This window comes from Arachis stenosperma, chromosome 6, assembly GCF_014773155.1.
Source record: "Arachis stenosperma cultivar V10309 chromosome 6, arast.V10309.gnm1.PFL2, whole genome shotgun sequence".
NCBI classification, from domain to species: Eukaryota; Viridiplantae; Streptophyta; class Magnoliopsida; order Fabales; family Fabaceae; genus Arachis; species Arachis stenosperma.
In genome coordinates, this window is record NC_080382.1 from 69,349,011 (window position 1) to 69,421,099 (window position 72,089).

The 72,089-nt window shown below is 40.5% G+C and overlaps 2 non-coding genes across 2 annotated transcripts; one reads left to right on the forward strand and one right to left on the reverse strand.

Annotated features, from left to right (window-relative positions):
- Positions 1-512: 512 nt before the first annotated feature.
- Positions 513-616, reverse strand: LOC130937083 (small nucleolar RNA R71). The gene has a single exon (XR_009068317.1). It is a non-coding gene; the product is annotated as a small nucleolar RNA R71 (small nucleolar RNA).
- A 25,420-nt stretch (positions 617-26,036) lies between these two features.
- LOC130938485 (small nucleolar RNA R71) lies at positions 26,037-26,144 on the forward strand. The gene has a single exon (XR_009069647.1). It is a non-coding gene; the product is annotated as a small nucleolar RNA R71 (small nucleolar RNA).
- Positions 26,145-72,089: the final 45,945 nt, after the last annotated feature.

The window sequence follows — 72,089 nt, forward strand, 5'->3', positions numbered from 1 at the left end:
GGGAAGCAAGAGGGAAGAGAGTACTGGGAGAAGAAGAATCTGAAGGAGAATCTGAGGACAATTTTGAGGAAGCTCTAGATCTCAACATGGATAGAGAAGTTCACAACCATGAGAGAGCTGATGGAAACAATGCCATTCCCGAGAGGAGGGTTCTTGGTTCATACATAAACCCAACCTCTGGGAATTGTGGTAGCAGCATTCAGAAACCACCCATTCAGGCCAACAATTTTTAACTCAAACCACAGCTAATATCACTGGTGGAGAATCATTGTTCATTTGGTGGGAGTGCTAATGAAGATCCAAACCAACATCTCACAAAATTCCTGAGAATTTGCGACATTGTGAATTCCAATGGAGTCCAGGAAGATGCCTATAAACTGCTCTTGTTCCCATTTTCACTTAGGGACAAGGCAACTAAGTGGCTGGAATCATTCCCAAGGGGGAGCCTAACAACCTGGGATGAGGTGGAAAGCAAGTTTCTGGCATGTTTCTACCCCCCACAAAAGGTCAATAGGCTTCCATCTGAGGTTCAGACTTTTAGACAACAAGATGGTGAAACTCTCTACGAGGCATGGGAGAGGTTCAAGGATTTGACAAGGAAATGCCCACCAGACATGTTCCATGACTGGGTGCAATTGCATATTTTCTATGATGGACTTTCTTATGAATCAAGGAAGGCTGTAGACCATTCATCAGGAGGTTCATTGAACAGGAAAAAGACTGTGGAAGAAGCCATTGAAGTGATTGAGACAGTGGCTGAGAATGAGTACTACTATGCTTCAGAGAGACACAACACTAAAGGAGTCATGGAGCTGAACCATGTTGATACAATTCTAACCCAAAACAAGGTGTTTTCCAAGCAACTAGCAGAGCTCACCAGGAAATTAGAAACAAATCAAGTGGCTGCAATACACACACAAGATCAAGAGGAAGTAAGCACTGAAGGAGGTGATTGGGAAGAGGCCAACTATGTGGGAAATCAACAAAGGCAACCATATGATCCACATTCCAACACTTACAACCCAGGCTGGGAAAACCACCCAAACTTTGGGTGGGGAAACCAGCAAACCCAATCACAAAACCACAAACCTTACAACCCCAACCAACATAACAATTCCACATACCAAAACTCCAACCAAAGATCATACCAAGCCACACAAAACACTTACTCCCAACCACCATATCATGGCCAAAATAATCAACCTGCCCAACCTAATCCGAACCAACAATTTCAAGATCAATTAAACAGGATAGAAGGAATGCTTGCAAACATGGGTCAGGACATAAGTGAGTTGAAAAGCTTTAGGGATGATGTGAGATCTACCTTAAGGAACCATGGTGAAAAACTCAAGAGGATGGAGTCTCGAGTAGGAGAGCTATCTCAACAGGCCCCCAAGTCAACTGCAGTGTTCCCTAGTGACACAGAAAAGAATCCTAAAGGGGAACAAAAGGGAGTGAGATGGGAAGAATGCAAGGCCATCACCATATTGAAGGAAGTCTCAGAAGAAAAAGGAATCAGACCCTCAGAACAGGAGCCAGAAATCTTGAAGGAAGGTGTGGAAGAAGCTAAGCAGGAAAGTGAAACTGAGCAAGCCAAGGAACTGCAAAATAAAGGCATGCTGGAAACATACCAACCAAAAGCACCATTTCCTCAGAGGTTAGGAGGAGGTGAAAAAGGGAAAACATATTCAAGGTTTTTAGAGACATTTAAGTCTCTCCATATCAATATTCCCTTTCTTGAGATTCTCCAGCAGATGCCTACACATATCAAGTATTTGAAGGAATTGCTGAGCAAGAAAAGAGTTTTGAAGGGAGGACAAACTGTAATAATGAACAAAGAATGCAGTGCCCTCATCAAGAAGGACATAGTCTCTAAGAAAATAGACCCAGGAAGTTTTCATATCCCCTGCATCATAGGGGAAACAAAAATTGACAGAGGATTCTGTGATCTAGGAGCTAGCATAAATGTGATGCCTCTGACTCTTATGAAGAGGCTACAACTGAATGAGATGAGATCCACTGATGTAATCATACAACTGGCTGACAAAACTCAGAAGCAAGCTGAAGGGGTAGTTGAGAATGTGCTGGTGAAAGTGGGAAATTATTTCTTCCCCACAGACTTTGTCATTTTAGACATGGAGGAAAGCTACCTACACCCTATCATTCTGGGAAGGCCATTTCTAGCCACTGCTAGAGCGCTCATAGATGTAGAACAAGGAGAGCTAATTTTGAGAATACATGATGAACAGCTCATTTTCCATGTTTTCAAACCTGCATCTGAGCCTGAACCAGAACCTGAAAAGCCTAAGGATGATAGTAGCCATCTGTGTTTGGAGGAAAGCAATCCAACAGCTGAAACTCTGAAACAGTCCTTGGAAGGCAAACAAGAATTGCAAGAGTTAAAGCCACAAGAATCAATAGAAACAGCTCAGAAGGATCCTCCTGGCATAAGGGTCAATGAAGAAATCCTCAAGAGAGAGGGAAGAATTGTAAAGAAATTGCCAAGAGGGTGGAGAAACAAGAAAATTCCCACTGAAGGTTTCTCTCCGGGAGATAAAGTGATATCAAGTCATTATCTGCCAATCCCACCTGGCCTCAAAACCATTCCTTCCCAGCTCCCTCAAGTGTTCACAATCAAGAAAGTTCTTTCTATGTAACATTTGGAAATCATGAAGGAATCAAATGGGGACGTTTTCATAGTGAGAGGAGAGGACATCAAGCACTACAATCCACCCTAACAAGGGACAACCGTCAAGCTAGTGACGTTAAAGAAGCGCTTCATGGGAGGCAACCCATGTTTTAGTATCCTTACTCTTTATTGTTTTGCTTTGCATCTAATAAAGCATGGTTTCTTATGCATGAACTTGAATCCTCAGGACAACTGTTGATAAGGTGCACTAAACATTGCATGTAAAATACAATTGGTCTCTAAGTTTGGTGTGCCTGAAGACACCCCAAATCTTATTCAAATTGTATTCAATCTTTCATTCAAGGTGCACAACCAAACATTAAGTTTGGTGTTCCTCTTTGAACATAGTTAATGAAAAGCAAGAAGTTCCTCTGGATTTAGAAATTCATGACAAGTATACCATTTGCATGTTTTAATACTTTGATTTCAATTACTTTAGGTAGTAAAATTGTTTAGGATTCAAAGAGCAGAGGAGTAAGTAGGAGACTAAGTTTGGTATTCACACACCAACTTAAGACTCAGACACTTGCCCATACATAGTTGAGCTAACCACTCAAGTGCTTGAGAAGCAAGCAACTTCATCACTCTTTGCAGGAAAGGAAACAAGGATCTTAGAAAGAACATGAAGCAACAACTAGGAGAAGAAGGAGAAATCAAATTGTTTCCTGGCAACAAAGAGAAAACAAGAAATTTCACAAGGTGGTGTTGTTCCTTGACCATTCTTTAAAAGGCAAACAAAAGCATGCTTGTTCTGGTTTAAACTGTAATTGTTGAATCTTTCTGGAATGTGAAGTTTTTAGTATGAGTGTTGGTTTACTGCTTTGAATAAAGTGAATGCCTAGATGTTTGGATATAACTTCACCTTCTTAAACAAATACTTGCCATGCTTGTTCTGTTTCCAAAAATAAAAGAAAAGTTTGAACAAAAGTAACTTGGCTCAATTAGTGACAAATCAAGTAGAATTAAGTGGTGGTATGCATGCTTGATTGTTTAGTCAGATCACTGGAAATTGAGTGTAGAATTATCATTTTTGTGTAGAAGTTTGAATACTGTCTATGGATCTTGATGAATAAATGTCTTTGGCCATGAAAAAGAAAGAAAAAGAAGAAGAAAAAGCCACTGAAAAAGGGCAACCAAAAAGCAAAAAAAAATTGAGAAAATAAGCTAGGCACGAATGGTTTGAACTTCTGAGACAAATGCCTGTGGTGTTTATGTATTAAGGATATGCTTGGATGAATAGGTTCTGAGGAGTGTTTCAACACTTGGTAACTTGGGTTAACTAACCCGGGATTATCAACCAAAAGTCCATTATCAAGAGCAACCTAAATACAAAACATTTAGTCACACAAAGAGGTGCTGGGCACCAATGTCTCAAGAAGAAATGTGAACTAAAATGCCTGTAGTGGATATGTGTAGTGCACTGATAAGAAAAAGAAAATGCCAAAGGCTTGTGCAACACATGACACTGAGCAAACAAGGAGCAAAGGAGCTCTAAGAAAAAGAAAAACAAAGAAGGGAAAAGTGCCAAGGACATAAGAATAACAAGAGGCTATAGCAGTGTTTGATGGATGCAATGAAAAAGTGATAATCTTACCTGATAAGAATGAAAAAGTGATGCTGCAACTTTCTGCATAAAAACCTTCTGATGAACTTCAAACGCTTGCTAATATAGTCAATGTAATTACTTTCTGTTTCATACTTTCTTCTCAAATAACTCAGGACTTGCTTAGGGACAAGCAAGTATTAAGTTTGGTGTTGTGATGCCAAGGCATCTTAGGCTAGTTTCACTAGCATTTTTCTGTTAGTTTTAGTTGTTTTATGCATTTTCTTGAGCTTAAAGTAACCAAGAATGGTTAAATGAATAACAAAGCAATGAACCATCCAAACAGTATGATTTTGATGCAAATTCCATGAGTTTTTAGTTATATTACTTGAATGCTATGAATGGAAGATTTCTCATGAAATTTTGCAAGACTTTGATGCAGTTGTTTGGATGATTTCAGGGAAGAAGAGGCTAGGCAAGGAAGCAACAAAATCAATAAAGGAAGCTTGAATATCACATGTGGAGTTTAAGTTCCAGTTTAAGCTTAAACTGGAACTTAAACTGCCAAGCCATATAATGCTGGGAACTATCAGTGGCGTTTAAGCTCCAGTTTAAGCTTAAACTGGAGCTTAAACGCCAAAATCATGAAAGCTGAGGAAAAGCTGAAAGTGGCGTTTAACCTCCAGTTTAACCTTAAACTGGAAGTTAAACGCCAGAAATGAGAAATGCACCAGGGAGCCATTTCCACGTTTAAGCTCCAGTTTAACCTTAAACTGGAGCTTAAACGTGTTCGACCAAAATTCTCCTCCAGGGTTGCTTTCTTCATTTCCACATTTAAGCTTCAGTTTAACCTTAAACTGAAGCTTAAACGTGTTCGACCATTCCACACTCCAGGGTTGCTTTCTTCCATTTCCACGTTTAAGCTTCAGTTTAACCTTAAACTAAAGCTTAAACGTGTTTGACTACTTTACCCTCCAGGGTTGCTTTCTTCCATTTCCACGTTTAAGCTTCAGTTTAACCTTAAACTGAAGCTTAAACGTGCTTGAGTTATACCACCTCCAGGAGTGTCCAACGTTTAAGTTCCAGTTTAAGCTTAAACTGGAACTTAAACGTGCTTCCACAAAAGGCATCACTGGAAGTGTCTGGCGTTTAAGTTGCAGTTTAAGCTTAAACTGCAACTTAAACGCCACTATTTGAAAAGGTTTCTGGGCCAAAGATATTGCAGTTTTAAGTTAGCATTTGAGCACAAACATTAACTTAAACGTACTCTGGTATGAAACCCAATTGAATATCATGGTTTATGGGATTGGGCCTGAAGAATTGATGAGTCTAGAATTTCAATTTGTTGAGTCATGTGTCATTACTTGATTATCACTAAGTTGGCTCAATGAATGTTACAGAATTGGATCAGCAGCCTTATCAGGATTATGGATCATAAACCCAAAGCAAAAGGAAATCAGGGAAAGGCCTCAAAGCCCAAGAAACACAACAGAAGCTCAATTTAGAAAGTGTATAAATAGGATAGAATTTAAGTTAGTCGAAGGACTTTTGGATCATTTTTGGAGTTTTCATACTTTTTGTAATTGAATTCAGAGCTATGACTCACTAAACCTCCTTTCATTGGGTTAGGGAGCTCTATTGTAATTCAATGAATCAATAATAGTTTTTATCTTCTTCTTCAATCTTTTCTCTTGAATTTTTGTTAGAAAGCTTCTCGATCTAATTCCATTGGTTAGTTGTCTTGGGAAAGAAACTATCCATAATTGGAATCCTTCGGAACCTTGGGAAAGGAATGGAGGATTCATGCTAGAGAAGCTTTCTCACAGTGAATTGGATTGGGGTTTGGATGGATATTGTGACATGTAATCCTACCAAATTGTGGTTCATGAAACTGTGTGGTATAATCAGTGATCGAGCGTCATCTCTTCTTATGAACATTTAAACCAAGGGATTGGGAATTTGTTTGTTTTTAGAGAGAATTGGTGAGCCAAGGGATTGGGATCCAATCATATAAGATTGCCAAGCAAAATTCAATGAACGCATTGGTTGAGGAAGGGATAAAAATGTTTTGATTCGGAGATCTCAATATCTCCTGAAACCCAATGAATTCCCCATTTCTGATCTACCACTTTCTCTTTACATTCTGCAATTAAATTCATGCAATCACCCAGATCCCTTTTTAATTTCAGCAATTTAGCTTCTCGCTCTTTAATTCATGCAATTTAAGATTCCGCAATTTCAATTTCTTGCCATTTACGTTTCCCGCCAATTTTACATTCCGCAATTCTCATCTAAATCTTGATTCCGCTCAACTAGAACACACTTCTAATCCGAATTGCTCACTCAACCAATCCTTGTGGGATTCGACCTCACTCTATTGTGAGTTTTTTGCCGATTGTGCAATTTCCTAAAATCGTAGCATCAGCAAACACCCCATTCCCATTTACAATTCCGCAATTTACTTTCAGTCATTTACTTTCAGCCCTTTAATTCTAGCATTTACTTTTTCTGTCATTTACCTTCCCGCCATTTTATTTTCTGCAAATCTCAACCCAAATTCTGAATTCGCTCAACTAGAACATTCTTCTAATTAACGATGCTTGATCAATCAATCCCTGTGGGATTCGACCTCACTCTATTGTGAGTTTTTACTTGACGACAAATTCGGTACACTTGCCGAAGGAAATTTGTTGAGAGACAATTTCCACCTGCATCAAAAGCTTTCTAGTAAAATCAAGAGAAAAGAAAGAAGAAGAAGAATGAAAACTAGTATGGATCCATTGAATATACACAGAGCTCCCTAACCCAATGAAAGGGGTTTTAGTGTTCATAGCTCTCAAAATGAAAAATGGAATTGAAAGATACATTGCAAAAGAAAATTGAACAGAAAGTAAAATGTGCAGTACAATAAAAATCCGAAAAAAAGGTCCTTCTAACTTAAATTCTAAGCTATTTATACACTTTCTTCCATTGATCTTCAATCTCTGAATTGGGCTTTTGGCCTTGATGGAATTGGGTTGAAAATGGCTCCAATTGGTTTCCCTTGCTATTGAGAAGAGATCTGTTTGAATTACAAGTTCTGATGCTTCAAGTTGGAGACAACGTTTGATGGCCAACGTTGACTCAAACGCCTTTCAGAAAAACCAGATAACTTTGCTGTCATTGGCGTTTGACTCAATGTTGGAGGGCCAACGTTCCGCTACCCACGCGTACACATACTTTGCGCCTTTGTGCCCATGGGATAAAAATGCTCATCCACGCGTGCGCGTGCTGCACGTATGCGTGTGGATGCAAAAGTATCATTTTCCAGTTTTAAACCATGTAGCAGAGCGTTGTCCTCAACGTTGGACTGGCAACGTTGCCTCCAACGTAGCCCTATCCACACGTGCGCGTGCATCATGCGTACACGTGAAAGCTTGTGATTTTGCTTATTCACGCGTGCATGTACTCCACGCTTACGCATGAATTGCCATTTTCCCCATCCACGCGTAGGCGTCACTGACGCGTACGCATCGATTCAAGTTTTTTAAATCCAAATTATGGGTTCCTCATCGCGGACGTTGGAGGCTAGCGTTTGAGGTAACGTTGGACTCCAATGTTCGTTTAGTGACGCGTACGTGTGACCCACGCATACGCGTGGATGGTCAATTTTTCCATTCCACGCGTGCGCGTGACTCACGCTTGCGCGTGGATATAGAAATTTTGCTCTTTCACATGTACGCGTCATAGATGCGTACGCGTCGCTTAAAAATCATTCAGCTCTAGAATTGAACATTTTATCACAATGTTGGGGGTAACGTTGGATGTCCAACGCTCCCTCCAATGTGAGCATCAGCGAATTATGCAGATAATTGCTCTGCCCCCTTCAACGTTTGAGGCAACGTTGCTGGTCCAACTTGGCCATCAACGTTGCTTCTTCTTCATCTTTTCCAGGCTCCTTCTTCAACCTTCCTCCATCTTTCTTTTACCTATTATTAACTAATACATGCATCAAAGCCTTGCTAAAGTCATGAGAATTCTTATCATTCTTAGCACACAAGTAATTATAGCATAATTCTCATGAAATTGCATCAAATTAATCATGGTTGAATGAATCTAGGCATTCATGAGTTTCTAACCCAATTGCTTAGTTATAGCTCAAGAAAGTGCATAAAACCTATTAAAAACAAAGAAAAAAGATAGTGAAACTAGCCTTAGATGCCCTGGCATCATGAATGAGTGAGGTTCGTTTCGTGGCTTTGGCAGTTGTAGCGCCACCCTCACACTTTCAGGACTAAAACCCAAAATGCGCCCTCTGACCATGGTGTGCCAATTCTTTGGCTCCGGGTTCACACTTGTATCATGCTTGCTTGTGACCCAGGCCTCCACCATCAATGTTCCCACCTCAGTTATGGGATTGGCCAGAATTTCCCAATCCTTTCTTAAAACTTGGTACAGAATCTACGAGTATTAACCATCCTTCAGCTTGAAGGGAACTGATAGTGTATCTATTAGCTATAGTAGTGTACTAGATATGATAAGTGTATTGCTGTAATGGTGCATTAGTTAGTTAGTAGGTGTGTGGTTCTTAGTGTGCCACCTGACAGGGAGTTCAACTATTGTTGCAATTATATATTGCAGATACTTATTCATTGTAACCAATTATTCATTCTATCCAAGAACACACAACTGAAAACTCATCTTCTCTGTTTTTTCTCTGCTCTCTCTTTCTTCCCTCATTCATCTTCTTTCGTCTATGTCTGGTACCTTCATGGTATCAGAGCTCTTATAATTGCTCTTCTTAAAGGAAGATTGAAGGCTCTTGAAGCCGTTATGGCGCTGTTTTTACTTTGCATCATTTTCACAAACACCTGGGTGGCGTTTCAAGTTGTGACAAATTGTTTGCTTTCATGCTGCAGAACCTAACTGATGACAAGTCATCTTAGCCTAGTTTCACTAGTCTTTTTCTTTTGTTTTCACTTGAATTATGCACTTTCTTGAGGTCTAAGCAAGCCAATTTGGGCAGATTTTCATGCTTCCTTTGATTGAATCAACCATAGATGAATTAATGCAATTTCATGAGGTTTTATGCTATATTTGTTACATATTGTGAAAGAATGAATATCTCATGATTTTGAGCATAGCTTTGATGTGTTTGGTTGATTAATGATAGGTGAAGAAGGCTTGGAGAAAGGTTGAAGCAAGAAGGAATGGCTAGGAAGAAGAGACGACAAAAAGTTTGAGCAAAAGTTTGCCTCAAACTTTAGCTCAAACTTTTGGAATAAGTGAAAATGAACCAGGAAGCAAAAAGCTGGACCAAAAGTTAGCCTCAAACTTTTGCACAAACTTTTGGGTGAAAAGTTTGCCCCAACGTTAGCCCCTAACTTTTGGGCTAACGTTGGCACATGCAAAACTCTCCCTGGGCACCAAAAGTTTGCGCCAACGTTAGCCCCTAACTTTTTGGCTAACGTTGGCGCATGAAAATCACTCCCTGGCCACCAAAAGTTTGCGCCAACGTTAGCCTCTAACTTTTGGGCTAACATTGGCGCCATAAGTGCACTAAGGAAGGCCAACGTTGGAGCAAAAGTTAGACCCCTAACTTTTGCACCAACGTTGGTATCAGCAAAAACATGGAGGCTGATATGAAAAGTTGGAGTAAAAGTTTGCCTCAAACTTTTACTCAAACTTTTACTCAAACTTTTGCAACATTCAAACCCGGTTCACTTGGTTCACTTCGGTTCCTCTCCAAACTCCAAAAGCAATCAACCAAGGCCTCTCTCAACCCAGTTCCACCAAGAGCAAAGGCCCAACTCAAGGCTTGAAGATCATTTGAAGAAAGTGTATAAATAGGATAGAATTCAAGTTATTCGGCAGTTTTTCTTTTTAGTTCTCATAGGGAGCTTTCCCTTTTAGTTTTTAGAATAGTTTTCGGAGAGCCTTTGGTATTGAGTGATCTTTAATTTCTTAGTCTCAGGGAAGGAGAATCCATTTCTCTTCCTCTTAGTTTTATTGCTTTCAATTTCAATTACAATTGTCTTGGATCTTGGGTTGGAGAATTGAAGAAATTCTGTTTCAATCTCATCCTTGGATCTCTCTGTTTATTTACTGCTTAATTGAATTTCAGTTTCGGTTAATTGCTCTTCATCTACTTTCTTTGCAATTTACATTTCCCTTGCAATTGTTCTTGTTGGATCTAGGAAGGCATTGAGATCTAGACTTGGTTTTCTAGTCTCTGGGTCCTGAGATCTGATTCCAAAGTTTACATTCTGTTTTTGCTTTTCATGTTCATTTACTTGTTTTGCTTCAGATCCGATTCAACCCAAACCCTCTTTTACTCTTCTGTTTGATGCAATTTAATTTTCCTTGTTTAAATTCTGCAAATCCAATCCCCAATCCCCTTTACAATTCCAGTTGTTTACATTCCTTGCACTTTAAGGTTCCGCAATCTACATTTCTTGCATTCTAAGTTTTAGCCATTTAATTTCTTGTTCTTTAAGATTCAGCACTTTAATTTCTTGCCCTCTTTAATTTCATGCAATTTACACATTCCCTTTACTTTCAATGCAATTTAATTTCTGCAAATCACAAATCACTCAACCAAATCTTGATTCGCTTGACTAAATCAACCACTAAACCGAAATTGCTCAATCCTTCAATCCCTGTGGGATCGACCTCACTCCCGTGAGTTTTTATTACTTGATGCGACCCGGTGCACTTGCCGGTGAGTTTTGTGTCGGATCGTTTTTTGCACATCAAGTTTTTGGCACCGTTGCCGGGGATTGATTAGATTGACAATGATTAAGTGAAGTGGTGATCTAGATCAACCACGTTTACTTTTTTGTCTTTTAATTTTCAATTAACCCACTAACTGTTTGAAGATTTGCCTCTATTAACACGCTAACTGTTTGAGGTTTTGTCTCAACTAACTATACTCAATTTTCAAGAGAATCACTGTGTGTTCCGTTGTTGATTTATATGTCACAGGAAAGAAGAGCAGCCAGAGGGAAGGATATCATTGAAGAAGGAGTTTCTGAGAAAGAGGAACACCACAACATGAAGCCGCAACTCATTACACTAATAAAGAAGAATTGTTCCTATGGAGGAAATCCATTGGAGGATCCTAAACAGCACCTATCCATTTTTCTGAGGACCTGTGGTGTTGTCAACTTCGATGGTATAAATCATGATGCCAATAAGCTTTTGCTATTTCCTTTTTCACTGAAGGATGAAGTGGCACAATGGCTTGAAACTTTTCCCCAAGGAAGTATCACTAGTTGGGATGATTTGGTTGCCAAATTTTTAGCCAAATTCTCCTCATCCCAACAAAACATCAAGATGAAAGAGGGAATACATCCATTCATACAAGGAGAGGAAGAACCATTGTTCAAAACATGGGAAAGATACAAGAAGGCAAATGACAAAGTGGCTTTCCAAGCATTCTATGAAGGATTAACCCCAGAAACAAGAAGAGTGGTGGATTACTTCTCAGATGACCTACTCAAAGCAACAGCAGCTGGCCAAGGAACTGTAGAGTTCAATGACAAGAGAGCCAATAACCAACACTTGTTTGAGACCCCACAGAATGCAACTTCAGAAAAGGAGATAATGAATCTTGAAGGAATGAAGGCAGTCATGAATCAAAGCAAAAAGCTACATCAGCAAACTCAGCAACAATTGGAGTCAATAGCTAGACAAATTGATTTTCTCCATTCTACTACAGTGAGTGCACAATTTCCACCATGGAAGCCACATTCTTATCTAAGAATGAGGGGATCTCAACATCAGGAACAAGGAGACTTCAATTACAACAACCCCAAGTTCCCAAACCTGCAAAAAACCCACCATACCAACAACAATCACTGCATACCACCACACTACCCACCCTTCCAACCCCCAACACCCAACAATCAACCAATCTCACAAGACTCTCAGAGGATCACTAATCTGGAAATCTTAGTAGAGAGAATGATGAAACATCAAGAGATGATAAGCAAGAACCATGAGGCCTCACTCGGGAGAATTGAGAGGCAAATGGAACAATTAGCTAAGAACCTCACAGAAGTGAGTGAGAAGAAGGCTAAAGGAAAAGAATCACTCATCCAGGATGAACATCATAAGGTAAAGTCTCACTTAGGAGGACAAGGGGACAAGGAGAAGGAAGCACAGAATCTGTGCTGAGCAAGCACAGAGGATGTCAAGCTAGTGACAATAAAAGAGCGCTTGTTGGGAGGCAACCCAACCAGAGGTAACCATCTTTTCATATCTAATTCAATAAAACGGTTAATTAGTTTTATCTAGATTGCAAGAAGCTAAGTTTGGTGTTGCACACCAAAACAATCTAAGGGAGAATGAAGAATTCTAAGTTTGGTGTTCCACCAAAATCCCATTATAACAAACATTCTCACCTTATGCATAATATGGGCTTCAAGCATACTAGATGAATGAGTTAACTATTTTGCTGTTTTCTAGTTTTCAGCCTTATTACTTTTGAGAAAGAAAAAAAGAATTTCACACATGGTTAATGAAAACCTTTGGCAAGGTACTAAGTTTGGTGTTCCCACACCAAAGTAAGTTCAAAAAGCCCACAAATAAATTATGCAGACTAACCACTGTTTCTAAGTGCTTGGGGAACAAGCAACTTCCAATATCACTGCAGAATATCATACAAACTTTTGGAGATTTTTAGCATCATCAACCAAAGAGGTGAAAGATGAACATGAAAGTCAGCATTGAGGATGATGAGAATAAGGAAAGCAAGTGAACTCCAACAGGTTGTATTGTTAAGTGATTGTTTTACATCAAATATTACTGTAATTGAAAGTTGGATTGTATCCTTATTTGCCCTGCCTCTCTGCATAATATAGTTTTCTTTATATACCCCTGCCTGCCTGCATAGCATAGTCTTTCTTTATAATTCAATAAGCAAGATGCTTGATTATTCACAACATTCTTATCTTCAAAACTTGTTTGCACTCAATTTTCAAGAATGCATCACATGAAAGTTCTTTGAAACGAAGGATTGAGGAATTAAACAATTTTGAGGTAAGCAAAAGATTAGGAGAAGTGGTGGTTCTAGTTGTATGATTATGTATTGAGGTTGCATGCTTGTGAAAACTTGCATGGGAGCTCATAGGCAGGATATGAAGTTCAAAGAAGTATTATGGAGATTCTCAAAAATCAATCGATCCGAGAAGCAGCAAACAAAACAAAAAGAAAAGTAAAGAAAATACAAAAACAAAAAGAACATGGCCCAAGGCTCTGAGCATCAATTACTAGGCAGAAAAAGAAAGAAAGAAACAAAAACTCAAAGAGTTGTTATCCTAGTAAATGCTTGTGGTTGAAGTGTGTCAAGGAAAGAGGCTTGAGCAAGTAAATCCTTAGGGGTGTTTTAACACCTAATACCTTAAACCCAACTGGTTTAGGAGTATTGATTGAAAACTTATTTAAAGAGCCGCTTTGAGACATGACACTTAGGGTCGAGGCCAAAGCACAGAAACTATAAGCTGCTTCAAGGTGATTACATATAAAGAGAACTCTATGATACCATTCGGATGAAAATCCTAAGACCTACGACTCCCAATATGTAAGGACTAGTGAGCACTGAAGCCCTTGCATGAGCATATAATTTAGAGTTCACCCCACTGTTACTTAATCACTTCACTCACTATACTTTACAAGTGTTCTTCAATCCATCTTAATTGAAAGAACCTCTGAGCATAATTCATTTCTTGCTTGGGGACAAGCAAGCTTTAAGTTTGGTGTTGTGATGACAAGTCATCTTAGCCTAATTTCACTAGTCTTTTTCTTTTGTTTTCACTTGAATTATGCACTTTCTTGAGGTCTAAGCAAGCCAATTTGGGCAGATTTTCATGCTTCCTTTGATTGAATCAACCATAGATGAATTAATGCAATTTCATGAGGTTTTATGCTATATTTGTTACATATTGTGAAAGAATGAATATCTCATGATTTTGAGCATAGCTTTGATGTGTTTGGTTGATTAATGATAGGTGAAGAAGGCTTGGAGAAAGGTTGAAGCAAGAAGGAATGGCTAGGAGGAGGAGAGGACAAAAAGTTTGAGCAAAAGTTTGCCTCAAACTTTAGCTCAAACTTTTGGAATAAGTGAAAATGAACCAGGAAGCAAAAAGCTGGACCAAAAGTTAGCCTCAAACTTTTGCACAAACTTTTGGGTGAAAAGTTTGCCCCAACGTTAGCCCCTAACTTTTGGGCTAACGTTGGCACATGCAAAACTCTCCCTGGGCACCAAAAGTTTGCGCCAACGTTAGCCCCTAACTTTTTGGCTAACGTTGGCGCATGAAAATCACTCCCTTGCCACCAAAAGTTTGCGCTAACGTTAGCCTCTAACTTTTGGGCTAACGTTGGCGCCATAAGTGCACTAAGCAAGGCCAACGTTGGAGCAAAAGTTAGACCCCTAACTTTTGCACCAACGTTGGTATCAGCAAAAACATGGAGGCTGATATGAAAAGTTGGAGTAAAAGTTTGCCTCAATATTTTACTCAAACTTTTACTCAAACTTTTGCAACATTCAAACCCGGTTCACTTGGTTCACTTCGGTTCCTCTCCAAACTCCAAAAGCAATCAACCAAGGCCTCTCTCAACCCAATTCCACCAAGAGCAAAGGCCCAACTCAAAGCTTGAAGATCATTTGAAGAAAGTGTATAAATAGGATAGAATTCAAGTTATTCGGCAGTTTTTCTTTTTAGTTCTCATAGGGAGCTTTCCCTTTTAGTTTTTATAATAGTTTTCGGAGAGCCTTTGGTATTGAGTGATCTTTAATTTCTTAGTCTCGGGGAAGGAGAATCCATTTCTCTTCCTCTTAGTTTTATTGCTTTTAATTTCAATTACAATTGTCTTGGATCTTGGGTTGGAGAATTGAAGAAATTCTGTTTCAATCTCATCCTTGGATCTCTCTGTTTATTTACTGCTTAATTGAATTTCAGTTTCGGTTAATTACTCTTCATCTACTTTCTTTGCAATTTACATTTCCCTTGCAATTGTTCTTGTTGGATCTAGGAAGGCATTGAGATCTAGACTTAGTTTTCTAGTCTCTGGGTCCTGAGATCAGATTCCAAAGTTTACATTCTGTTTTTGCTTTTAATGTTCATTTACTTGTTTTGCTTCAGATCCGATTCAACCCAAACCCTCTTTTACTCTTCTGTTTGATGCAATTTAATTTTCCTTGTTTAAATTCTGCAAATCCAATCCCCAATCCCCTTTACAATTCCAGCCGTTTACATTCCTTGCACTTTAGGATTCCGCAATCTACATTTCTTGCATTCTAAGTTTTAGCCATTTAATTTCTTGTTCTTTAAGATTCAGCACTTTAATTTCTTGCCCTCTTTAATTTCATGCAATTTACACATTCCCTTTACTTTCAATGCAATTTAATTTCTGCAAATCACAAATCACTCAACCAAATCTTGATTCGCTTGACAAAATCAACCACTAAACTGAAATTGCTCAATCCTTCAATCCCTGTGGGATCGACCTCACTCCCGTGAGTTTTTATTACTTGATGCGACCCGGTGCACTTGCCGGTGAGTTTTGTGTCGGATCGTTTTCCGCACATCACTAACCAAGTGACATCTTTCGATTCATCAATGGCCCCAAATTTCACTTCTTCTCCCATCTCAATGAAGCTCGATGACGATAATTTTTTGAAACGGAAGGATCAGGCAGAGTCCACGATTGAAGGCCATGACCTGATTCATTATATCACCGGGGAACACATTCCAGTATGAGTCATAGCCACAGGAGAATTGAATCCCGATTTTGCAATTTGGAAGCGACAAGATGCACTTCTCAAGTCCTGGTTACTTGCCTCGATGACAAAGCCCTTCACAACTCGGATGGAAGGTTGCATTTAATCATTCGAGGTATGGAAAAGATTAGATGATCATTTCTCCTCTCAAATTAGGGAAAAAACTATGCAATTAGAGCACAAATTAAGTAGTGTTCGAATTGGAGCCTCTGTAAATGACTATCTGTTAGTGTTGAAGGGAACAATTGATGCGTTGGCTTTATTCAGAGAACTGATGCATGAAAGTGATCATATGAATGTGATTTTAAATGGTTTAACCGAAGAATATGCACCAATACTTACCTCAGTGGTTGCACGACATGTTAGTATCTCCGTAGGTGAATTAGAAGCAATTTTTTTGGCCATGAAAGCATGCTAGACAGATTTCGAAAAGAAAAATTATTGGTAAATATGGCTTAGTATTCGCAAAGTTACAATATGAGAGGTGGTTTTAGAGGAGGCACCATAGTCGGTTTTTGCGATGGTGGCCGGTCATGAAGAGCAGGAAATAATTCCTATACTGACAACAGGTTCAGTGACAATTGGTTTGATAATGGAAATGGTTACAGCAGGTTTGGTGATAACAGATTTGATAGTGCAAGACTGGGATATGGTGATGGTTTTTGGGTCCAATAGTTATTCAAGGTTTGTGCACAATGAGAGGCAGCAAGGGTATAATGGTGCATCTGGTTCAAGACCATTCAGCAACAATGGTATGAGGCAATCTCACAATAAAAGACCAATTTGTCAAGTTTGTGACAAAGTTGGGCATACTGCTAAGACATGCTGGTATAGGTATGATAGAGAAGACAGCTCCAGCTCTTCTTCTCAACATGACTATTCCAACTCACAGGGTGTACAAGGCTCGCAAGCTCATCTAAGTCATGTTCTGGCTACTCCAGCAATGGTTCAAGATCAGACTTGGTACCCTGACCCAGGTGCAACTCATCACATGACAGCTAATCGACAAAATCTGATGGAAAAGGAGCCTTATGCAAGAAGTGGCCAAGTCATTATGGGAGATGGTTTAGGTTTGCATATCAATCTTGTTGGGAAGTCTTATCTTAAAACCGATTTGAGTACTACAGAGTTCTTGCTTCAAAAATTGCTTCATATCTCTGATATAACCAAAAATTTGCTTAGTGTCTACAAATTCTACTGTGATAATAAAGTATTTTTTGAGTTTCATTCTGATTTTTGCCATGCGAAAAATCAGGAAACTAAAGAAGTTGTGATCAATGGAGAAGTTGAGCAGAGAATGTACAAATTTGTCAATTTCAAGCCCTCAAATGCAACTACTGATAGTTTTCTTTCGTGGCCTAATAGGCTAGGTCATCCTTCTTATAATATAGTATCTAATGTTCTGAAATCCTGTTATATTGTAGTTGATGCCAATAAATCCATCTGTCCAGCCTGCTGTATAGGGAAGTCTCACTAATTACCTTTTTAAGTCTCAAATACAGTTTACACTATACCCCTAGCTTTAGTTTACACAGACATATGGGGACCTACCCCAATGGCTGATTCCAATGGAAACTTCTACTTCATAAATTTTATTGATATCGTTAGCAAGTTTGCTTCGATTTACTTAGTTAGATCACATTCCCAACTCAAATCAGTCTTTAAATGCTTTCAACAAATGATTGAGCTGCAATTAAATGTTAAAATAAAAATGGTGCAATCTGATAATGCTACTGAATATGTGAGCTTGTCCAAAGATTTATAGATGTGGGAAATTCTTTATCTTTTTCATGTCCTCATGAACACCAGCAAAAAATGGTGCTGTTGAGTGGAAGCATCGACATGTTGTTGAAAAGGGGATGACCATGTTAGCAAGAGCTGGTATGCCAATCAAGTATTGGGGGGAAGCTTTTAGCACTGCAGTGCATTTGATCAACCTGTTATCCACGTCTGTGCTTGCTAATCAGTCACTGTATGAGAAATTATTTGGCAAAAAGGCTGATTACTCCAGTCTTCGGGCTTTTGGCTGCTTATGCTTCCACACTTGTGGCCCTACAACAAGCATAAGCTGGAATTCCGGTCTTCCCCTTGTGTGTTTTTGGGGTACAACAGCTCCCATAAAGGTTATAAGTGCCTTACCGAGCAAGGAAAGTGATGCATGGAAACTTGTCTCTCAACAAATTTTCCTTCGGCAAGTATACCGAATTATTGTCAAGTAAAAACTCACAATAGAGTGAGGTCGAATCACACAAGGATTGATTGGTCAAGCAACTTTAGCTAGAAGAATATGCTAGTTGAGCTAAACAGAATTTAGATTGAGATGCAGAAATTTAAATGACTAGAAAGTAAATAGCAGAAATTAAAGTGCAGAATCTTAAATGGGGAATTGGGGTAATGCTCATAAAAGTAAATAGCAGAAATTAAAGAGAATGGGTAACATCAGAAATGGGGAGATCATTGGGTTTATGAGATGTTGCAATTCTCCGGATTAAGTTCATTTTCATCTCTTCCTCAATCAATGCATTCATTGATCTCCTTGGCAATCTTAAGTGATTGAATCCTAATTCCTTGGTAATCCAATCTCTCAAATCTTGATCAATAGCCAATTCCTTGGTCAATTTCTCATGAGAAGAGATGAAGTATGGTCACTGATTATACTACATACATTTCTCAATTCAAGTATTGAGGGGATTATAGTCACATATCCATCCCAACCCAAATTGGTCCAGCATGAGAAAGCAATTCTAGCATGATCTCTTCATTCCTCTTCCAAGGTTCCGAAGAGATCCAATTATGGAGAGTTTCTTTTCCAAGATAACTAACCAATTGAATTAAGATTGAAAGCTTTCTAGTAAAATCAAGAGAAAAGATAGAAGAAGAAGAATGAAAACTAATATTGATCCATCAAATTACAGCAGAGCTCCCTAACCCAATGAAAGGGGTTTAGTTGTTCATAGCTCTAGGAATCAAAAATGGCAGAAAAGAAGAATCCATGCTAGAAGTACAGAAAAGTAAATATGCAGAGAGTAGTTCTCCAAGATGCCAAAGTTTCAAGCTAGTTCAAAACTACTCCTATATATACTACTCTTCATGATCTTCTAATGAGTTTTTCAAGTCTTGGATGTGGGCTTTGGACCTTGAGTTGAAGCAATTCTCATCTGTAGTGGGCCCATCTTGCAGAGAAATGTGAATTTAGGCTCAGGCACTTAGTGAGATTAATCGTGGAATATATTTCTGGGTGCGAGAACGTTAGTGGCATTCACCTTTTCCACTAACGTTCCACCCTTATATGCCCACGTTATTCTCAACGTTAGAAGTCTTAACGTGACTTCTAATGTTCCTTCTCAATTCTTGGCCAACGTTAATGGGACTCACTTTTCCCATTAACGTTGGCTTGTGCCCCTTTTCGCAAACGTTAATGGGAATCACTTTTCCCATTAACGTTGCTTGCCTTTTGCCCCCTACGTTAGGTCTCACGTTAGCTTTAGCTAACGTAGCTCTTAACATGGGCACCTATCACCTTCGAGAGCGTTAGTGACACTCACCTTTGTCACTAACGCTCTAATTGCCTTAATCCCCTACGTTAGAACCCACGTTAACTAAGTTAACGTGGCTCTTAACTTAGTAAAGAAGCCATCTTCCAACGTTAGTGACAAAAGTGAGTGTCACTAACGTTGGTTCTTTGAACCCCACTCCACGTTAACTTTCACGTTAACAATCTTAACGTGAGAGTTAACGTAGGCAATGAAAATGATTCAACGTTAGTGACAAAAGCGAGTGTCACTAATGTTGGCATTGTTGGTCCTTGTCCACGTTAGAGTTCACGTTAACTTAGTTAACGTGACTCTTAACGTGGGGCATTGCCTAGTTTCCCAACGTTAGTGGTGTTCACTTTTACCACTAACGTTGAGGAGAAACGTTATTGGAGTTCACGTTTCTCATTAACATGGAGTCCTGCTTTCCTTCTACGTTAAGTACCACGTTAACTTAGTTAACGTGGCTCTTAACGTAGGCTATGAATGGCTTCGCAGGCGTTATTGGTGATCACTTTTCTCATTAACGTTGCAAGCCAATTGCCATCCCACGTTAGTAGTCACGTTAACTAAGTTAACGTGAATGCTAACGTGATTCTTCCATGCTTCATTTGTCCTGAAATCAAGCAATTAAAGTGCATCAAAGCTCTAGCCAAAATCATGAGATTATGCATCATTAAAATATCATGTAATTCTGGCAAAAATCTCATGAAATCATGCAAAAGTCACAATAGTTGCTTGAATGAAGGTGTAAGTGTATTTTCACCCAAAACTTGCATTGTTTACTAGAAAAATGCATGAAACTACCCTAAAACAGTAAAGAAAAGGTCAGTGAAACTGGCCTAGATGCCCTGGCATCACAACACCAAACTTAAAGCTTGCTTGTCCCTAAGCAAGTACTGAAGCATAAGAAAATTGAAATAAAAGAACAAGAAGATAAGATGGAAATAGCATTCATGGTTCATGGAGTTTCATGCATAGCGACTTAGGTTCTTTCCTTTTAGGTTTCAAGCCTTTATCAAATCCCTAGTCACTCTCTTGATTGCATCCCTTGAGGCTTCTTTCTTATTGATCCTTCTTGCTAGTTGCTTTGTAAGAGGGCGACTTTTTATGATAAGCTTTCAGCCAACACTCCCAAACAAGTTGGTTTTTAAGGTGCTAGGTGTTAAGACACCCCTAAGGACTTACTCCCTCAAGTCTCTTTCCCTCATACATACACACCACAGGCACATGGTTTGTTATTCTTTCTTTCTTGAGACCTTGGTGTCCAGCACCTCTTTGGGTTACTAAGTGCTCTGTAACAAGGGTTACTCTTGATAGTGGACTTTCAGTTGATAATCCCGGATTAGTTAATCCAAGTTACCAAGTGATAAGGCACCCCTAAGAGCTTATTCATCCAAGTATATCCCTTGTACATAAACACCACAGACACATGCCTCAGTTTCAAAAACCCTTGGTGCCTAGCATTGTTTCTTTTTGTGTTCCCTTTCTTATTTTCACTTGTATTACTCTTTTTCTTTTCTTGTTGGGATCTTATTATTTAGCTAGCCTCAAGGAATGTGTCTCATACTTATGACTTAGGATGGATAGTTGCTTTCTTTCCTTTCTTGGTGAACCAACTTAGCTTACTAATCATCCTACCACAAACACTTAGAATGCACTTCACAAAATGACTCCATTCTTGTTCTTTCCATAACATTTTCTTTTTGATTAACTTAAAGAGACAAGCATACATGTAAGCAAGATGACAGTGAGCATTCAAGACATTAGGCTCAATAACATAGACCTAAGCAATGAAACTTAAATGCATAATTGAAAATCCTAAGCTACCATGGAAGCATGTTCTATTTCATACATGATTTTCCTTATTTAAAGCTTTAAAAAGGAAGGTAAACTAAGAAGGAACTTCACCACCTTTCACTTGTTGGTCTGCTCATTCTCTTCTGCTCCCTTGGAATTCTCCTTGATTACTTGAGTCTCCATTCCCCTTACGCTTCCCCATCAACTTTTTTCAGAATTCGGCATCCTTCATCTTCTTCTTTAATGCTTTCTTTTGCTGTTTCACCTTCCCTTCTTCTTGTTCAGTTAAGTTCTTGCGAACTGCCTCATAATTTGGGATGTCCGGGTGTAGGTGATGCATATGCTCAACCACATAGTTTAGCTTTGCCTGAGTGTTGATGCTGAATTCTTCTCGGTGCAGTTGCCTTCCTTCATTTAGCACACTGAATTCGTTGAATGCTTTCATTTGATTCATCTAGCGTTGGTTGAGTTCCTGGAGGCGTTTATCTTGACTTTCTTGCCTTTCAGACACTCGATTGAAGGCTTGAGTAAGCTGGGAATAGTGCTCTTGTTGCTGCTCCATTAGCTATTTCTGCCATTCCCTCTGTTGATTCATCCAATTTGTTAGCATTTCCTCTTGCCGATCCATTCTCTGAGATTGAAGTTGCAGTTGTTGTTCTTGTCCTTCAATGTATAGCCTTGACAAATCATCAATGGCTCCTCGGATGTGACCCAAGTTGATGTCGGTTGGGTCATGATATCCTTCTTGATGATATTCTGTGGGTTGGGGTTCTTCTTGGAGAAGCTCTTCCTCTTGTGCCTCTTCTGATGTCCTCTTCCTTAGATGGGGTCTTTTCTGCTGTTGAGCTGGGGTCACATGAGTTATGCATTGGAGTGTAAGTGATATCCCAAGACCTAGCCAAGTTGGATTGCTGTCCTCAAAGACTACCTTGGCTTTCTTGCATAATCTAAGGATGGTGCTGGAGTACCAAAGTCTGGCACCTGAATCCTTTTTCTCGGCTGATTCTTGGATTCCTTCATCTATAATTTCGTGCACGTTAATGCTTCCACCCTTTATCAAGCAATGTACCATGGTAGCTCGAGTGATATTGACCTCAGAATTATTTGCTGCTGGAAGGATAGATCGTCGCACAAGCTCAAACTAGGCTTTGGCTTCTGGGATGAGGTCTCCTCTCCTGATGAACCGGGGTCTCTTATTTGCATACCTTTCCCAGTCAGATCCCACAATGCATATATCACCCACAATCTCCTCTAATTCATCATTGTCGGCACCTTTATCTATTCTTTCTTGTAACCAAGCTCAACAAAACGTGGGGATTTCAAATGGAGAACTCTAATGATTGCATTGGGGCTAAAATCCACCTCTACTCCTCTTACATAACTCTTGAAGGTGGGGGCTGTGGTCTTATCTTCTCTAACCACATTTGCATAAAATTCTCTGATGAGGTTTGCATTTGCCCTTGCTTCCAGGTTAGTGAGCTTTTCCCAACCCCTCTTTTCAATCTTCTCCTGAATTTGTGGACACTCATTTTCATCGAATTGAAAGGTTGATTCGGGTAATATTTTCTTTTCCTTTATTCGCTCAAATTCGAGCTCATGGAAGGCTGTTTTGAATTTCTCGGTGTCGAAGGAGGGCTGCTCCATTGGTTCTTTTCCTCTTTGCCTCTTGACGTTTGATGCTGCCATGAGTGAGAATTGAATATTAGAGGCTAAGGGGTTGAAGATGGAGTTCAGTTGGGTTGAAGTAGAGTGAGTCTTGAAGAAATGAGTTTTGAAGAGAGAAAAGAAGAGGTGAGTGTATAAGGTGCGCGTGAAGTGTGTATGGCCGAGAGAAAGAAGTGAAAAGAAAAGAATGGGGATACAGGGGTTGTACGGAAGGGTTGTGTGAAGGGGTTTATATATAGGGATGGCAATTGTTGAATGGTGTGGATTGATGGTGTTGTTTTGATAGTGGACGGTTAGGGTTTTGAGATTGGATTATCACATGGATCACCTCTTTTATGAGGGTCTTGGTTCGGTCTCCAAATTCATTCATTCTCCATGTTGCATGGCAACACCTCCAAGGACATTCCCTATGAAGACAAGTGTAAAATTCCCTTGGTGTAGTGGCCGAATCTCCTTGTATTAATTGTCCTATCAATTACTATCAATGTCCTTTTTGATTCCCTATATACAAGCAGTAAATGCAATGGGTTATTTGAACTTTTTGGTGGGAAAAAGTGTGAACTATTAAAATGTTTCTCTTTCTTTTTCTTTTTCTTTTGTTTCTATTAACTAAATGCTTTCCATGAAAACAATTCAATTAAACATTAGACTCCTCATGCATGCACGTTGGTACACCGAACTTGTTTGTAATCACATGGTGCAACAAGTTTGGGGAATGAACTTTCCTCATAAGGTGTGTTTAGACCACACTTGGTGTGCTTTGAACACCAAACTTATCATGTACTATACATTGCATGTGGAGGGAATTTATATTAATTGTCAAAGTTGGATTGAAACTCCATGGAAATTGTCTTATTACTATTATTATTTGAAATTTAAAGAGAAAGAGTTATAGAACATGGGTTGCCTCCCATGAAGCGCTTCTTTAGCGTCACTAGCTTGACGTTTGGTTCTTTGTCAAGGTGGTTGATAGTGCTTGAAGCCCTTTCCTCTTGCAGTGAATCTATATCCGTTAGCTTTGTTGACGAGCTCCATATGCTCTAAGGATAAGATTTTATTGATAGTATACACAGGAGGTAGCTGAGATGGAATAGTGGGCAGGTGAGGCGGTATAGATGGAAAGTATGTAGAAATAACTTTATCACTTGGTGAGAAATTGTCTGTAGGAATTTTCTTATTTCTCCATCCCTTTGAAATTCTTTTCCTTGTTTCCATTGATGTTTTCTTGTTTTCTATGGATTCTTTCTCCAGGGGAATCTTGTTATTGATCTTGCATGACTCTGGTGGGTCTGGTTCCTCTTGGATCACCTTTGAACATGGCTCTTTCTGACTATATGGCTTCTCAACCAATGGGGCTTCCAATTGTGTTGTTTGTGCTTCCTCGGTTGGCTCTTCTATCATCTTATTGTCTTTGTGATCTGCTCCTTGTGAGAGGTTGTAAACATTGAAAACGAGCTGCTCATCATGTATTCTCAGCATTAACTCTCCTCATTCTACATCTATGAGTGCTCTAGCTGTGGCTAGAAAGGGTCTTCCCAAAATGATGGGGTAGATAGGATTTTCATCTATTTCCAAAACAACAAAATCTGTAGAAAGATAGTAGCTCCCAACCTTCACCAACACATTTTCAACTACTCCTACTGCTTGTTTTTGGGTTTTGTCCGCCAATCTGATAATCACATCAGTAGGAGTTAGTTCATTGATTTGGAACTTTTTCATGAGAGAGAGATGCATTAAGTTGATGCTTGCTCCCAAGTCACAAAGTCCTTTGTCAATCATTGTTTCTCCTATGGCACAAGGAATGTGGAAGCTTCCTGGATCCTCCTTCTTTGTGGGTGTTCCTGGTTGAATGAGAGCACTACAATCTCTGTTCATCTTGATTGTTTGTCTACCCTTCAATGGACTTTTTCTGGCTAGTAGCTCCTTTATATACTTGATGTAGAAGGGCATCTGTTGGAGGGCTTTAATGAAGGGTATATTTACATCTAAAGATGCAAACATATCAAGAAACCTTGAGTACATTCTCCCTGCTACACCACCTTTAAACCTGTGGGGAAAGGGTACATATGGGTTCAATGCCTCCTTTTTCTTTAGCTCTTCCTTGCATGTGAGTGGAGTTGCACAGCTTCCTTCCTCTTGACTTTCCTGTTGGTTATTTTGGAGGTGTTCTACCCCATTCATACTCCCCTCATGACTTGTGATTATCATTTTGCATTCTTCCCATCTCACTTTCTTTGGTTCTCCTATTGGATTCATCTCTGTATCACTGGGGAATCCATCAGTGGGTTTGGGAATTTGTTGAGATAGATAGCCTACTTGGGACTCCAATCTCTTGATGTTTTCTCCTTGATTCTTGATGTTGGCTCGCACTTCTTCCTTAAACACCTTGTTGTCTTGGACTTCTCTGCACATGTTTTCAAGTAAAGCCTCAATCTTTGAAAGCCTATCATCTGTGGATGATGGTGGGTTGAGATTAGGTGGTTGAGAAGGTTGGCTAGATGGATGTTGGTAATATCTCTGTGAGGTATTTTGATGAGTGGCATTGTTGTTAGAGTTGAAGTTGGAACGTCTCGAATCTTGTCCTTGGTCTTGTTGGTTTCCCCATCCAAAGTTGGGGTGATTTCTCCATCCAGAGTTGTATGTTTTAGAGTATGGATCATGGACTTGTCTAGGTGAATTTCCCATATAGTTGGCTTGCTCCTAGTCACCTTCTTCTCCTATGTTTACTCCTTCATGAGTTGGTGATGAGGTGATGGCTGCTGCAACTTAGTTCTCTTCCACCTTCTTGGTAAGATCTGCTAGCTACTTGGTGATCATCTTGTTTTGGGCTAACAGTGCATCCATGTGGTTCAGCTCCATTACTCCTCTAGTGTTACTTCTTTTAGAAGCATAGAAGTAGTCATTCTCAGCAACTGTTTCAATGACATCTATGGCTTCTTCAACCGTTTTCTTCTTGTTTAAAGAACCTCCTGATGAATGATCTACAGCCTTCTTTGACTCATAGGAAAGACCTTCATAGAAGATGTGAAGTTGAACCCACTCATTAAACATCTCTGGTGGGCATCTCCTTGTCAAGTCTTTGAATCTCTCCCATGCTTCATAAAGTGTCTCACCATCTTGTTGCCTGAAAGTCTGCACCTCAGTTCTTAGCCTATTAATCTTTTGAGGAGGATAAAATCTTGCTAAAAACTTGTTCACTACCTCCTCTCAATCTGTCAGGCTTTCTTTTGGGAAAGATTCAAGCCACTTTGTTGCCTTGTCCCTGAGTGAAAAGGGGAACAAGAGCAACCTATAGACATCCGGGTGGACTCCATTTGTCTTCATTGTGTCACAAATCCTCAAGAAGGTGGTCAAGTGTTGGTTAGGGTCTTCTTGAGCACCTTTTCCAAATGAGCAATTATTTTGCACCAAAGTGATGAGCTGAGGTTTTAGCTCAAAATTGTTGGCATGAATGGTGGGTTTCTGAATGCTGCTTCCACAGTTTCCTGGATTAGGATTGATATAGGATCCTAAGACCCTCCTTTCATGCCCAACCCGGTTTGCATGGCCTTCTCTGGCATGATTATTGATGACAAGTCATCTTAGCTTAGTTTCACTAGCCTTTTTCTTTGTTTTTATTAGGTTTTATGCACTTTCTTGCATTCTAAGTAAGTGATTTGGAATGAAAATGCATAACTTTTTTGAATCAAACAACCACCATATAATTGATGCTAAATCATCAGGTTTAGGCTAAATTTAATTGCATTTTAATGATTTATAAACCTTGTGAATTTGGTGATACTTTGATTGGTTGTTTTGATTAATTGTAGGTGAAGAAAAGAAGAAAAGAAGAAAACGTGGCCTAAAAAGTGTGGCTCAAGAATGAAAGTGTGGCAAAGAAAGGAGGAAGTGTGGCGCATGAAACCTTGAAGCTCACTCCAAGAGCACCAATGCTCACTAAGTGAGCGCTACACTCACTCTCATGGGACCAAGGCACAATGCTCTGCTCACTTTGTGAGCTGAGCACAATAGGAAGCCAAGAAACAAGGAGAAGAAAAACAATGCTCAGCTCACCAAGTGAGCATTGTCGAAAGCATTGAAGAATAATTCAAAGAAAATAAGTTGCAAAGTGCATGCTCCAAGGCTTGAACCCATGACCTAAGGGGAGGGGGGAAGCGCTACTCCAAAGGAAAACAAGCTAAAAATTAGCAAAATGCTACCTCTAGGAGCGCTACTTCCTTTACAAAGAAAAATTCAGCACATGCTTCCCATGGGTTTCGAACCAAGGACCTCCCCTTGGAAGAGCCAATGCTCAGCTCACTTAGTGAGCAGAGCATTACACTTGGTGCACCACACACAAGCGCAACACGGGCCAGGGAGTGGAGCGCGCACCAAGACGCGGGCCAGCAGCACAAGATGCGCACCAAAGTGGCACCAAGGCACCAATGCTCAGCTCAACTTGTGAGCTGAGCATTCCCCTGATGCTTGGCACGGTACAAGGCAAATACACACAAGGCCTCAATGCTCAGCTCAACTTGTGAGCTGAGCATCCTCCTGGGAGCACATCTCAACTTGGGCTAAAATTCAATTAAAAATCCAACTTAATTCATTTCTTCACCAAATCAAAAGCCCATCCAAATCCCAAAATCCAAGAATAGAAAGTGTATAAATAGGAGCTAGTTTGATGTAATTAGGACCTTTTTTTTACTTTGGAACCTCTAGACTTTTTTTTTTCTTTCTTTTATTTTTAGAACCTTTAGACTTCATTGGGAATTCTCCTTTTTACTTGCATTTTAATTTTGAACTTTGGAATTTTTGAGAGAATTGGGAAGGAGAATTGATCTCTCTTCTTCCTTGTTCTTGCTTGAGCACTCTTTACTTTTCTTACTTTGAATCTTGGGTGAAGGATTGAAGAAATTCTGTTTCAATCTCACCTTGTGATCTCTTGTTTTACTTTTATGCATAATTGAATTTCAATATCTATTTACTGCTTCATCTTCTACTCTTTCTGCAATTTACTTTCCTTCATTTCTTTTGCAATTGCTCTTGTTGGATCAAGGAAGGATTTGAGATCTAGACTTGTTATCTAGTCTCTTCCACTCCTGAGATCTTCAACCACTTTCAATTTGCTGCAAATTAAGCACTGCTTCTCTGTTTTAAATTCTCCAAGGCATTTCACTCTTCTGTTTGTGACCCACTTCAATTCATTTCATCTTCTGCTTTTCTGTTTGTTGCAATTTACCTTTGCTTGCTTAAATTCTGCAATCCCAATTCCCAATCCCTTTTAAGTTTCAGCCATTTACATTTCTTGCAATCTAAGTTTATGCACTTTATATTACTTGCATTTTAAGCTTCAGCTTCTTTTACTTTCCTGCTATTTAATTTACTGCAATTCTCCCCTCTCCCTTTACATTTCAAGCAATTTAAATTTTTGTCAATTGCAAACAACTCAACCAACACTTGTTTCGCTTGACTAAATCACTCACCAAACTAAAATTGCTCAATCCTTCAATCCCTGTGGGATCGACCTCACTCATGTGAGTTATATTACTTGATGCGACCCGGTACACTTGCCGGTGAGTTTTGTGTTGGATCGTTTTCCACACATCAATTATGAGCTTTTTCTTCATGATTGTTCTCCAAATTCTCTTCCATGTTGGGTTCAAAATACTCTTCCTCTTCCTCAGCACCAACAATTCTTTTTCCTCTTGCTTCCCTTTTTCGTCTCCAAAGGGTTCTCTCAGGTTCTGAATCAAAGGATATTGAGATTCCTTCTCTTCTCCCTGTCATACTGATGCCAGGGCATCTTGGCCAGTTTCACTGACCTTTTCTTTACTGTTTTTAGGGTAGTTTCATGCATTTCCTTAGGAAATAAGCTAGTTTTGGGTAGATATTCACTTACACCCTAATTCAAGCATACATTGTGCATTTTACATGATTTCATGAGGATTTTGCATGAATTTAGTGACAGATTGTATGTTGCATTATCCATGACTTGGACTAGAACTTTGATGCACTCTATTGCTTGATTTCAGGACCAAAGGAAGCAAGGAAGAACCACTTAGCAGTCATGTTAATCTAATTAACGTGGAATGGGAGGTAACTTGCAAAGTTAATGAGAAAAGTAATTGCCAATAATGCTCTCGAAGCCATCATTGCCCACGTTAAGAGTCACGTTAACTAAGTTAACGTGAACTCTAACGTGAAGAAAGGACTTTGAGCCAACGTTAGTGACACTTAACATTATCACTAACGTTGGCCAATGATCATAAGTAGCCACGTTAGAGTCCACGTTAACTTAGTTAACGTGGCCTCTAACGTTAAAAGGGGGAAGGAAGCCAACATTAGTAACATTCAACATTGTCACTAACGTTGGCCTAAGATGCAATGTACCACGTTAACTTCCACGTTAACTTGGTTAACGTGGGAGCTAACGTAAGAGGCAAGGGTGGTCGACAACATTAGTGACACCCAACATTGTCACTAACGTTGGAAGCAACCACAAAACCACAAGGAGCCACGTTAACTTCCACGTTAACTTAGTCAACGTGGAAGCTAACGTTGATGAGTGAATGATGAGCCAACATTAGTGACACTCAACATTGTCACTAACGTTGGAGATGGCTAAGAATGGCCACGTTAGAAGCCACCTTAGTGACAATGTTGGAACGTTAGTGACAATGTTGAATGTCACTAACGTGAGACATAGGGGCACATTGGAACGTTAGTGACAATGTTGAATGTCACTAACGTTCTCGAAGGTTGGCAAGGCCACGTTAGAAGCCACGTTAACCTAGTTAACGTGGACTCTAAGGTGAGACATAGGGGCACATTGGAACGTTAGTGACAATGTTGAATGTCACTAACGTTCTCGAAGGTTGGCAAGGCCACGTTAGAAGCCACGTTAACCTAGTTAACGTGGGCTCTAACGTGAAGCAAAAGGGGTACATTGGAACGTTAGTGACAATGTTGAGTGTCACTAGCATTCTCGAACTCAAACTTTCACTAAATGTTAACACCCCTAACGTCCTGAGCTAAAGTCTCTGCCCACTTCACACTTTCTCTCTGCAAGTGAAACCAAGACCAAATAAAGAAGAGAACTGCTTCAAACTCAAGATCCAAAGGCCTAAGACTTGAAGAACCAACTAGAAGCTGAGAAGAGTAGTATATATAGGAGTAGCTTTGAATTATTTGAAAAGTTCTGGAAGCTGGGAAATTGGAAGTACTACTTTCTATATTCTCTGCTCTTCTAGTTCCATGATGTATTCTCCATCTTTGTTTTCATTTTCTAGAGCTATGAACAACTAAACCCCTTTCATTGGGTTAGGGAGCTCTGTTGTAATTTGATGGATCAATACTAGTTTTCTTTATTCTTCTTCTATCTTTTCTCTTGATTTTACTTGAAGGCATTCGATCTTCATCCCATTGGGTAGTTATCTTGGAAAAAAAACTATTCAAACTTGGATCTCTTCTGAACCTTGAAAGAGGAATGAAGAGATCAAGCTAGAAATACTTTCTCATGCTGGACCAAATTGGGTTTGGATGGATATGTGACTATAATCCTCTCAATACTTGATTTGGGAAATGTATGTGGTATAATCAGTGACCACACTTCATCTCTTCTCATGAGCAATTGACCAAGGAATTGGCTATTGATTAAGATTTGAGAGATTGAATTGCAAGAAATTGTGATTCAATCAATTAAGATTGCCAAGGAGATCAATGAGTGCATTGATTGAGGAAGAGATGAAAATGAACTTGATCCGGAGAATTGCAACATCTCCTATGCCCAATGAACTCCCCAATTCTGATCTCACCCATTCTCTTTAATTTCTGCATTTATTTTCATGAGCAAACACCCCATTCCCATTTACAATTCTGCAATTTAATTTCAGTCATTTACTTCCAGCTCTTTAATTCTAGCATTTACTTTTCATGTCATTTACATTACCGCCATTTTATTTTCTGTAACTCTCAACCCAAATTCTGAGTTAGCTCAACTAGAACATTCTTCTAATTAAAGTTGCTTGATCAATCAATCCCTGTGGGATTCGACCTCACTCTATTGTGAGTTTTTACTTGATGACAAATTCGGTACACTTGCCGAAGGAAATTTGTTGAGAGACAATTTCCACCTGCATCACATACAACAAACAGAATGCACAACAGGAGATATAGTAAAGAAAATTTTTGTTAGAATGATTGTTAGTGTGAGTGATGCAATTTATCAAACAGTTAGTGTGTTAATGAACTGAATTATGATAAACTAAGAAAAGAGAACAGAAAATAGAGGGGGATTAGGGGGTGAGGAAGAAATTAAAAACAAGCTAAGGTAAATTACTGAATATAGAAAAGAATAACAAAAAGAAAAAAAAATGCTCAATCTAGTGATCTTCTAGCTTAATCATTGTTGATTCAAAATCAATCCTCGGCAATGGCGCCATAAACTTGATGCATGGAAACTTGTCTCTCAACAAATTTTCCTTCGGCAAGTATACCGAATTATCGTCAAGTAAAAACTCACAATAGAGTGAGGTCGAATCCCACAAGGATTGATTGGTCAAGCAACTTTAGTTAGAAGAATATGCTAGTTGAGCTAAACAAAATTTAGATTGAGATGCAAAAATTTAAATGACTAGAAAGTAAATAGCAGAAATTAAAGTGCAGAATCTTAAATGGGGAATTGGGGTAATGCTCATAAAAGTAAATAGCAGAAATTAAAGAGAATGGGTAAGATCAGAAATGGGGAGATCATTGGGTTTAGGAGATGTTGCAATTCTCCGGATCAAGTTCATTTTCATCTCTTCCTCAATCAATGCATTCATTGATCTCCTTGGCAATCTTAAGTGATTGAATCCCAATTCCTTGGTAATCCAATCTCTCAAATATTGATCAATAGCCAATTCCTTGGTCAATTACTCATGAGAAGAGATGAAGTATGGTCACTGATTATACCACATACATTTTCCAATTCAAGTATTGAGGGAATTATAGTCACATATCCATCCCAACCCAAATTGGTCCAGCATGAGAAAGCAATTCTAGCATGATCTCTTCATTCCTCTTCCAAGGTTCCGAAGAGATCCAATTATGGAGAGTTTCTTTTCCAAGATAACTAACCAATTGAATTAAGATTGAAAGCTTTCTAGTAAAATCAAGAGAAAAGATAGAAGAAAAAGAATGAAAACTAATATTGATCCATTAAATTACAGCAGAGCTCCCTAACCCAATGAAAGGGGTTTAGTTGATCATAGCTCTAAGAATCAAAATTGGCAGAAAAGAAGAATCCATGCTAGAAGTACAGAAAAGTAAATATGCAGAGAGTAGTTCTCCAAGATGCCAAAGTTTCAAGCTAGTTCAAAACTACTCCTATATATACTACTCTTCATGATCTTCTAGTGAGTTCTTCAAGTCTTGGATGTGGGCTTTGGACCTTGAGTTGAAGCAATTCTCATCCGTAGTGGGCCCATCTTGCAGAGAAATGTGAATTTAGGCTCAGGCACTTAGTGAGATTAATCGTGGAATATATTTCTGGGTGCGAGAACGTTAGTGGCATTCACCTTTTCCACTAACGTTCCACCCTTATATGCCCACATTATTCTCAACGTTAGAAGTCTTAACGTGACTTCTAACGTTCCTTCTCAATTCTTGGCCAACGTTAATGGGACTCACTTTTCCCATTAACATTGGCTTGTGCCCCTTTTCGCAAACGTTAATGGGAATCACTTTTTCCATTAACGTTGCTTGCCTTTTGCCCCCTACGTTAGGTCTCACGTTAGCTTTAGCTAACGTAGCTCTTAACGTGGGCACCTATCACCTACAAGAGCGTTAGTGACACTCACCTTTGTCACTAACGCTCTAATTGCCTTAATCCCATACGTTAGAACCCACGTTAACTAAGTTAACATGGCTCTTAATGTAGTAAGGAAGCCATCTTCCAACGTTAGTGACAAAAGTGAGTGTCACTAACGTTGGTTCTGTTCATACCCTGACCGAGCTCCCCATACTCGGTAAAGTCCATAGCAGGTCCGACCTTGTTCCAAGGCCCACGCCTGAGGTCGGACCTCGGACAAATAAGCTAAAGAAGGCCCATCAAAAGGAACGAAGCCCAAAAACCTAAAGGCCGAAACGGCCTAGGAAAGGCGGTTCCACAAAGATAGGGAAAAAACCCCCAAAAGATAAGATAAAGATAAGAATATCTTATCCAGGGAAGATCACGGCCAACTACTATAAATACACTGGAGCACCCAGGTATAACAGACATTCTATATTCTACACATATCTGCTTGGACCCGTGCTAACTTAAGCATCAGAGTGTCATTGCAGGTACCACCACCCGCCGCTCAGCGCATCAAGCTCGGGTCACGGAACCCCCACCTCGGGTCTTGCCAGAGGACCGAGCTACACGTTTCAGGTAACCCTCGGAACATTGGCGCCGTTGCCGGGGACCCTGGAAGTCATCCCTTTACCATGGCGGACGATCCTCTCAACAATGACCATGCTGCTTCAGAACAAGAGGAGGAAGTTGACACCGGAGAACGACCGGACAGCCCTCTATCACCACGCACTCCAGGAGGAAACAAACAGGATCGCCCAAAGACATCACCCCCAAACAAAGATCCACAAAATCCCGAAAGAGAAAGGAGCTCGGAAATTCTAGAAGCGGTCCGGGCACAACAAAACCGACTGAAACAACTCGAAGAGGACCTAGAGAGGCAAAAAGAAACCGAACAAGATTTGAGAAGGGAGGCTCGCAAGCGCAGAGAATTAGAAGAAAAACTGCGGAAAATAGAGGCCAACCTGAAAGATCGAACAGAACGCGACACCACCCCCGAAGGCAATCATGATCCCTTCACAAAAGATCATGAGGGAGAAGGTACCGCGAAACTTCAAACCACCCGATATGGATCTCTACGACGGCACCACCGATCCAAGTCACCACCTCAGCAACTTCAGAAGCAGAATGTACCTAGTCGACGCCTCCGACGCGATTCGGTGCAAAGCCTTCCCCACCACTCTCACCAAGTCAGCTATGAAGTGGTTCGACAAACTGCCACCAAGATCAATCACCAGCTTCGAAGATCTAACCAAAAAATTCCTAACGAGGTTCTCCATTCAAAAGGACAAGGCAAAACATGCCCCCAGTCTACTCGGGATCAAACAAGGTAACCAAGAAACTCTCTGAGAATACATGGAGCGATTCAACAAAGCCTGCCTGGACATACAACACTTGCCCACTGAAGCGGCCATCATGGGACTAGCAAACGGCCTAAAGGAGGGACCGTTTAGCCAATCCCTATCCAAACGATACCCGACCTCCCTATACGAGGTGCAGGAGCGGGCAGAAAAATATATCAACATGGAAGAAACCTCCCAGCTAAGAGACTCTTCTAGGAAGGAATCAACCTACCCACTCCGAGATCGAGATCGGGAACAGAAGAAGAAAGAAGAACACAGCTCGGACAAACCACGGAAGTATCACAACTACACCCCCCTCCGAGTCTCCCTGGTAGACGTCTACAGAGAAGTGTGCCACACCGAAAAAATTCCACCGCCCCGACCTCTAAAACACAAGAGAGCAGGAAGAGATCGGTCTGAATACTGCGAATATCACAAGCTCTACGGTCATTCTACCAACGACTGCCACGACCTAAAGAATGTTATAGAAAAGCTAGCCAGAGAAGGAAAGCTCGACAGATACATAGCAGAGAAAGGAGAAGAGACCAGAAAGAGAAGACGAGGAGACAATGAAGGTCGGGCCGAACAAGTCCCGCGAACCCCTAAAAGACACGTTCACATGATAAATGGAGGTTTCGCAGGCGGAGGAACATCCAGATCCTCGCGAAAAAGATACCTCAAAGAAGTCTATCATGTCCGAGAAGACAGTCCCCTGCCCGAGTTACCCACTATCTCATTTACCCGAGAAGATGCTCAAGGGATAATACCCGGGCACGACGATCCAATGGTGATCACCGTTATTCTAGCAAACGCCAACTTACATCGAACCCTGATTGACCAGGGAAGCTCAGCAGATATCCTATTCAAAGCGGCCTTCGACAAGCTCGGACTTGAAGAAAAAGAGCTAAAAGCCTATCCCACCGACCTATTTGGGCTAGGGGACACCCCGATCCATCCCTTAGGATACATCTCGCTACACACTACCTTTGGAAGGGGCGAGCAATCTAAAACATTAAGCATCGACTACATTGTAGTCGACGTCACTTCAGCATACAATGCCCTCATTGGGCGACCAACCTTAAACAGACTGGCAGCTATAGTCTCGACCCCACACCTCTGTATGAAGTTCCCTACCACAAAAGGAATCGCTACCCTAAAGGGCGACCAAAAACTAGCACGGCGATGCTACAACGAAAGCCTAAACCTAAAAGGGAAAGAGATCAACACGATAGAACTCGGACGAGTTCAAGCCCGAGAAGATCTTCGGCCACAACCAGAGGGAGAAACCGAAAAAGTCCAGATTGGGAGCACACCTGAAAAAATAACAAACATAGGGGCAAATCTCGAGGCAGGCCTAAAAGAGGAACTCATAAACCTCTTAAGGAAGAATTCCGACCTCTTCGCCTGGAAAGCCTCCGACATGCCAGGCATAAGCCCCGATCTGATGTGCCACAAGTTATCAGTATACCCGGGATCCCGACCTGTCCAACAAAGGCGCAGGAAGCTCGGGCCCGAACGCATGCAAGCAATAGAAGACCAAGTACAAGCACTACTAGATGCAGGGTTCATTAGGGAAGTAAAATACCCCCTATGGCTCGCGAACGTGGTCCTGGTAAAAAAGCCCAATGGAAAATGGAGGATGTGCGTCGACTACACGGATCTCAACAAAGCCTGCCCCAAAGATCCATATCCGCTACCAAGCATCGACGCCTTAGTAGACGCAGCCTCAGGCTATAGATATCTCTCCTTCATGGACGCATACTCGGGATACAACCAAATCCCGATGTATGGACCTGACCAAGAAAAGACCTCGTTCATAACCCCAAGGGCAAACTACTGCTACGTAGTAATGCCCTTCGGGCTAAAGAACGCAGGGGCAACCTACCAGAGGCTAATGAACAAAGTATTCTCAGAGCACATCGGACTACAACTGGAGGTGTACGTCGACGACATGCTGGTAAAGACACAAGAAGACAGAAACTTGTTGACCGACCTCACCAGTGTCTTCGGCACCCTCAGAAAACACAACATGAGACTTAACCCGACGAAGTGCACCTTCGCCGCAGAAGCCGGAAAGTTCTTAGGCTTCATGCTGACTCAAAGGGGCATCGAAGCAAACCCGGACAAATGCCAAGCAATACTCAATATGAAGAGCCCGACGTGTGTCAAAGAAGTACAACAACTGAATGGAAGGCTGGCCGCCCTATCAAGATTCTTGGCAGGATCAGCAATAAAATCGCTACCTCTCTACTCACTCCTAAAGAAAGGGAAACCCTTCTCGTGGACCCCGGAGTGCGAAAAAGCCTTTCAAGAATTCAAGGAATTCCTAGGACAACCACCAGTCCTAACCCGACCTTTAAAAGGGGAAGAGCTCGTACTATACCTCTCGGTCGGACATCGAGCAGTCGCTTCAGCATTAATACGAGAAAATGACCAAGGACAACATCCCGTATACTTTGTAAGCAAGGCACTACAAGAGGCCGAGTTAAACTATTAGAAAATAGAAAAATTCGCCTACGCCCTAGTGTTCACAGCTCGGAGGCTCCGTCCCTACTTTCAGGCCCACACCATCAAAGTCCGGACAAACCAACCCATGAGACACATCCTACAAAAAAACAGACCTGGCAGGACGAATCCTACAATGGGCGGTGGAACTGTCCGAGTTTGACCTCCACTACGAAGCCCGGACTGCCATAAAATCTCAGTATCTAGCCGACTTCGTCGCAGAATACACTGAGACCCCTGGAACCCCACTCTCATGGAACCTGTATGTCGACGGGTCCTCAAACAAAACAGGAAGTGGAGCGGGGGTTATACTCGAAAGCGACCAAGGAACGCGGATAGAACTATCCCTAAAATTCGAGTTCCAGGCTTCGAACAACCAAGCCGAATACGAGGCCCTACTAGCAGGACTAAAACTAGCCGAAGAGGTCGGAGCCCAGAAAATCACAATCTTCAGCGACTCCCAGGTCGTCACATCACAAGTAAATGGAAGCTACCAGGCCAAAGACCCAACTATGAAGAAATACCTGGACCAAACGCAGGCACAATTACGCCACTTTTCAGAAATACAGATCCAGCACATACCTCGGGAACAAAATGCCCGGGCAGATGCCCTCTCAAAGCTTGCCAGCACCAAGCCCGGAGGCAACAACAGAAGTCTCCTCCAGGAAACCTTACGATCTCCCTCCATGCTAAGAGAGGAAGAAACGCTAAATGTATCCGACCAACAGCAAGGATGGATGACCCCCATACTCAGCTACCTGAAGTCGGGAACTCTCCCCGCCGAAAGAAAGGAAGCTAAAAGACTTACGAAAGACACCCAGAATTATACACTAATACACGATGTATTATACAGAAGAGGATTCTCAAACCCCCTCCTTAGGTGCGTCCCGACCTCAGAAACAAAGAGCGTCCTCGAAGAAGTCCACGAAGGCATGTGTGGGAACCATCTCGGAGCTCGGGCACTATCCAAAAAAGTAGTCAGAGCCGGGTTCTACTGGCCGACCTTGCAAAGAGACGCAACAGAGTTAGTGAAAATATGCCCCCCCTGCCAAAAACACGCCAATTTTCACAAGGCACCACCCGAAGACCTTATCAGCATCACTGCACCATGGCCCTTCGCAAAATGGGGACTCGACCTACTCGGCCCGTTCCCACAAGGACCGGGGCAAGTCAAATACCTCATAGTAGGGGTCGACTACTTCACAAAGTGGATCGAAGCTGAACCCTTAGCCACCATCACGGCTCAGAAAAGCCGCAAATTCCTATACAAGAACATTGTCACAAGGTTCGGAATCCCCTACTCCATCACAACAGACAATGGAACACAGTTCACGGACACAAGTTTTCAGAAATTGGTGACCGAACTAAAAATCAAACAGCAATTCACATCAGTCGAGCACCCACAAGCCAATGGGCAAGCAGAAGCTGCAAATAAAGTCATCTTGGCCGGGTTAAAACGAAGACTCCAAGAAGCCAAAGGGGCATGGGCTGAAGAGCTCCCCCAGGTGCTATGGGCATATCGGACAACCCCACACTCTACAACGGGAGAATCGCCATTCCGACTAGCTTATGGAATGGAGGCAATGATTCCTATTGAAATAGAGGAAGAGTCACCTAGAACCATCTTCTACAACGAAAAAGATAACCCGCAGGCACAAAGGGAAGAACTCGACCTCCTCCCCGAGGTCCGAGAAGGAGCTCGGATTCGAGAAGAAGCCCTAAAACGGAGAACGGCCCTCAGATACAATCAGAAAGTAATAAAGCGAAGCTTCTCCATTCATGACCTGATTCTAATCCGAAATGACATCGGAACACAAAAGTCAGGAGAAGGAAAGCTAGCTGCAAATTGGAAAGGACCCTACAAAGTGACAGAAGTCCTAGGAACAGGTTATTACAGGATATCCGACCTAGAAGGCAATGAGCTGCCCAGGGCCTGGCACGCCTGTAATCTAAGACGGTACTACAGCTAGAAAGATTTGACCCGAGGTGTACTCTTTTTCCCTACAAGGGTTTTTTAATGAGACACCCGGTCAAGTAAGGCACCCGACCTAGTCAAGGGTAAACACTCTGTAAATATTCTTTCTTTTTAATACTAATCAAATTTTTCTATTTTCTTTTGTTCTTCCTCGTGACGAAACAAATCCTGAAAAAGTACCCCGCCAAGGCACATTAATTTATGCTCGACAAAACGCAAAAAATCATTTGCCAAGAGACCACACAAGGTCGGCAAAGATAAAGCGACGAGGTTCAAATTAATGTGAGAAGTTATAAAGTAACTCTGGAAAGGCTCAAAAAGCCAAATAAAAGAGATTACAAAATAACTTAAAGGGCCGACCGGCAACAAGGTCGGACCCAACAAAGGAGGTACTCGAAACGTCCGAGGTCCGAGGAAAAGCCCGGACCAGAGAAAGAAGCCTTAAAGGGGCGGAAAACCAAGATTTCGAAAACGCTAGCTAAAAAGTTGTTATCCGAAAACAACTAAAAAGCACAAAAGCGAAAACAAGAAATCAAAACGCTAGCTAAAAAGTTGTTATCCGAAAAGAACTAAAAAGCACAAAAGCGAAAACAAGAAATCAAAACGCTAGCTAAAAAGTTGTTATCCGAAAACAACTAAAAAGCACAAAGGCGAAAAACAAAAGGTCAAAACGCTAGCTAAAAAGTTGTTATCCGAAAACAACTAAAAAGCACAAAAGCGAAAACAAGAAATCAAAACGCTAGCTAAAAAGTTGTTATCCGAAAACAACTAAAAAGCACAAAGGCGAAAAACAAAAGGTCAAAACGCTAGCTAAAAAGTTGTTATCCGAAAACAACTAAAAAGCACAGAGGCGAAAAACAAAAGGTCAAAACGCTAGCTAAAAAGTTGTTATCCGAAAACAACTAAAAAGCACAAAGCGGAAACAAAAAGTCAAACGCGAACAAAAAAAAAAAAAAAAAAACACCGCATAAAAAAGTTACTACAAGTAGCTAAATAAAGCAAAAGGTGTCCAAAGCGTTCACAGAAACCATCCAAAAAACAAAAGAGCCCACAGGTCGGGCAAAATACCAAAAATACAAGGTCACAGAGGATCAAGGCCCTTTCCAGACTCCGCATCAACTGAAGGCTGCGGAGCAAACATAGAAATCGGAACTGCATCAACGGCAACGTCACCCGGGTTTGAAACCCCCACACCAGATCCATCCCCGGCCAAAGAGGAAGTCGGGTTCTCAACAGGAACTTCGGGGTCGGACGCCGGAACCTCATCCTCGTTTGGAGCAGGAACAATCTTTCCCTCCGTAACGACGTTATCCGTACTGAACAAGCTCAGATCTAGGTCGGGAGCAAGAACCCGAACCTGAGCCTTCAGATTTTCAAACATAGCGTCCATGCCCTTGGCCACATGACTTTCCAGCTCGTAAAACTTGTCCTGCGCAGATTGCAACTCCTCCTTCATCTCCACAAGCTCGGCATATAGCCGAGTATAATTCTCTGTGGCCGCCTTCGCCATCTCCTCAGATGTCTTCGCTGACGCCACAGCCGCGGTAGCCCTAGCTTTCTCTTTCTCCAAAGAAGCCTCCAGCTCAGTAATCCTGGCAGCCTTCAGTTGACTAATCTTATCAAGCTCGGACTGAGCCTTCTCAAATCGGGAGCTAGTCGCCCCAAGAGGAGATTTCTTGAACTCCCGGGCAATAGCGGCATGAAGACTAGCCATCCGGACACAGCTCTGCGCCATATACTGAAAATGATGCTCCATAGACACATCATCAGTAGAAATAAAGGTCTAAGGAAGGATATGCTGCTCAATCCAACCAAGAGCATCAAAGTCCTTATCATTAAAACCGGCAGAGGTCTTCTGCTTCTTGGAAGGAGGACCCGAGAACGGAGGACGAGAAGAAGTAACAGTCCCAGAGGCCGGAGGATCCTGACTTATAGCTCGGAACTGAGGAGTCGGAATAGTCTTCGACCGAGTCTGAACACCCACAGTAGCCTTCTGTGGAGAAGATCGGGCAGAATCCTGCCCGGCCTCGATATTCCGAGCAGCAACCGACTTCTTCGTCCGACGAAGGAATTTCATGGAATTCGCCTGAGAAGACATCTCTGCAAAGAAATAGAGAAAAGGATTACAACAACAGAAATTCCACCAAAAACAGGCAATACAAAAATACTACAAAAAGATGAATTTCGGAAGAGGTCAGGAACTACCTAACTCGGAACGGAGAAGGCTTGGATCTCCCAACATTTTCTTCGTGTCCAAGTGAGGTGCCCGACCCCATAAACTGCTCACCACACCCACAAAAGCCTGCTCCACCTCATCTAGACTCTCAAAGGTATACTTAACAGACACTACATTCTCCTTCCAACAAAGAGGAAAAGAAGGCTCCCCACTCTCATCTAGAAAGAAAGGTCGGACGTCTCCAACAGCCCGGACCTTGAAATAAAAGTTCTTAAAATCGTGAAAGGACTCATCATACAGGGTACAAAACTTTCTTCCCTGGTTAGCCCTAAAAGAGACCCAGGACACCTTCCCTCCACCCGACCCCGGCTTCGTCAACACAAACAAATAGGAAAAAAGAGAAATAGAGGGAGAGACACCCAAAAACTGACACAAAAGTTGGAACAGCTTTAAAAAGGCCCAAGAATTTGGATGGAGCTGCGTAGGGGCAAGGTTACAAGACCACAACACCTCGGACTCCAGGTCGGTAAAAGGAAGTCGGACGCTCAGTTTAGAGAAAAACAATCATAAGCGTAAACGAAGAGCTTCTCGGAACTATCTAAGGGCGGGAAGCACACTCTCTCCTCGGAATCCGGGGCTACTAGCTCATAATCCCTCTCGGACTCTCTATCTTCACATACACTACATTGCCTACGAAACCTAGCTAAATACTCAGAATCTACCACAGAAGGGACTTTTAGAGGAACAGGATCTACCCAACCAAGACCACTCGGAATCTTGGTCGACATTGCTTGAAGAACCTTTCGAGACATAAAAATCTTGCCTACAAAGAAGAGTACAAACAGCAAAACAAAAATCACATAAAGGCAGCAAAAACCCATTCAGCAAAAGCAAGAAAGAAAGATCTTTTAGAAGAAAATACAGCAAACCCGGAGCAAAATACCAGAAAACAAAAAAGAGCCCCCCCCATGTACAAACAACAAAGCAATGGCGGCGCCTCTTTTCGGGGCAACCCAGGCATAGAGAAAAAGAAACAGACAAAGAGCCACACAAAAGAACAGAAGCATACGTACACAAAAGAAAAAGAGATGAGAACAAACCTGGAAAGAAAGAGAACGACGAGTTCCGACAGCAAGAAACAGGCGGCGCAGAAGAAACCCCGGAAAAAACGCACAGAAAGAATCGGAGAAGAAGAAAAAAGAAGGAGCGGTGCTCGAAGGAGAGATGGCGAAAACTCAGAAAAACGGAAAAGGGAAATAGAATAAACGAAGAAAATGAGGAAAGGGGCAAATAAATAATGACCTTCACAGAGCCCGAACGGAAATCGAGGAGAAACGGTAAAAAGCAATAAATGCTGAAACGGCCATTTTCAAATTTTGAAAAAGCTACTATGCCCGAGCTCGACCTCTCAAAGGACGAACTCGGGCAGGGGCACTGTTCATACCCTGACCGAGCTCCCCAAACTCGGTAAAGTCCATAGCAGGTCCGACCTTGTTCCAAGGCCCACGCCTGAGGTCGGACCTCGGACAAATAAGCTAAAGAAGGCCCATCAAAAGGAACGAAGCCCAAAAACCTAAAGGCCGAAACGGCCTAGGAAAGGCGGTTCCACAAAGATAGGGAAAAAACCCCCAAAAGATAAGATAAAGATAAGAATATCTTATCCAGGGAAGATCACGGCCAACTACTATAAATACACTGGAGCACCCAGGTATAACAGACATTCTATATTCTACACATATCTGCTTGGACCCGTGCTAACTTAAGCATCAGAGTGTCATTGCAGGTACCACCACCCGCCGCTCAGCGCATCAAGCTCGGGTCACGGAACCCCCACCTCGGGTCTTGCCAGAGGACCGAGCTACACGTTTCAGGTAACCCTCGGAACAGGTTCTTTGAACCCCACTCCACGTTAACTTTCACGTTAACAATCTTAACGTGAGAGTTAACGTAGGCAACGAAAATGATTCAACGTTAGTAACAAAAGTGAGTTAACGTGACTCTTAACGTGGGGCATTGCCTAGTTTCCCAACGTTAGTGGTGTTCACTTTTACCACTAACGTTGAGGAAAAATGTTATTGGAGTTCACGTTTCTCATTAACGTGGAGCCCTCCTTTCCTTCTACGTTAAGTACCACGTTAACTTAGTTAACGTGGCTCTTAACGTAGGCTATGAATGGCTTCGCAGGCGTTATTGGTGATCACTTTTCTCATTAACGTTGCAAGCCAATTGCCATCCCATGTTAGTAGTCACGTAAACTAAGTTAACATGAATGCTAACGTGATTCTTCCATGCTTCATTTGTCCTGAAATCAAGCAATTAAAGTGCATCAAAGCTCTAGCCAAAATCATGAGATTATGCATCATTAAAATATCATGTAATTCTGGCAAAAATCTCATGAAATCATGCAAAATTCACAATAGTTGCTTGAATGAAGGTGTAAGTGTATTTTCACCCAAAACTTGCATTGTTTACTAGGAAAATGCATGAAACTACCCTAAAACAGTAAAGAAAAGGTCAGTGAAACTGGCCTAGTTGCCCTGGCATCAGAAAGCAGATAATCTCCCACAATGTTGTGTTTAATGAGCATCGGTATCCATTTAAGGACAACAACTTCGCTGGCTCCCTTGGCAGCCAATCTACTCTGCCACCAACACTTCTAGCCAGTGCTCCAGCTATCCCTACTCTTAGAAGATGTCCTCTCCTCACTATTGTGTTGCCTTCACAGCCGGCTTCCTCACCTTTGCTTCAACCATCGGATTCCCAGGTTCTCCCTTTTGCTCTTTTTTTGTCGCCCTCTCCTTCTTTTTCTTTCACATAACAGTAGCCATCCTCCTTATAATGCACACCATCTTTTTCTCCTTCTGCACCATCAAACACACCTATTCTTATTCCAATTTCTGATTTAGAAATTGTGTTACCCGATTTTCCTCCTACTCAGCCACCTACTCTAAACACCCATCCGATGGTTACCCGAAGCAAAGCTGGCATTGTACGACCCCAAGCCTTTTTGGCACCGATTGAGACGAGATCAGTCAGAGATGCACTGCAAAATCCAGATTGGAAATTGAATATGGATGCAGAACACCATGTTCTTGTGCGGAATTAGACCTGGAAATTGGTTCCTCTACCTCAAGGTCGATAGGCTGTTGGTAGCAAGTGGGTTTTTCTTGTTAAATACAATTCTAATGGAACCCTTCAAAAGTATAAGGGACGTTTAGTAGCTCAGGGGTTTTCACAGCGACCAGGGTTTGATTTTTACTGAGACTTATAGCCTTGTCTTAAAGCCTACATAGATCAGGATTATTCTCACTCTTGCATTGTCAAAAGCATGGACTATCAAACAACTTGATGTTAACAATGCCTTTCTTCATGGTGAGTTGAATGAAGATGTGTACATGAAGAAGCCTTGGGGTTATGAGGTTGGTGATGGCAGTTTAGTATGCAAGCTTACTAAGTCCCTGTATGGTTCAGGTATGGGGAGGGGAAAATGGGCCGGGGGGGGGGGGGAATGGGTGAGAGGGATTGAATTTGAATGGGAATGGGGTAATTGGAAAGTGGGGTGGATGGGATTGATGAGAGGTGATTGGGTGGAGTGAAAGGTGGGATGAGAGGATCAAGAAATTTGATGGGTGAGGTGATGGATGAATGTGGATGGAGAAGTGGGTAAGAGAGGAGAGAGATTGGATAAGAGTGAGTAAATGGTAATGTGGTGGGTGGTTGGGGTATTAACCATTGGCCAAAGAGGGGTAAAATTCGAATTACCATGCTGCCTCCCCCATGGGCATTCAACGCCGGGCTGGGCATTCAATGTCAGAGGGGGATCCCCTATATATATATATATATATATATATATATATATTGGGCATTGAACGCCAAGAATGGGAGTTGAATGCCCTAAGAGGACTAAAACATGGCTTAGAATAGCTTTCATATGGATGTTTAACGTCCACCTTGCTTTCCTCTCCCCTCTTTGGCGCTGAACGCCAAATCTGGCATTCAACGCCAGTAGGGGTATCCTCCAGGGTGTTCTGTTTGTCCTGCTGTGCATTTCTATTTCTCTTCTAAATGCTACACAGGATCACAAACGTTAGAAAGAAGAGAAAAACTATGAAATTCAATAGAAAATAAAAGACATGAAATTAAACTTAAAAATACTAAAACAGCATAAAAGAAAGAAAAGTAAACTATGGGATACGTATGGTTGGGTTGCCTCCCAACAAGCGCTTCTTTATTGTCATTAGCTTGACGGACAGCTCCTTTACGGAGGTTGATAGGGGCTCAGATCGTCACTTCCTTATGGTGAACTTCCTTCCTGTGCTCTCATGAATCAGTTCAACATGCTTCAAAGACAGAATTCAGTTCACAATGTGTGGTATGACTGGACTTCTTGTGAAGACTACTCTCAGACCAACTGAGAAGCCTTCAGTAGGAATCATCCTGTTCCTCTAGCCTTTGGGTACCTTCTTCTTGGTGCCTTCTTCCTCAATGGTGGGTGGTGAATGCCTAACACCAAACTTAGGGTTGATGCCAGAGGGCTCTGTATGCCAGTCCACTGAGAGAGAAGGTTGAAATACTAAGTGCTGTATGCTAATACCTCCTTTGTTTGAGAGAGAGTGAGGCTTAGGAATTTTGAACAGCAAATAGTCTTCATGCATCCTCAGGACTAGCTCTCCTCTCTCTACATCAATCAAGGCTCTTCCAGTACCTAGGAATGGCCTTCCTAGGATGATGGAGTCATCCTTTTCCTCTCCAGTATCAAGTATCACAAAGTCTGTAGGGAGGTAAAGGTCTACAACCATTACTAGGAAATTCTCCACCATTCCGTATGCCTACTTCAAAATCTTATCTGCCATCTCTAGTGAGATCCTCGTAGGTTGTGCCTCTTGAGTTCCTAGCTTCTTTATCACAAAGAGTGGCATCAGATTAATGCTTGAGCTAAAGTTGCATAAACTATTCTCAAATGTGATAGTTCCTATAGTACAAGGAATCAGGAAGCTTCTTGGGTCTGGCAACCTCTGAGGCAGCTTCTTCTGCACTAGTGCACTGCATTTCTTGGTCAGCACTATAGTTTCATCTCACCTCAGGGCTTTCTTCTTAGAGAATATACTTTTCAGACAGGCTATAGGGAGGTTTCTTCTCCAACACCTCAGTAAAAGGATTATTGACTTGTAACTTTTTGAATACCGCCAAGAATTGAACAATTTGCTCATCCTCAGTCTCCTTTTGCATGTTCTATGTAAAACCCGGTTAATTAATGAATAATTAACCCACAAATCAAAATTTATTCTAGAAAATTAGAAATATAATTTTTATTATTTAATATGATAGAGAAAATTAAAACGAGAATTTTGACACTAATTTTAAAGAATTTGGCCCAAGATCGGGCCGAACGGGTCAAACCGGCCAAACCGGGCCCATATTGGGCCCTTGGCCCAACCCAATAGCCAAATTGAATGAAGGCAACAGCCTTCTCCCTCCAGCCAAACACACACACGCTGCAACACATTGGGGGAGAGGAAGAACATATCACAAGTACCCTCACTTGTGATTCAAAGTGACATAACTTTTTATCCTGAGCTCCGATCGCAGCACCGTTTATAGCCACACGACCACGGCGTCAATCTCTACAAAGCCCACAAGCTTGTGTAAGAGGTAAGCCATGATTTCATTTTAGTTTCCTCAGCCCTTAGTTTCAAAAAATTTGGGTAAAAAGTGTTGAGATTTTGAGTTGTTGATGTTATAGGATCCAATTAGCTTGAAGGAAAAGCTTAGTCTTGCCTCTATGATCCTTGGACTTGGTAAGATTCTCAACCCTAAGTGAAATACTTGAAATCTTGTGTTTGGTTATTGAGTTGTTATGTTTGGATGTAATATTATGGATTAGGTAGTGTGTATATGTATATTGGAGCTTGCTTGAGGTTTTGGAAAGCTTTGAAATGGAGCTATATGCTGGAAAATCCATTGCTGAGGTGTTGAGGCCTTGAAAGTTGAGGAAAAGTGAAATTAGAAGTGTTCTGGGTTGAGCGGGAAATCGGCCAAGGTATGGTTTCGGTTTCCTGTATCAAAAATATAATGTAATGTGAAAACTTAGGTTAGTGGTCCTAGGATATGGGTTAAATTGTTGATGTGTGGAATGGTTGAGATGGATTGTGTTATTATGTTTGTGGTTAGTGATTTTGGAGGTTTTGATGAGACCTTGTATGCAAGATATGTATACCTTGGTGTATGTTTGATGGTTAGTGAGATGGAGTTGTTGTTGGTACCTTGTTGATGGTGAAATTGATGATGAAATTGTCATGAGAAATTGAGGATGTGTTTTGTATGTTGTTGAAACTCGAGATATTGAATGTTGTTGAAATTAGAATATTGAATGTGTGTTGAGATTGAATTATTGAGTTGTGATTGATAAAGGATGAAAATTGGTAAATTGCGGATTAGATTAGGAAGTTGGAATATGGTTGATGCTAAATTGGGAAGGTTTTGGTTGAGTTTAAACGGATTTAGAGGTGTACATTTGAAAATTGAGGCTTGTTGTTTTTGTTGAAAATTGTGATTTTTGCCCAACTTTGGTGGAGCATAACTTAGTCTCCGGATCCCTGATTTGTATCAAATTCAATTAGAAATAAAATTGGGTCCGAGATGTTTATGCCGTTCAAAGGACAGAGAAAAAATGTTTTAAAATGAAGAAGTTATGCTCAATCAAAGTTTGGTGCGTAAACTGAAAAAAATGGGACTTAGCAACTTTTTGTGTTGCTGCATTACATGCGTACACATGCATCCCATACGCGGGAAAAATCGCATACCCAAGCGTACGCGTCGCCCACACGTACGCGTCTCCTACGCGTACGTATGACATGGGGATTTTGCGTACGCAAAAATCTCGTACGCGACCAATTGATTCTGCCTGGTCCGCATGCGTACGTGATGACCAAAATTCACTCCCCATATAAAATGATGAATCTGTTCTTTTGGCAAGTGCACCAAAAATATCGTCAAGTAATAACCCACTAGGAATGGGGTCAAATCCACAGAGATTGGTAGATTTGTGCAATTTTAATCAATGGGTGAATTAGTCAAGCTGAGCAATATAGATTGTGATTACAGAATTCTAAATGAGCAAAAATGTAATGACTTAAAAGTAAAGAGAAGCAATAAAATGCAGAGAAGTAAAATGACAAGAAAAGTAAAGTGCTAGAACATAAATGAGTGAATTATAAATGGGAATGGGGAAGAAAGCTATAAAGAATATGGTAGATAAGAATAGGGGAAATTTATTGGGATTAGGAGATGTTGCTCTCTTTGGATTAAATTTAGCTCATCTCATCCTCAATCATTCAACTCATTGACCTCTTGGCAATCATAATTGATGGAACCCCAATCCCTTGGTGATTCAATCTCTCAAATCTTGATAATTAGCTGATTCCTTGGTCTAATTGCTCATGAAGAGAGATATGCTTGGTCCCTGAATATACCACACATCCTCATAGGCCCAAATAGTGGGTGGATTATATGTCACTATATCCAATCCCAAAACCCAGATTTACTCATCTGTGACAAAGGATTTCAAGCATGATTTCATGTTTCCTTTTCCAAGGTTCCAATGAAACCCATTTTGTATTCAACCTCTTTCCCAAGATGATTGAACACTAGCATGAAGAACGAAATTCCTTCTAGCAAATCAAAGAGAAGATAAAGAGAAGAAGAAATTCACTATCATTAATCCATCAAGTACAACAGAGCTCCCTATCCCAATGAGAGCGAGTTTAGCTACTCATAGCTTAGAGAAAAGTACAAGAGATGGAAGAGATGAAGTGAAATGTAAAAATAAAACTAAAACTTCCAATCCAAAAGCTAAGTTCCCAACCCACTAACCAACTCTTTTTTCAGTACTTTTAGGGGTTATTTATACTACTCCTATCACTAGAATTACGAAAATACAAAAGAGAAAAGAAAATTACAGTTGGAGGGAAAAGAAAAACTCATAAAACGTGACCCTTTAGCTTAGTGTGTGGCTGGCGTTTGAGTGGCGTGCCACCGCTAGCCACTCAGTTTGGCTTGGCGCGCCACGCCCAGCTCCTCAAGTGGCATGCCCCCTGCTTCAACCTCCCTGGCGTGCCATGCCTTCGAGCCCAAGTGGCACACCCATGCTTTTTCTTCTTGCTCCTCTCCTCTGGAAATTTGAATTGGCGTGGGACGCCCAGAGTCTGGCGTGCCACGCACATGGTGTGTGCTTCATTTTCCTCTCTAGTATTTTGAACTTCCGTGGCACACCCAAGGTCTGGCGTGCCGCGCCCATTGTGTTTGCTTCATCTTCCTCTCTAGTACTTTGAACTGGCGTGGCACGCCCAAGGTCTGGCGTGCCACGCCCATTGTGTGTTCTTCATCTTCCTCTCTAGAAAACACCACTGGTGTGCCATGCCTTCGTTTTGGCATGCCACGCACAAGTATTGTATGCATGGTTCCTTGTTCCAGTGGCTGGCGTGCCACGCCCAGCATTCAAGTGGCATGCCCAGTCTTGTTCTTTGCTTGCTGAAGCTGGCGTGCCACGCCTTTGACATCAAGTGGCACGCCCAAGTCAAGGATTATAGCTGGCGTGCCACACCTAAGACTCAAGTGGCACGCCCAAGTCAAGGATGATAGCTGGCGTGCCACATGTTCGATACCAAGTGGCACGCCCCAGTGTTTGGATCTTCGCCTCCACCTCTGGAAACTTGTACTGGCGTGCCACACCTTGGTGTTCAAGTGGCACGCCCATATTAGTGTGACTCCTTCAAGCCTGGCATGCCATGCCAAGGTCCTCAAGTGGCACGCCCAAATGTTGGGTTAGAGTTGGTGTGCCACGCCTTCGATACCAAATGGCACGCCTAGTGTGTGTCCCCTTCTGGTTTAGTGAACTGGCGTGCCATGCTCACAAGTTCAAGTGGCACGCCCATGGTATATGATGGGGTTAGCGTGCCACGCCCTCTTTGTGGCCTTCAATCTTGCTTTCTAGAAAATGTAACTGGCGTGCCATGCCTGGCTCCTGGCATGCCACGCCCTTGTTAAAGCTTTAAGAACTCCTTTCTGGAATTACCAACTGGCATGCCACGCCCTAGTGTTGGCGTGCCATGCCCATACAAAATCATGGCGTTTGTTTCAAGTGGCACGCTCGTGGACGAAATTGTGATCCTCAAAGTTGGACTCTTTATACTTGTATGAAATTTAATTCGAGATAATAATGGCTCTTGGCTATGTGTGGACACAACTCTGTTCAACTAACCAGCAAGTGTACTGGGTCATCCAAGTAATACCTTACGTGAGTAAGGGTCGATCCCATAGAGATTGTTGGTATGAAGCAAGCTATGGTCATCTTGTAAATCTCAGTCAGGCGGATTATAATTGATTATGGATTTTCAAAAATTAATAATAAATAATAAACAGGAAATAAAGATAAAGTTACTCATGTAATTCCATGGTGGGAATTTCAGATAGGTGTATGGAGATGTTGTGCTCCTCCTGAATCTCTGCTTTCCTACTTTTTCCTTCTTCCTTCCCATCACTCCTTTCTATGGCAAGCTGTATGTAGGGCATCACCGTTGTCAATGGCTACATCCCATCCTCTCAGTGAAAATGGTCCAAATGCTCTGTCACAGCACGGCTAATCATCTGTCGGTTCTCAATCAGGTTGGAATAGAATTCAGTGATTCTTTTGCATCTGTCACTAACGCCCAGCCTTCAGGAGTTTAAAGCTCGTCACAGTCATTCAATCCTGGAATCCTACTCGGAATACCACAGACAAGGTTAGACTTTCCGGATTCCCATGAATGCCGCCATCAATTCTAGCTTATACCACGAAGATTCTGATTAAGAAATCTAAGAGATATGCGCCCGGCCTAAGGTAGAATGGAAGTGGTTGTCAGTCACGCGCGTTCATAGGTGAGAATGATGATGAGTGTCACGGATCATCACATTCATCAAGTTGGAGTGCAACGAATATCTTAGAACAGAAATAAATCGAATTGGATGGAAAAGAGTAGTAATTGCATTAAAACTTGAGGTACAGCAGAGCTCCACACCCTTAATCTATGGTGTGTAGAAACTCCACCGTTTAAAAATACATAAGTGAAAGGTTCAGGCATGGCCAAGTGGCCAGCCCCCAAGGTCTAAGGACTAGGCGTCCAGAGATGTCTAATACAATAGTAAATTATCCTATTTATACTAGACTAGCTACTAGGGTTTACATGAGTAAGTAATTGATGCATAAATCCACTTCCAGGGCCCACTTGGTGTATGTTTGGGCTGAGCTTGATCTATCCACGAGCTGAGGCTTCTATTGGAGTTGAACGCCAAGTTGTAACGTGTTTTGGGCGTTCAACTCCGGGTCGAGACGTGTTTCTGGCGTTTGACTCCAGACAGCAACATGGAACTGGCGTTGAGCGCCAGTTTACGTCATCAATTCCCGAATAAAGTATGAACTATTATATATTGCTGGAAAGCTCTAGATGTCTACTTTCCAACGCCGTTGAGAGCGCGCCATTTGGAGTTTCGTAGCTCCAAAAAATCCATTTCGAGTACAGGGAGGTAAGATTCCAACAGCATCAGCAGTCCTTTGTCAGCCTCCTATCAGAGTTTTGTTCAAGTCCCTCAATTTCAACCAGAATTTACCTGAAATCACAGAAAAACACACAATCTCTTAGTAAAGTCCAGAAATGTGAATTTAGCATAAAAACTAATGAAAACATCCCTAAAAGTAACTAGATCATACTAAAAACTACCTAAAAACAATGCCAATAAGCGTATAAATTATCCGTTCATCACAACACCAAACTTAAATTGTTGCTTGTCCCCAAGCAACTGAAAATCAATTAGGATAAAAAGAAGAGAATATACTATAAATTCCAAGATATCAATGAATATTAATTCTAATTAGATGAGCGGGATTTGTAGCTTTTTGCTTCTGAACAGTTTTGGCATCTCACTTTTTCCTTTGAAGTTCAGAATGATTGGCTTCTCTAGGAACTTTAGAATTTCGGATAGTGTTATTGACTTTCCTAGTTAAGTATGTTGATTTTTAAACACAGCTACTTTTATGAGTCTTGGCCGTGGCCCTAAGTATTTTGTTTTCCAGTATTACCACCGGATACATAAATGCCACAGACACATGACTGGGTGAACCTTTTCAGATTGTGACTCAGCTTTGCTAGAGTCCCCAGTTAGAGGTGTCCAGAGCTCTTAAGCACACTCTTTTGCTTTGGATCATGACTTTAACCACTCAGTCTCAAGCTTTTCACTTGAACCTGCATGCCACAAGCACATGGTTAGGGACAGCTTGATTTAGCCACTTAGGCCTGGATTTTATTTCCTTGGGCCCTCCTATCCATTGATGCTCAAAGTCTTGGATCCTTTTTTCCCTTGCCTTTTGGTTTTAAGGGCTATTGGCTTTTTCTGCTTGCTTTTTCTTTTTCTTTCTATATTTTTTTCGCCATTTTTTTCGCAAGCTTCTTCTTTTTCACTGCTTTTTCTTGCTTCAAGAATCAATTTTATGATTTTTCAGATCATCAATAATATTTCTCTTATTCATCATTCCTTCAAGAGCCAACAGTTTTAACATTCATAAACAACAAGAAGAAAAATATGCACTATTCAAGCATTCATTCAGAAAACAAAAAGTATTGTCACCACATCAATATAATTAAACTAAATTCAAGGATAAATTCAAAATTCATGTACTTCTTGTTCTTTTGATTTAGAAACATTTTTTCATTTAAGAAAGGTAAAGGATTCATGGAATTATTCATAACTTTAAGACATAGTTACTAAAACACTAATGATCATGAAGTAGAGACACAAAACATAAATGAACACAACATAAAAACCGACAAGCAGAAAGAAATAAGAACAAGGAATGAATCCACCTTAGTGGCGTCTTCTTCTTGAAGGACCAACAATGTCCTTAAGCTTTTCTATGTCCCTTCCTTGCCTTTGTTGCTCCTCCCTCATTGCTCTTTGATCTTCTCTTATTTCACGGAGAATGATGGAGTGCTCATGATGTTCCACCCTTAATTGTTCCACATTGTAGCTCAAATCTTCTAAGGAAGTGTTGAGTTGTTCCCAATAGTTGTTGGGAGGAAAGTGCATCCCTTGAGGCATCTCAGGGATTTCTTGATGATGAGCTTCCTCATGCATCTCTTGAGATCCGTGGAGGGTCTCTCTTGCTTGCTCTATCCTCTTCTTGGTGATGGACTTATCCTCTTCAATGAGGATGTCTCCTTCTATGATAACTCCAGCTGAGTAACATAGATGGCAAATAAGATGAGGAAAAGCTAGCATTGCCGTGTTGGAGGACTTATCGGCTATTTTGTAGATTTCATTGGAGATGACTTCATGAACTTCTACTTCTTCTCCAATCATGATGCTATGAATCATGATGGCCCGATCTACAGTAACTTCAGATCGGTTGCTAGTGGGAATGATGGAGCGTTGAATGAACTCCAACCATCCTCTAGCCACAGGCTTGAGGTCCAGTCTTCTCAGTTAAACCGGCTTCCCTTTGGAGTCTCGTTTCCATTGAGCTCCTTCCACACATATGTCCGTAAGGACTTGGTCCAACCTTTGATCAAAGTTGACCCTTCTAGTGTAGGGGCGTTAATCTCCTTGTAACATGGGCAAGTGGAATGCCAACCTCACATTTTTCGGACTAAAATCTAAGTATTTCCCCCGAACCATTGTGAGATAGTTATTTGGACTCAGGTTCACACTTTGATCATGGTTCCTAGTGATCCATGCATTGGCATAGAACTCTTGAACCATTAAAATTCCGACTTGTTGCATGGGGTTGGTTAGGACTTCCCAACCTCTTCTTCGGATCTCATGTCGGATCTCCGGATACTCATTTTTCTTGAGCTTGAAAGGGACCTCAGGGATCACCTTCTTCTTTGCCACAACATCATAGAAGTGGTCTTGATGGCTTTTGGAGATGAATCTTTCCATCTCCCATGACTCGGAGGTGGAAGCTTTTGTCTTTTCTTTTCCTTTTCTAGAGGATTCTCCGGCCTTAGGTGCCATTGATGGTAATGGAAAAACAAAAAGATTATGCTTTGACCATACCAAACTTAAAATATTGCTCGCCCTCGAGCAAGAGAAGAAAGAAGAGAAGAAGAAGAAGAAGAAAATATGGAGGAGAAGGGGGAGTGTAGGTTTCGGCCAAGGTATGGAAGAGGGGGTTGTGTTGTGTGAAAATGAAGTAGAATGGAGGGGTTTATATAGGAAAAGGGGAGAGGGTAGGTTCGGCCATTTAGGGTGGGATTGGGTGGGAAAGTGTTTTTGAATTTTGAAGGTGGGTGGGGTTTATGGGGAAGAGTGGATGGATGTGAGTGGTGAAGGGGGTAATTGGGAAGAGAGATTGAAGTTGTTGGGAAGTGTGTTTTGGGGAAGAGTGTTATAGGATTAGGAGGTAAGGTGGGAATATGTTAGGTGGGGATCTTGTGGGGTCCACAGATCCTGAGATGATCCTGTAAGGTCCACAGATCCTGAGGTGTCAAGGATTTACATCCCTGCACTAATTAGGCATGTAAAATGCCTTTGCACACCATTCTGGCGTTTAAACACCGAGATGATTGGTGCACGAAATTGCAATGACACTTTTGCAATTCCGCACAACTAACCAGCAAGTGCACTGGGTCGTCCAAGTAATACCTTACGTGAAGTAAGGGTCGATCCCACGGAGATTGTCGGCTTGAAGCAAGCTATGGTTATCTTGTAACTCTTAGTCAGGATATCAATAATTATCAGGTTTAATTGTGAAAAGTAAAAGAACATGAATTAAGTACTTGTTTTGCAGTAATGGAGAATAGGTTGAGGTTTTGGAGATGCTCTATCTTCTGAATCTCTGCTTTCCTACTGTCTTCTTCTTCATGCATGCAAGGCTCCTTCCATGGCAAGCTGTATGTAGGGTTTCACCATTGTCAATGGCTACCTCCCATCCTCTCAGTGAAAATGTTCAACGCGCTCTGTCACAGCACGACTAATCATCTGTCAGTTCTCAATCAGGTTGGAATAGAATCCAGTGATTCTTTTGCGTCTGTCACTAACGCCCAGCCTTCAGGAGTTTGAAGCTCGTCACAGTCATTCAATCCTTGAATCCTACTCAGAATACCACAGACAAGGTTTAGACCTTCCAGATTCTCTTGAATGCCGCCATCAGTTCTAGCTTATACCACGAAGATTCTGATTAAAGAATCCAAGAGATATGTACTCAATCTAAGGTAGAACGGAGGTGGTTGTCAGGCACACGTTCATAGGTGAGAATGATGATGAGTGTCACGGATCATCACATTCATCAAGTTTAGGAACAAGTGATATCTTAGAATAGAAGCAAGCGTGATTGAATGAAAAATAGTAGTAATTGTATTAATCCATCAAGACACAGTAGAGCTCCTCACCCCCAACCATGGGGTTTAGAGACTCATGCCGTAGAAGATACAATAAAAAATGTGTAATGTGTCATGAGGTAGAGATACAATATCAAAAGGTCCTATTAATAGTGAACTAGTAACCCAGGGTATACAGAAATGAGTAAATGACGTAAAAATCCACTTCCGGGGTCCACTTGGTGTGTGCTTGGGCTGAGCATTGAAGCTTTCATGTGTAGAGACTTTTTCTGGAGTTAAACGCCAGCTTTTATGCCAGTTTGGGCGTTTAACTCCAATTTTTGTGCTAGTTCCGGTGTTTAACGCTGGGATTTCTGAAGCTGATTTGCAACGCCGGTTTGGGCCATCAAATCTCAGGCAAAGTATAGACTATTATACATTGATGGAAAGCCCAGGATGTATACTTTCCAACGCAATTGAGAGCGCGCTAATTTGGTATCTGTAGCTCTAGAAAATCCACTTTGAGTGCAGGGAGGTTAGAATCCAACAGCATCTGCAGTCCTTTTTAGCCTCTGAATCAGATTTTTGCTTAGGTCCCTCAATTTCAGCCAAAAAATACCTAAAATCACAGAAAAACACACAAATTCATAGTAAAGCCCAGAAAAGTGAATTTTAACTAAAAACTAATAAAAATGTAATAAAAACTAACTAAAATATACTAAAAACATACTAAAAACAATGCCAAAAAGCGTATAAATTATCCGCTTATCACAACACCAAACTTAAATTGTCGCTTGTCCCCAAGCAACTGAAAATCAAAATAGAATAAAAAGAAGAGAATATACTATAGACTCCAAAATATCAAAGAAACTTGGCTCCAATTAGATGAGCGGGACTAGTAGCTTTTTGCTTCTGAACAGTTTTGGCATCTCACTTTATCCTTTGAAGTTTAGAATGATTTGCATCTATAGGAACTCAGAACTCAGATAGTGTTATTGATTCTCCTAGTTAAGTATGATGATTCTTGAACATAGCTACTTTATGAGTCTTGGCTGTGGCCCAAAGCACTCTGTCTTTCAGTATTACCACCGAATACATACATGCCACAGACACATGATTGGGTGAACCTTTTCAGATTGTGACTCAGCTTTGCTAGAGTCCCCAATCAGAGGTGTCCAGGGTTCTTAAGCACACTCTTTTGCTTTGGATCACAAATTTATTAGAGTATAGACTTTTAGTTAGAACACCCCTAGATATAGCTAAATAATATCTATATACATATATATACATACAACATCCCAGGTCCTGACCTGTTCAAGAAGTCCCTAAGCTGGCGCCCAGGCTAGCCTAGACTCTATACTCGCCTAGTCCCTCTAAACTACTAAAGCGAGGGAAAGTACATTCTAGGTCTTCAAAACTCAAGTCAGGTGAACGTCACCAAAGGTAGGACATCATCTGCTATTCCTCTGCACGATCAGACATTGCCATAGGACGTCCCTCTGGTACCTCATCAAGTAGCCACACAACGGGAGTCTCGTAGACATGATTCAGGTTAAAGTGCGCATACGAATGGGGTGCAGACGTTGGCTGGTCTCACAGTATATACATATACATAGATAAAGAGATTCACCCTAGACTCAGAAGACTACCTAGAGCGGAATTCTCTTTACGAACGGTCATCAGCGAACTACGGAAGGGTACTCATGCTTCCATCTGGAGGGGGAAGGGAGAGAGAAGGGGTAAGAACTGGGGAGTTCTTAGTAGGGTCGGGGTTATTAGTTACGTTCATTAATTTTGTGTTGTTTAGCAGACTAATAGCAGAATATAGAGAAGTAGTAAATAGAAGACAGATAAATAGAGAAAATAGAGAAAACAGAAAAAGATCACAAACAGAAGAATACAAGAAAGTAAAACACAGACACAAACATAGAGAATAGAATACAAAGAAAGAAAGCATACATTCATGCAACAATCATAATAGAGAAAATGCACAACCAAGTATGATGCATGTCTAGCCCTAGTACAGGTAATGAGCTCATCTGTCGGTTACATACCCGCTCCCGACGTTACCTAGCAACCTCTGTCTGGATAAGGCTTTCCTGTTGGCAATATCCACTGCAAGCAACCTTTGTCTTGCAGGATATCCACTACAAGCAACCTTTGTCTTGCAGGGCGAAACTTATTAGTCGATCTACGCCCAACAGACTCACTGTAAGCAACCTCTGTCTTACAGGAGCAACAACACACTCACTGTAAGCAACCTCTGTCTTACAGGAGCAACAACACACTCACTGTAAGCAACCTCTGTCTTACAGGAGCACATTCATCTTGATACCTCTGTAAGCAACCTCTGTCTTACAGCAAAGCATTATAGCAAGGTGTCCCAGGAAAGCGTTCTCAGTGGTCGTACCACCATCTATCTGACTGCCTCTCTGCAGCAGATTCTTACAGAATCATTCTCATTATCATCATTCATTAACATTCTCATTATTCATCATCACTTTCACATTCTTATGCTGTACCTCTTTCTTTCTCTGTTCAATCATGCTATACAAACTCTACAGCTTTTACTTTTACAACATCTTAACTCAAACCATTTCTCTTTGTCACATTACTCTCTTCTCTGTGTCTTTTTACTTTGCTCAGATTACTCTTTTCTCTGTATCCCTCTATTCTGCTCTGGTTACTCTGTTCTCTGTGTTTCTTTACTTTGCTCTGGTTTCTCTGCTTAACATATGTATTTAAAGCTTATGTAAATTTCGGTATGAATAGTTAGCCTGCCCCAAGTATAGGTTCATTAAGTCTATACTGAAACAGTTTAACTTTTCATATAATACTTAACCCTAGTCGCAACTCAAGGACTAACTATGTTGCCCTAGTTCGTTCACTAATTCTATCTGTTTTTCTGTCATTAAAACATTACAGACTTTTTCTTCGATTTTTATCTTTTCTTTAACTTTTTATCTTTTCTTTATCTTTGCCTCACTAACATGTTATCACCACTTCCTAAGTGTTTTATGAAGGTAATTATGAGATTCTGCACTTAAAGTTGTCTTTCTAAAGCTTTTACAGAAAACTGCCTTTTCTGCATTATTTTATTATTTTTATTAAAATATTATTTTTAATTAAATATTATTATTTAATATTTTATTATTATTTATTATTTTATTAATATATTTTCGAAAATTACCTTCCTTTAACCTTTTACTTTATAAATTCACTTTTTACCACCCGTAACTTTTAATATTTCTACTTTAACCACCCTAACTTTCAGAAATTACCAAATAACCCCTTAAACACCGAAAATTTTACTTCCTTGCCCTTTCTAAGATCTAAATGGTGTTCTTCAATGTTCTTTACGACACTCAAAGTGTTCTTCGTGTTCTTCGTATATTCTTCAGATTCTTTCTCTGTTTTTACCCGTTTTTCAGTCTTTTCAGCAACCGATTTTTACCAAAATTCAAAATAAATTCCCAGCCACTAAAACCCCATCTTTTCCACATGATTTCAACACAAATTGAACCTCAATTTAAGCTCTAGGGTTTCATTTTCCAGCAGCCACAAGAACACACCTTCATAGCTTGAATTTCATCAAATTTCATGAAATTTTCACCAAAATTTCAACAAGAATTACTCATACAAACAATCAATTTCAAGCACAGCCAAACCATATCATAATCACAGAACTCAAACACAATCAATCAAGATTAAATTCGTCAATCCCTACCTTGATTTGCTGCTCCAAATCCGGTTAGACTTTTAGGTGGTCCTTAAGCACTTTTTCCTCCTAAATCACATCAAGAACAACTTTAAATCCAAAAACTCTCAACTGACCAAATCTCACTCAGTATGTTAGGAAGAGATATCTCACCTTAGACTTGCTGGAAATTCACGTTTCTTGGCCCTCAAGTCAAGTTAAGCATGATTCCTAAGGAAAAACATCAAGAAAACACATGTTTACATGGTTTTCCTTGAAAACCGAATTGAAGAGGGAGGGAGACAGCCATCTCACCTTATTTCCAGCCTTGATATGTTATATGGTTATGTAGAGAAAGAAGAGAGGATCATTTTGGTGAAATCGGAGTTTTGATTTGAGTTTTAGTTCAGAAGAAATCAAGCTTTGAAGATTTATGAACCAAGAACTTTCTCTCCTTTTTCTCTTGGTGATTTTCGGCCACAATGAGCAAATGAGGTAGCCTTGGGGGTTTTGGGGGTGTAGGGTGAGCTGTGATTGGTTGGCTTGGAGGTGGATTTAAAATAATATTAAAATATCTCAGGTGTATAACAACTAAAACTAGGTGTATGGGAACACTTGTAAAAATATCTCTAAAAATTATTTTTTGAGCTACTAGCATAAATGACACTAGTAACATATTTATTATGAGAATAAAACATGTATGATGAGCCCTTAGCATTGCTAAAGTCATCAGAGAGTGCTGGTGCTAAGCTGCACCAGTAAACCGTAAACCTAGTTAAACCGATTTCCTGTTTTTAACTAAAACAGACCAGGTAACCTTATAATATCTTTCAAGAAACTTCTAATACTAATATAATGATAATATTATACTATTATCTTTCTTCTCTCATGAATCGAGTCTGGTTCGTCAAACTGAGACTATTTACGAAAGTCAGAATCAAAACTGCCAACCGATACGGTTCAAAAACTAGGTTCTTCGCGATTGCGTTATTGAGCTTGCCTCAGAGGAGGTTATAGCTTAAGGATGACATAATGACAATGGAGATTGAGATGCTTGATGATATACCAGAGTTGTTCCCTTTACTGATCTTCCGGAAAAATCCGTGTCTTCAGAAAAGATCTCGCGTACTCGAAAATCAGGGTTGTTACATTCTACCCTCCTAATAGAAAATTTTGCCCTCAAAATTTCGGCCGCGTGCATGAAATCCATCTTTAAGCAGTCTATTTTCTTCAAGCCATCCTAACGAAGAGATCGGTTCATTCCTTACAGCATCTAAATATCACATAGCCATAGCCATTGAGATCATAACAACTATAGGAATAGCTGTGCCTCGCACGAATTCGTCGTTCGGAACTCGATTAAACCATGCCTATTCACAGTCATTGAGGTCTTATCCGCACCAAACAATCAACATTAAGGTGATCAGTCTTAATATCTCAAGTTAAGCACGAACATTCCCAAAATGAGTGCTCATAGACATTCATGCCAAATGTATCTTAAAGATACCCTAACAGCATGAGACACACAAGCAGAGTATGCAATGAAGCATAGTCAGTCCACTCCCTAGGCTCTACTGGGAACGAACTGCTCTGATACCAAATTGTAACGACCCAATTTTCAGTATGCCTAGGACATACCAGAAACTGAGTGCTACCAATTTGTCATCCTAATTATTATCTATTATTTATTATATGAGCCTGATTCGTTGTTAAAAGCGTAGTTAGTTTCCGAGATACTTTTTTTTTTAAAATGTTTGAATTAATAAACATAATCATTTATAATCAATTCACAAATAATAACAGATAAAACAGTTATAAATAACCACACATAAATACATCACAAGCAGCTAACAAGATTCAGTGATCCAGCCTTTATTAGAGTATAGACTTTTAGTTAGAACACCCCTAGATATAGCTATATAATATCTATATACATATATATACATACAACATCCCAGGTCCTGACCTGTTCAAGAAGTCCCTAAGCTGGCACCCAGGCTAGCCTAGACTCTATACTCGCCTAGTCCTTCTAAACTACTAAAGCGAGGGAAAGTACATTCTAGGTCTTCAAAACTCAAGTCAGGTGAACGTCACCAAAGGTAGGACATCATCTGCTATTCCTCTGCACGATCAGACATTGCCATAGGACGTCCCTCTGGTACCTCATCAAGTAGCCACACAACGGGAGTCTCGTACACAGGATTCAGGTTAAAGTGCGCATACGAACGGGGTGCAGACGTTGGCTGGTCTCACAGTATATACATATACATAAATAAAGAGATTCACCCTAGACTTAGAAGACTACCTAGAGCGGAATTCTCTTTACGAACGGTCATCAGCGAACTACGGATGGGTACTCGTACTTCCATCTGGAGGGGGAAGGGAGAGAGAAGGGGTAAGAACTGGGGAGTTCTTAGTAGGGTCGGGGTTATTAGTTACGTTCATTAATTTTGTGTTGTTTAGCAGACTAATAGCAGAATATAGAGAAGTAGTAAATAGAAGACAGATAAATAGAGAAAATAGAGAAAATAGAAAAAGATCACAAACAGAAGAATACAAGAAAGTAAAACACAGACACAAACATAGAGAATAGAATACAAACAAAGAAAGCATACATTCATGCAACAATCATAATAGAGAAAATGCACAACCAAGTATGATGCATGTCTAGCCCTAGTACAGGTAATGAGCTCATCTGTCGGTTACATACCCGCTCCCGACGTTACCTAGCAACCTCTGTCTGGATAAGGCTTTCCTGTTGGCAATATCCACTGCAAGTAACCTTTGTCTTGCAGGGTATCCACTACAAGCAACTTTTGTCTTGCAGGGCGAAACTTATTAGTCGATATACGCCCAACAGACTCACTGTAAGCAACCTCTGTCTTACAGGAGCAACAACACACTCACTGTAAGCAACCTCTGTCTTACAGGAGCACATTCATCTTGATACCTCTGTAAGCAACCTCTGTCTTACAGCAAAGCATTATAGCAAGGTGTCCCAGGAAAGCGTTCTCAGTGGTCGTACCACCATCTATCTGACTGCCTCTCTGCAGCAGATTCTTACAGAATCATTCTCATTATCATCATTCATTAACATTCTCATTATTCATCATCACTTTCACATTCTTATGCTGTACCTCTTTCTTTCTCTGTTCAATCATGCTATACAAACTCTACAGCTTTTACTTTTACAACATCTTAACTCAAACCATTTCTCTTTGTCACATTACTCTCTTCTCTATGTCTTTTTACTTTGCTCAGATTACTCATTTCTCTGTATCCTTCTATTCTGCTCTGGTTACTCTGTTCTCTGTGTTTCTTTACTCTGCTCTGGTTTCTCTGCTTAACATATGTATTTAAAGCTTATGTAAATTTCGGTATGAATAGTTAGCCTGCCCCAAGTATAGGTTCATTAAGTCTATACTGAAACAGTTTAACTTTTTATATAATACTTAACCCTAGTCGCAACTCAAGGACTAACTATGTTGCCCTAGTTCGTTCACTAATTCTATCTGTTTTTCTGTCATTAAAACATTACAGACTTTTTCTTCAATTTTTATCTTTTCTTTAACTTTTTATCTTTTCTTTATCATTGCCTCACTAACATGTTATCACCACTCCCTAAGTGTTTTATGAAGGTAATTATGAGATTCTGCACTTAAAGTTGTCTTTCTAAAGCTTTTACAGAAAACTGCCTTTTTTGTATTATTTTATTATTTTTATTAAAATATTATTTTTAATTAAATATTATTATTTAATATTTTATTATTATTTATTATTTCATTAATATATTTTCGAAAATTACCTTCCTTTAACCTTTTACTTTATAAATTCACTTTTTACCACCTGTAACTTTTAATATTTCTACTTTAACCACCCTAACTTTCAGAAATTACCAAATAACCCCTTAAACACCAAAAATTTTACTTCCTTGCCCTTTCTAAGATCTAAAAGGTGTTCTTCAATGTTCTTTACCGCACTAAAAGTGTTCTTCATGTTCTTCGTATATTCTTCAGATTCTTTCTCTGTTTTTACCCGTTTTTCAGTCTTTTCAGCAACCGATTTTTACCAAAATTCAAAATAAATTCCCAGCCACTAAAACCCCATCTTTTCCACATGGTTTCAACACAAATTGAACCTCAATTTAAGCTCTAGGGTTTCATTTTCCAGCAGCCACAAGAACACACCTTCATAGCTTGAATTTCATCAAATTTCATCAAATTTTCACCAAAATTTCAACAAGAATTACTCATACAAACAATCAATTTCAAGCACAGCCAAACCATATCATAATCACACAACTCAAACACAATCAATCAAGATTTAATTCGTCAATCCCTACCTTGATTTGCTGCTCCAAATCCGGTTAGACTTTCAGGTGGTCCTTAAGCACTTTTTCCTCCTAAATCACATCAAGAACAACTTTAAATCCAAAAACTCTCAACTGACCAAATCTCACTCAGTATGTTAGGAAGAGATATCTCACCTTAGACTTGCTGGAAATTCACGTTTCTTGGCCCTCAAGTCAAGTTAAGCATGATTCCTAAGGAAAAACATCAAGAAAACACATGTTTACATGGTTTTCCTTGAAAACCGAATTGAAGAGGGAGGGAGACAGCCATCTCACCTTATTTCCGGCCTTGATATGTTATATGGTTATGTAGAGAAAGAAGAGAGGATCATTTTGGTGAAATCGGAGTTTTGATTTGAGTTTTAGTTCAGAAGAAATCAAGCTTTGAAGATTTATGAACCAAGAACTTTCTCTCCTTTTTCTCTTGGTGATTTTCGGCCACAATGAGCAAATGAGGCAGCCTTGGGGGTTTTGGGGGTGTAGGGTGAGCTGTGATTGGTTGGCTTGGAGGTGGATTTAAAATAATATTAAAATATCTCAGGTGTATAACAACTAAAACTAGGTGTATGGGAACACTTGTAAAAATATCTCTAAAAATTATTTTCTGAGCTACTAGCATAAATGACACTAGTAACATATTTATTATGAGAATAAAACATGTATGATGAGCCTTTAGCATTGCTAAAGTCATCAGAGAGTGCTGGTGCTAAGCTGCATCAGTAAACCGTAAACCTAGTTAAACCGATTTTCTGTTTTTAACTAAAACAGACCAGGTAACCTTATAATATCTTTCAAGCAACTTCTAATACTAATATAATGATAATATTATACTATTATCTTTCTTCTCTCATGAATCGAGTCCGATTCGTCAAACTGAGACTATTTACGAAAGTCAGAATCAAAACTGCCAACCGATACGGTTCAAAAACTAGGTTCTTCGCGATTGCGTTATTGAGCTTACCTCAGAGGAGGTTATAGCTTAAGGATGACATAATGACAATGGAGATTGAGATGCTTGATGATATACCAGAGTTGTTCCCTTTACTGATCTTCCGGAAAAATCCGTGTCTTCAGAAAAGATCTCGCGTACTCGAAAATCAGGGTTGTTACATTCTACCCTCCTAAAAGAAAATTTTGCCCTCAAAATTTTGGCCGCGTGCATGAAATCCATCTTTAAGCAGTCTATTTCCTTCAAGCCATCCTAACGAAGAGATCGGTTCATTCCTTACAGCATCTAAATATCACATAGCCATAGCCATTGAGATCATAACAACTATAGGAATAGCTGTGCCTCGCACGAATTCGTCGTTTGGAACTCGATTAAACCATGCCTATTCACAGTCATTGAGGTCTTATCCGCACCAAACAATCAACATTAAGGTGATCAGTCTTAATATCTCAAGTTAAGCAAGAACATTCCCAAAATGAGTGCTCATAGACATTCATGCCAAATGTATCTTAAAGATACCCTAACAGCATGAGACACACAAGTAGAGTATGCAATGAAGCATAGTCAGTCCACTCCCCAGGCTCTACTGGGAACGAACTGCTCTGATACCAAATTGTAACGACCCAATTTTCAGTACGCCTAGGACATACCAAAAACTGAGTGCTACCAATTTGTCATCCTAATTATTATCTATTATTTATTATATGAGCCTGATTTATTGTTAAAAGCGTAGTTAGTTTGCGAGATACTTTTTTTTTTAAAATGTTTGAATTAATAAACATAATCATTTATAATCAATTCACAAATAATAACAGATAAAACAGTTATAAATAACCACACATAAATACATCACAAGCAGCTAACAAGATTCAGTGATCCAGCCTTTATTAGAGTATAGACTTTTAGTTAGAATACCCCTAGATATAGCTAAATAATATCTATATACATATATATACATACAACATCCCAGGTCCTGACCTGTTCAAGAAGTCCCTAAGCTGGCACCCAGGCTAGCCTAGACTCTATACTCGCCTAGTCCCTCTAAACTACTAAAGCGAGGGAAAGTACATTCTAGGTCTTCAAAACTCAAGTCAGGTGAACGTCACCAAAGGTAGGACATCATCTGCTATTCCTCTGCACGATCAGACATTGCCATAGGACGTCCCTCTGGTACCTCATCAAGTAGCCACACAACGGGAGTCTCGTACACAGGATTCAGGTTAAAGTGCACATACGAACGGGGTGCAGACGTTGGCTGGTCTCGCAGTATATACATATACATAGATAAAGAGATTCACCATAGACTCAGAAGACTACCTACAGCGGAATTCTCTTTACGAACGGTCATCAGCGAACTATGGAAGGGTACTCATGCTTCCATCTGGAGGGGGAAGGGAGAGAGAAGGGGTAAGAACTGGGGAGTTCTTAGTAGGGTCGGGGTTATTAGTTACGTTCATTAATTTTGTGTTGTTTAGCAGACTAATAGCAGAATATAGAGAAGTAGTAAACAGAAGACAGATAAATAGAGAAAATAGAGAAAACAGAAAAAGATGACAAACAGAAGAATACAAGAAAGTAAAACACAGACACAAACACAGAGAATAGAATACAAACAAAGAAAGCATACATTCATGCAACAATCATAATAAAGAAAATGCACAACCAAGTATGATGCATGTCTAGCCCTAGTGCAGGTAATGAGCTCATCTGTCGGTTACATACCCGCTCCCGACGTTACCCAGCAACCTCTGTCTGGATAAGGCTTTCCTGTTGGCAATATCCACTGCAAGCAACCTTTGTCTTGCGGGGTATCTACTGCAAGCAACCTTTGTCTTGCAGGGCGAAACTTATTAGCCGATATACGCCCAACAGACTCACTGTAAGCAACCTCTGTCTTACAGGAGCAACAACACACTCACTGTAACAAACCTCTGTCTTACAGGAGCACATTCATCTTGATACCTCTGTAAGCAACCTCTGTCTTACAGCAAAGCATTATAGCAAGGTATCCCAGGAAAGCGTTCTCAGTGGTCGTACCACCATCTATCTGACTGCCTCTCTGCAGCAGATTCTTACAGAATCATTCTCATTATCATCATTCATTAACATTCTCATTATTCATCATCACTTTCACATTCTTATACTGTACCTCTTTCTTTCTCTGTTCAATCATGCTATACAAACTCTACAGCTTTTACTTTTACAACATCTTAACTCAAACCATTTCTCTTTGTCACATTACTCTCTTCTCTGTGTCTTTTTAATTTGCTCAGATTACTCTTTTCTCTGTATCCCTCTATTCTGCTCTGGTTACTCTGTTCTCTGTGCATGTTTCTTTACTCTGCTCTGGTTTCTCTGCTTAACATATGTATTTAAAGCTTATGTAAATTTCGGTATGAATAGTTAGCCTGCCCCAAGTATAGGTTCATTAAGTCTATACTGAAACAGTTTAACTTTTCATATAATACTTAACCCTAGTCACAACTCAAGGACTAACTATGTTGCCCTAGTTCGTTCACTAATTCTATCTGTTTTTCTGTCATTAAAACATTACAGACTTTTTCTTCGATTTTTATCTTTTCTTTAACTTTTTATCTTTTCTTTATCTTTGCCTCACTAACATGTTATCACCACTCCCTAAGTGTTTTATGAAGGTAATTATGAGATTCTGCACTTAAAGTTGTCTTTCTAAAGCTTTTACAGAAAACTGCCTTTTCTGCATTATTTTATTATTTTTATTAAAATATTATTTTTAATTAAATATTATTATTTAATATTTTATTATTATTTATTATTTTATTAATATATTTTCGAAAATTACCTTCCTTTAACCTTTTACTTTATAAATTCACTTTTTACCACCCGTAACTTTTAATATTTCTACTTTAACCACCCTAACTTTCAGAAATTACCAAATAACCCCTTAAACACCAAAAATTTTACTTCCTTGCCCTTTCTAAGATCTAAAAGGTGTTCTTCAATGTTCTTTACCACACTCAAAGTGTTCTTCGTATATTCTTCAGATTCTTTCTCTGTTTTTACCCGTTTTTCAGTCTTTTCAGCAACCGATTTTTACCAAAATTCAAAATAAATTCCCAGCCACTAAAACCCCATATTTTCCACATAATTTCAACACAAATTGAACCTCAATTTAAGCTCTAGGGTTTCATTTTCCAGCAGCCACAAGAACACACCTTCATAGCTTGAATTTCATCAAATTTCATCAAATTTTCACCAAAATTTCAACAAGAATTACTCATACAAACAATCAATTTCAAGCACAGCCAAACCATATCATAATCACACAACTCAAACACAATCAATCAAGATTAAATTCGTCAATCCCTACCTTGATTTGCTGCTCCAAATCCGGTTAGACTTTCAGGTTGTCCTTAAGCACTTTTTCCTCCTAAATCACATCAAGAACAACTTTAAATCCAAAAACTCTCAACTGACCAAATCTCACTCAGTATGTTAGGAAGAGATATCTCACCTTAGACTTGCTGGAAATTCACGTTTCTTGGCCCTCAAGTCAAGTTAAGCATGATTCCTAAGGAAAAACATCAAGAAAACACATGTTTACATGGTTTTCCTTGAAAACCGAATTGAAGAGGGAGGGAGACAGCCATCTCACCTTATTTCCAGCCTTGATATGTTATATGGTTATGTAGAGAAAGAAGAGAGGATCATTTTGGTGAAATCGGAGTTTTGATTTGAGTTTTAGTTCAGAAGAAATCAAGCTTTGAAGATTTATGAACCAAGAACTTTCTCTCCTTTTTCTCTTGGTGATTTTCGGCCACAATGAGCAAATGAGGCAGCCTTGGGGGTTTTGGGGGTGTAGGGTGAGCTGTGATTGGTTGGCTTGGAGGTGGATTTAAAATAATATTAAAATATCTCAGGCGTATAACAACTAAAACTAGGTGTATGGGAACACTTGTAAAAATATCTCTAAAAATTATTTTCTGAGCTACTAGCATAAATGACACTAGTAACATATTTATTATGAGAATAAAACATGTATGATGAGCCCTTAGCATTGCTAAAGTCATCAGAGAGTGCTGGTGCTAAGCTGCACCAGTAAACCGTAAACCTAGTTAAACCGATTTCCTGTTTTTAACTAAAACAGACCAGGTAACCTTATAATATCTTTCAAGCAACTTCTAATACTAATATAATGATAATATTATACTATTATCTTTCTTCTCTCATGAATCGAGTCCGGTTCGTCAAACTGAGACTATTTACGAAAGTCAGAATCAAAACTGCCAACCGATACGGTTCAAAAACTAGGTTCTTCGCGATTGCGTTATTGAGCTTGCCTCAGAGGAGGTTATAGCTTAAGGATGACATAATGACAATGGAGATTGAGATGCTTGATGATATACCAGAGTTGTTCCCTTTACTGATCTTCCGGAAAAATTCGTGTCTTCAGAAAAGATCTCGCGTACTCGAAAATCAGGGTTGTTACATTGGGTAAGTCAGTTTGGCTTCAGTGGAGTTATTGTTTGAGATTGTGTTAATCTCACAAGCAATTAAATGATGAATCTCTACTTCTTTTCCCAGCATAATGCAATGAATCATCACTGCTCCCTTGATAGTAACCTCAGAACGGTTACTAGTGGGCAAGATAGAACGCCCTATGAAATCCAACCAGCCTCTTGCAACTGGTTTGAGATTTCCCCTCTTGAGTTGGTTTAGGACACCTTTTGAATTGGTCATCCACTTGGTTCCAGGGAGGCATATGTCCTCTAGAACTTGATCCAACCCCTTATCTACTCTCACCATTCTCCTATTAAAAGATTCAGGATCATCTTGTAGTTGAGGTAATTTGAAGACCTCTCTTATTTTGTCCAGATGGAATTAAATAATTCTCCCTCTGACCATGGTTCTGTAGGTATGAAAAGCGGTTCCAGTCATTCTCTGCTTATCTGTCAGCCACAGATTTGAGTAGAATTCCTGAACCATATTTCTTCCAACCTTTGTCTCAGGGTTAGTTAGAACTTCCCATCCTCTGTTTCGAATTTGCTCTTGGATCTCCGGATATTCATCTTCTTTCAGATCAAATTTAACTTCCCGGATCACTGACCTTAGAACCATTATTTTGTGGTAATGGTCTGCATGTTCTTTGGTTAAGAACCTCTCTTGACTCCAAAGGTCTTTTGGAGCATTCTCTTTCTTGCCTCTTGAATTGGTTTGTTTTCCTTTGGGAGCCATGATCTTGATGAGCCTTAGTTTAGTGATCACGGAAAAACATATTAAACTTAGAGGTTTGCTTGTCCTCAAGCAAAAGAAAAGGAAAAGGGAGAGAGGAGAGGAGAGCAAATTCGAATGGTGGGGAAGGGGGTGTGGCCGAACATATATTTATAAGGAAGGGGGAGAGATTTCGAAATTTTTGAAGGAGATTTGAGAAGATATGGAAAGAAATTGAGAGATATCTAGGAGATTTGAAAGAGATTTGAAGAATGATTTTAATTTTGAAAATTTGAAGGTGAATGATGAAAGTTTGAAATGTGTTTATGTAGAAAATTATGGATCAAAATAGGAAAGTTTGAAAAAATTTGAAGTGGAAAGCAAAATCCCTGTCCCCCACCTTTCTGGCGTTAAACGCCCAGAATGGTATCCATTCTGGCGTTTAACGCCCAAATGTTGGCCAATTTGGGCGTTTAACGCCCAGCCAGGAACCCTGGCTGGCGTTAAACGCCAGAAACTCCTTCATCACTGGGCATTTTGCTAAACGCCCAGGATGCTGCACACCTGGCGTTAAATGCCTAAAATGGTGCCCATTCTAGCGTTTAACGCCCAGAGTACCCCTTATTGGCATTTTTTCGCCAGCAAGTTCCTTTTCTCTGCTTTTTGCATTGAATCCTTCTGTAACTCTGTGAATTCCTTCAATTTTGATGATCGCCCTTTGAGAATATGTATCAAACTTTTATTAAACAAAACGGATAACCTGCTAATGACTGGGTTACCTCCCAGCAAGCGCTTCTTTATTGTCTTTAGCTGGACCTTCACTGAAAATTATTCAAGCCTCAGTTTTGAGCATTCTTGCTCAAAATTGCTTTCAAGATAATGTTTGATCCTCTGTCCATTAATAATGAACTTTTTGTCAGAATCAATATCCTGAAGCTCAACATATCCGTATGGTGACACTCCTGTAATCACATACGGACCCCTCCACCGGGATTTAAGTTTTCCTGGGAATAGTCTGAGCCTAGAGTTGAAAAGCAGAACCTTTTGTCATGGCTCAAAGACTCTGGTTGACAACTTCTTGTCATGCCATTTCTTTGCCTTTTCCGTATAGATTTTTGCATTTTCAAAGGCATTGCGTCTGAATTCATCTAGCTCATTTAGCTGGAGTAATCTTTTTTCACCAGCTAATTTAGCATCCAGGTTTAGGAATCTGGTTGCCCAGTAGGCTTTATGTTCCAGTTCCACGGGCAGATGACAGGCCTTGCCATACACAAGTTGGTATGGAGAGGTTCCTATAGGAGTCTTGAATGTTGTTCTGTATGCCCACAGAGCATCATCCAAGCTCTTCGCCCAATCCTTTCTAAGGGCAATTACAGTCCGTTTTAGGATTCTTTTTAGCTCTCTGTTAGAGACTTCAGCTTGCCCATTTTTCTGTGGATGATACGGAGTTGCTACTTTGTGGCTAATTCCATACTGGACCATAGCAGAGTACAGCTATTTATTGCAGAAATGAGTGCCCCCATCACTGATTAGTACTCTGGGAACACCAAACCTGCTAAAGATGTGTTTCTAGAGGAATTTCAGCACGGTCTTAGTATCATTATTGGGTGTAGCAATTGCTTCTACCCATTTAGATACATAGTCCACTGCCACCAGAATGTAAGTGTTTGAGTATGACGGTAGGAACGGACCCATGAAGTCAATACCCCATACATCAAACAATTCAATCTCTAGGATCCCTTGTTGAGGCATGGCGTATCCATGAGGCAAGTTACCAGCTCTTTGGCAACTGTCACAGTTACGCACAAACTCTCGGGCATCTCTATAGAGAGTGGGCCAGTAGAAGCCACATTGGAGGACCTTAGTGGCTGTTCGCTCACTTCCGAAATGTCCCCCATATTGTGATCCATGGCAATGCCACAGGATCCTTTGTGCTTCCTCTCTAGGTACACATCTACGGATCATTCCGTCTGCACATCTCTTAAAGAGATATGGCTCATCCCATAGGTAGTATTTGGCATCTGAAATTAATTTCTTTCTTTGCACCCTGCTGTACTCCTTTGGTATGAACCTTACAGCTTTATAATTTGCAATATCTGCAAACCATGGAGCTTTCTGAATGGCAAAGAGTTGCTCATCTGGGAAGGTCTCAGAGATCTCAGTAGAAGGGAGGGACGCCCTAGCTACTGGTTCTATTCGGGACAGATGATCAGCTACTTGGTTCTCTGTCCTTTTTCTGTCTCTTATTTCTATATCAAACTCTTGCAGAAGCAACACCCATCTTATGAGCCTGTGTTTTGAATCCTGCTTTGTGAGTAAGTACTTAAGAGCAGTATGGTCAATGTACACAATCACCTTTGACCCCACTAAATAGGATATAAACTTGTCAATGGCATAGACCACTGTAAGTAACTCTTTCTCTGTGGTTGTGTAATTTTTCTATGTGTCATTTAAAACACGGCTAGCATAATAAATGACATGCAGAAGCTTGTTATGCCTCTGTCCCAACACTCCACCAATGGCATGGTCACTGGCATCACACATTAGTTCGAATGGCGATGTCCAGTCTGGTGCAGAGATGACTGGTGCTGTGACCAGCTTGGCTTTCAGGGTCTCAAATGCCTGCAAACACTGTGTGTCAAACACAAATGGTGTGTCAGCAGCTAGCAGGTTGCTCAGAGGTTTTGCAATTTTTGAAAAATTCTTTATAAACCTTCTGTAGAACCCTGCATGCCCCAGAAAGCTTCTGA